The 68,913-nt window shown below is 55.2% G+C and overlaps 2 protein-coding genes across 3 annotated transcripts; one reads left to right on the forward strand and one right to left on the reverse strand.

Annotated features, from left to right (window-relative positions):
* Positions 1-1,777: 1,777 nt before the first annotated feature.
* On the forward strand, positions 1,778-18,964 carry TCEA2 (transcription elongation factor A2). Of its 2 annotated transcripts, XM_075721083.1 has the most exons (13): positions 1,778-1,791; positions 2,586-2,699; positions 2,984-3,076; positions 3,171-3,378; positions 4,546-4,608; positions 5,272-5,377; positions 6,854-6,944; positions 12,913-13,046; positions 14,528-14,584; positions 15,382-15,536; positions 15,880-16,026; positions 18,004-18,075; positions 18,696-18,964. In XM_075721083.1, exons 5-13 carry the CDS (start codon positions 4,555-4,557, stop codon positions 18,702-18,704), a joined length of 825 nt encoding a protein of 274 aa, XP_075577198.1. In that variant the 5' UTR covers positions 1,778-1,791; positions 2,586-2,699; positions 2,984-3,076; positions 3,171-3,378; positions 4,546-4,554; the 3' UTR covers positions 18,705-18,964. The 2 variants fall into 2 exon arrangements, with proteins under 2 accessions (XP_075577198.1, XP_075577197.1); XM_075721082.1 differs by lacking the exons at positions 1,778-1,791; positions 2,586-2,699; positions 2,984-3,076; positions 3,171-3,378; positions 18,696-18,964 and having other exon boundaries at positions 18,004-18,105.
* A 3,606-nt stretch (positions 18,965-22,570) lies between these two features.
* Positions 22,571-27,876, reverse strand: RGS19 (regulator of G protein signaling 19). The gene is made up of 5 exons (XM_075721172.1): positions 27,796-27,876; positions 27,483-27,619; positions 24,571-24,645; positions 23,363-23,597; positions 22,571-22,768 (listed from the first exon to the last, which is right to left on the reverse strand). Exons 2-5 carry the CDS (start codon positions 27,581-27,583, stop codon positions 22,580-22,582), a joined length of 600 nt encoding a protein of 199 aa, XP_075577287.1. The 5' UTR covers positions 27,584-27,619; positions 27,796-27,876; the 3' UTR covers positions 22,571-22,579.
* Positions 27,877-68,913: the final 41,037 nt, after the last annotated feature.

The following is a 68,913-nucleotide window of genomic DNA, read 5'->3' on the forward strand; positions in this document are numbered from 1 at the left end:
CTTCGCGGCCAGAGCCTGCCAAGGGATGGAGGCTTTCCAGATGCTGCGGAGGCTCCAGACGGCGGGCTGGAGGGAACTCGCGCTCGCAAACGTGGGGCCAAGCCCAGAAGTTTCAAGGTAGCTCCAAGCGTCATGCCAGGGAGAGGGTCTGGAGCTCAGGTTTGGCCTGGGGCCACCTCTGCTCCGTTTGGGGACGAGTCGAAACGCGTCTCGCGCATCTGGGGAGCAGCTCTTGCTCGAGGGGATGTCAGAGGTCTGTCCAGCTCTGTGCGAGCTGCCGTAAAGAGCAAGCCGGCAGCTTTAGGTACCTAAGAGGCAGTTTGGGGGACAGCCACCCAGGAGAGGTTTAGCACCGAGCTGTTCGATGCTCCCCACCCTTCTGTGCTGGGAAAGCTCAACTCTGCCCTCAGTGACTCGGTTGCCACAGGACAAAGCAGGGTTGGAGCTGAGCAAAGGGAGCCCTGGTTCCCGACACCTAATTCTGCAGCCCGAGGCCACGCAGCGCTCATCTCCACGCTTTCGCTCGATCCGCGGCCCCGCCGGGGCAGGACACGGCCGCTCTTTACCAGCACAGTCAGGGCCCTCTCTGAAACATCGGTGCTTGGCGAGGGCTGCGAAGCCGGCTGTGCGGGAGGCATCGAAGTTGTCCCCTTGCCAGGAACCAGCTGGAGAGAGCAACAATATTCAGCGGCGAGTCCCAGAGGCAGACACTGCGCAGCTCCCGGGGGATCGCGCCGCCCTCGCGCAGCGTACGAGTGCCATCTACAGGGGGGCTCCACGCTCCGGCCTGGGCACCCCCAAACCATCCATCCCCTCGACAATCTTCTGTTAAGCAGCTTCGTGTCCCTAAGGCCGCGCTGGGCGGGCTGCAATGGCCCCATGTCTCGGTTTAGCCAGGCAGCAGGGCTAACCGCGGCGCTGAGGGCCACCCACCGCCGGATTGCAGCCGTGGGCGATATCCCTGCGGAGCTCGGTGGCTGCTGGAGCTGCTTGCCCGGCTCCGAGCGCCGCAGGGCTGCTGCCTCGAGTGGCTTTGCAGGCGGTTCCGCTGCCTGGGCTGCTGCGGCTCCTTCGGCATCGGCTCAGCTGGGGCTGGCGGAGGGGGCGAAGCGAGGCCCACCTGTGCAGGGCTGGGCAGGTTATAAAGGGCAGGGGTCCCCACTCCCTGCTCCCACCCAGGCCGGGCTGTGTGTGGGGTGCGGCAGCGCTCAGGGTCTCCCTGATGGGCAGCCCCCCGTGGCCCAGCTCAGTGATGGGGGGCAATCCCTGAGGAATGGGGCAGCCTGCAGCTGGGGGATGCCGTGCCAGCTGCCGGTACCCCACGACAACGCTTCGGGACACGCGTGTCAGTCCCTGCCGGCTCGGGGAAAAGCCTGAAAACGGCACCGTGGGGGAGAACCACGGCGGGGAGCGAGCGTGGGGCTCCCCCTCCGCGCTCTGCCAGGGCGGAGGCTGGCGGGGACGGACTACAGCTCCCAGCGTGCCCCGCGGCCGCCCACCCCCCGCCCCCCCGCCGCGGGGCACGCTGGGAGTTGTAGTCCCGCCGCTGGGCTGCGCGCCGGGAAGAGGCGGGCGGGCGCCTGGAGGACTACAAGTCCCGGCGTGCCCCGCGCGTCGCCCGCCCGGACTGCGGTACCGGGGGCTGTGGTGGGCACCGGGCAGCAGCCGCCGGCCCCCCCCCCACCCCGCCCCGGCCCCCGGGCACCGGCGGGGAGCGGCGCGATGGGCGGGGAGGAGGAGATCGTGCGCATCGCCAGGCGGCTGGACAAGATGGTGGCCAAGAAGAGCGCGGTGAGTGGCGGCGGCCGGGTACCCGCAGCCCGCTTGGGGTGAGGGAGCCTGCCCCGGTTTGTGCTCTGGCAGCCGCGGCCTCCCTCTCTGCGCGGCCCCCGTCCTCGCTGCCGTGCTGCAGGACCCCCTCGCCTCCCCCTCAGTGCCCCATTTTGGGGGCCTCCCCCTTCCCCAGGCCCCCATTTTGGGGGCCTCCCCCTTCCCCGGCCCCCATTTTGGGGGCCTCCCTCTCTATGCAGCCCCCGTCGTTCTCTTCCCCCCGCCCCCATCAAGGCGGGGTTCCCGCCCCCGGGCCTGGTGGCAGTGGGGTGGGCTCCCTCTCCGTTCCCCATCTGTGGGGTCCATCCCCCCCCGCCCCGTTCCATCCCACTGCCCGTTATTGGGGGGGCGGCTCCGTGTTCCCCCCCGTGGTGCTGTGGGATCCCCTTCGCCCCACACTGTGCCCCCCACCCCAGGCCTCAAGCACCCCCAGCCCCACCGCTCAGCACCCCGGGGCTCACCCTGTGCTGCCTGCTGGGGTGTTCCCCTCCCGGGGAGCACCCACATCCCTCCCCTGTCTTTTGGGGAGCCCTTGGGAAGGGGGATCCTTGTGCACCCCCCCAGCACTGGCCTGGAGCTCTGTTGTAAACCCCAGTGCTTCTGTATTTGCCTCCTGTATCCCCATCCCATGCAAGCACCACTTCTGCTAACTCTCCTCTGGCCTTTGGAGCGTGGCGGGCTGGCCTTGCTGCTCGCCGCTTTCTGGGGGTCTCGCAGGGTGTGTTGTAACCGGTCTGACTGTCCGGGGGGGACAGCAGCAAGCCTTTCCCTGCCTATTGGGATATGTCAGCTGGTGCTCGTGCGAGTGCAAACAGCGTCACGCGAAAGTGCCAAGGCAGCGAGCTGGGTGACGAGGGTTTGTGACGGAGGTAGGCTGTATGTCTGTGTTTGGGGTGGGGGAGAGGGCTTTTGGGGCCGGGGAGGGCTGTGGGGAGTGGGAGGTGATGGGCGAGGAGGGGAAGGGGGTAGGGGAATGTGGTGTTTGGGTGATGGGATGCTGGGTGCGGTTGTCACGGGAACTTTCGGATGCTGGACCGGCTCTGCCAGCTGTGGATAGGGGTGAGTGCGGGCACTCGTGTAGCTGTGGTAACAACCCAGGAGAGCGTGTTTGGGCTAAACCGCAGCCTGTGATGTCTGTTCCCGTTGATGGCAGGTTTTCAACGCCATTGTTGAAATAGGAAAGGAGCAACTTTGCAGAATTTGCTTCCAAGCTTCAGTGAGAAAGAGGCAGCTTCTTAAATGAGCGGTATGCAATGTTTCCTCTTGGTTGGCATTTTTATACGGTACTGAACTGTAGCGTGTTTACTGTATATCGGTTAATTTGCGAACTCTTCCTGCAGGATGGTTGCCTGGAGTACCTGTTTGTTGCTCTAGTTTTTGCATGGATCCCCGTTTACTGCCATTGGCCAAGTGGCTCCATTTCTGATAACGGAGACAGGAATCACCCGGTCATTTTGTATGTTAAGGGCTGGATTTAATGGCATCCGTTTGGCTGTTGGAGGAACGGAAAGGTGTGAAACTGCCTGAGTGGGATGTCGCTCGTTCTGGGTACGGTAATGCGTGGTTTATGCTGGTGTGAGTTGCTTGCGTGCACGCTGAAGGCTTTGACTCTGCTTTGATTTGGCTTTCGCAGCATCTGCTCTGTAGGGTGGCACTGGCAGCTGGATTTCTTCCTGCAATGGATTGGAAAAGGCCCTTCTGCATAGGGAGGATGGGATCTGAGCACAGGCTCTGTCAGTGCAGGCTGCTTTGCTTCTCTACAATCGTGGGCTCTGTAGGTCTTGTGCTGCAAATGGGCTTGGAGTGGTTGGTGTTTTAAGTGAGCTGTTAAATGTGAACACTAGAAGGCCTTGTTTCAAAGAGCGGGAATGGGAGGAAAGAGCCGGCTGAATAGAGACAGGCATACTCCAGTAGGCTGTGATCTGCTGAGTGCTGCTGAAGGGGGACTGGTGCTTCTGTCCCTGCCATTTCTCTGAGTGACTACCAATTTTAGGTATCTACAGATTGCCCAGTCAGATTTTTTTTTCTTCTGGATTTGGGTTCTGGGATGCAGAGCAGATGCAAGAAAACTTCATGTAATGAGTTTCAAGTGACCAGCTCTTCAGCTTCACTGCTTGATGGCTTTGCTGCTGGTCTCGGCTCTTGTCCTGAGCAGAGTGGGCTACTAATATGAAAACTAGGAAATGGCTACGTTAAGTTTCATGCTGTAGAAAGAGGATACTTTTAGCTCTGGCTCTGGACAGTGATTCTGAGCTTTAGGTGGGTGACTTAAGTTCTTGCAACTGTGCTAATTGTTCTTGTGAGCCAATATCATTAATCAGGGCCCCCAAAATAGTGAGTTTGATAGTAGGATTACTCCTGCAAGCCAAGTGGTGTGCTGAGGGGAGAGTTGTGATTCAGAGTGTATTTTTCAGGTGTAAAAATGTTCAGCTTGCCAGGTAAGGTTAATAAGCCAGCGCTGCAGTTGTATTGTACACCAGCAAAGACCTGTAGCTCTCCAGTGCTCGTTTTGCCCATTCCAACATCTCGGGTGCCTCCAGACTAGGATCTACTGTCTGTTTGGAACAGCAGTCCCAGCAGTAATCTTGCTGATGTTTTAGGGAAGGCTTGTTGGTGTTTTACCCTTTGAATTCAACTTTCTGAATTTATTCCCAAGCTGTTGCATTTCTTTACTAAAAGCTGAAGCACTCATTCTGTTTCTCTTTTCCTCTCCAGGATGGTGCAATGGATTTACTGAAAGAACTGAAAAGTATGCCTATGACTTTGGACTTACTGCAGGTGAGTTGCACAGTTAGGGTAAAAAGCTGAAGTCTGCATCTGGATGGGTTCAAAATGTCGTCTAAATACAACTTAATAGCTTTCTTCTCACTTCTTGCCTCGCTCAAAGCATCAAAATAAACATTAAATTCAGAAAATGGTACTGGGTTTTGGACTGGCAATTAAATAGCCCTGGGCCACCATGTGCTGCCTGAAACTGGTGTGCAGCTGATGAAGCAAATGTGGGTGGTAACTGCTCAAATCCTTTCTTAGGCTTCAAACAGAGGAAAGACCAGATTAAAGTAGCGAACACAAAGGGCGGTCATGGGAGAAGTTGTTTAGGTCTTTGTAATGGTGATATTCAGGACACTGGGGAGGTGTGAGCAGAATTACAATTTGGAGATTAAGATATGTATCTTGGATTTTTTTTCACTCAGCTTGAATGTCACAGGTGTGTAGATAAGGTGTTGGTGGGCGATTGGATGTGTAGCTTCTGATCGGTTTGAGTAAGTTGGAGAGTGTCATCTCGCTCTTCCAAAGTTGTAAGGAGATAATAATGCTGCAAGTCCTTGGATACTTCATATCTTGGTCATTGCTTTGACTTTGTTATGCTTATTTCTGATTTTGGTTAGTAACAGATAATGAATCTGTTCTTGAATGATTCATCTGAATGTTCGCTTGCAGTCCACCCGCATTGGAATGTCAGTAAATGCACTGAGAAAGCAGAGCACAGATGAAGAAGTGATATCGCTTGCCAAATCCCTCATCAAATCTTGGAAAAAACTTCTCGGTAAGAAAATCAGCATGTTCCTGTCAGATTCAACTTGTGAAGGAGCTGGCTTCAGCGGGAGGCTGGGTTTTTCAGGAGAGCTTATCTATTGATCTGAATAGAATATTCTAGCAAATCAGCCTTTACAATTGCACCCTCTGTCTTTCAAGTTTCAACTCCTACCATGCATTCCTCTAGATTTAACTCCTGTTTAGCTAGCTCATCCTTGAAAGAGCACTGAAAGCTTCAGGACTATTTTTAACATGTACCTGTCTGTATAATGATTAGCAGCATTATTTGTAGAAACAGTATCTGCACTCTGTAACCCTCCTCCCCCACTTGTACGCTATGTGGCATTAATACAGCGTGTGCTGTCAACCTTGTGCAACGGCTTGTAAAGAGAAATGCTGGAATGCGTTTTGGGTGACGAGTTGGAAAAGGTTCTTAGTTTAACGCCTTGTAGACAAATTCACATGGACTGTTTCCTGCTGGGGAGGCTTTCATGGTGATGGGTGCCGATAAGCAGAAGCTTGTAATTCTGTCTGAGAAATCTTAATGCTGATATAGCACAGACTAATGTAAAAATTATAGATGGAGGGATTACAAATACGATTTTACTGGTTACCTTTGGGATAAAAGAATGAAGCATCTGCAGCGCTGAGATTGGAAGGGCAGCTCTACCTGTGTCCTGCTAGCAAGACCGTGTCTCTCCCGCTCTCTGCTAGTGGCACAGTCCCCCAGTGTGAAATTCAAACACTCCTTATTTTTAAAACAGATCTTTTGGGCGGCTGTGTGTAAAAAGAGCAAGAGCAACGTGGTGGTTGAGGCGAAGTGAAATGTGCAGCTGGCTCTAGTCTGCGCCCCAGGGCTCCCCATTTCTTGGTAGGCGACATGAGTGTTAGAAGCATTGTTTTCCTCTCCTGGCTGGACTGTCACTTCCACGTTAGGATTATGTGTATTGGCTAGGCTGGGGCAGTTTACCTCTGGGTCAAACTTGTTCTACAGTGTAATTAGTCCTCTCCAGGGTTGTGCTGTTGGCTTTCAACAGCACTTAGGAAACACTAGAAGTTGTCCTCCCAGAAGGACTAGCCCGCACTGGCCCTTCGGGTGGTGTTGGCTGGAAATGGTGCTTTTAGTGGTGCTTTAGAGAACTTGATCTAATCCGTACTCAGCAGCCAGGGTGTCTCTGAAAGAAACTTTTCTGATGAGGCGTGTCTTGTGAGGAAGCTTATCTCCTAGGCAGGGAAGGTGATTGCTCTTTAGTTTGGTGAGGAAAGCTTTTGTTTGAATTAGTTTCTACTTAGAGGCAAGCAAAAGGTCTGTTGGAAAGCATGGAAGGCCATAAAGGCGTTCTTTCTCCTGACTCTTTCTGGAGAGCAATAACTTGCCTGAGGCCGACACTGTGTACTGTTAAGGTGTTGATTAGTGTATGCTGGGTTGTAGCATAAAGACCAGTTCTGAACCCTTTAGTATACCTTTCTTTTCTTTCAAATATAGATGCTTCTGAGGAAAAAAGTGAGGAGAAAAAGAAAAGCCTGTCCTTGCCAGCATCTTCCTCGAAGGAGACTGGTAACTCAAGAGACCAAAGGTAATGTTTCCCTTTAACCAAAGATGATACTGTTACAGAATTTGAGGGTTTTTTTTTTGTGGTCCCTTACATTAATTTTTATTTTTAAGTGTCTGAGTTGGGAATTTTGCATAGTCAAATTCCTGGTCAGAAACACCAGGAGTCTAGAATTCTTCAGAGATGGTCTCTGTGGTGTTTTTAATGAAGTGTAACACAGAAAGAAACATCTACAAAATACAGTGGCTTTAGTGAGTTTGTTTTATTTTATTCACATCGTATTTCACGTTTTTCTACTCTTGGTTATATGTTGATTTTCCTTAGTAAAGCATTCCTCTGTTCTTTTTTGTGTTGCATTTTTATGTTTTTGCTTATTTCTAACTTTGAACTCCTTAGAATGAAGATTATTTTTGGCCTTTGCAATTTCAAGTGATGGGTGGGATTGATCCATACATCCCTACAGTAAAACTTCCATTTCTTTGTCCTCTTCTTGATGAGTCCCAGCAGAAGTCCTGTTACTGCTCTAGGCTGATGTCCGCTCACCTGGCAGCTCTGCTGCACACTTGCTGCTTGCCATGCCTCGGATGTTGCATCCTGTTTCCACTGTCTGTGACTGCACTTGCCAAGCCGTTGAGCAGAGGCAGTGATCAAAGGGGAGGGGGCAAATGCGATTTAAAGCTTTATTCCAGAGGTGAGAGACTTCTCTCAGCCTCAGGTCCCAGGAGGGTGGGTGCTTCATAGAGGTTTGACCCGTAAGTCATTTAGCCAATTTCCCAAGCTTGCCAGAAGATTTAGAGTGTTAAGGCTATGGTCCGGCTGGTTTGCAGGCTCTTCCACGTTTGCAGCCTGGCTCTGTTGGTCACTTTTTTGTCACTCTACACTTTGCTTTTCCTTCTTTGCTCAGACCTCTCAAGGCTGGACAGTTTGGGAGCCTTTGCAGCGCTACACAGAGCTGCTGACGAAGGCTGCTGATGCTGAGCTACATAACTTTAATTGACTTGCATCTTTGGTTATCTCACTTCCATAAAATGTGAAAAAGGATTGGCTAAGTATTGCAATGAAAGTACTGGGGAGACTTCACAGCCAGAATTGAGTCTTGTAGTGATGTAGTGCAACACAGGAGCCAGGGCTGTCTAGATCTGTGTGTTTGACACATCCAGTGGCAGTCTGGTGTGTGACAGTTGTATGGGGGTAAAAGCAGTAGGATGGAGTCTCCCAGCTGCTGTTTCGCTTTCTCTGTTGAGAGGAGATGAAGGTTGGAGGCTGAAGAGCAGTCAGTGATAGTGGAGGAGGGGTTGCTTTGCAAGCTGAGAGTTGGTCTGAGCAGTATCACCAGCCTTGTCATGCAAATGCCTTCTCTTCATGATCTTATACTCTAAAGTGCAGACTGGTACTGCCTTCCCCAGGGTGTCGACACAGGAAGGGACTATTGTAGGGCTGATAAGGGTAGGAACGGAGTCAGTCATGCCCTTAACCTGTAAAGGGAGGCAGATTTCCCTCCAGGGTAAGGGCAGAACCCTGCATGGAAGTACCTGTTGGCTATTCCTGATGGGGGAAAGGAGAAGGCAAGCATTACTGACTTGGCCGGTACTGCTCAAGCCGGGAGGTAGTATTGCAGTTCAGAGAAAAAGGGAAGCTTCTGATTTAACCTTTGGAAAATTGACCTTGGGGAATGCGGAGCCCGGAGGGAGGGAAGTGTGAGATGTTCCCTGGGCACAGTGGCAGTAGGCACTTCATGAGCAAAACGAGCTGGGCCTGCTAGGACATCTGGCTTGAAGGCTGAGGCTTGTAGTAATTTCACTTGGAATAGGATCCTGGCTGTAGGTAAAGAGGCAAAACCCGGCTGTCCCCTTGCTTTGTCAGACAGCTATCCTGGGGTATGTGGAATGGAGCTTTCTGGCTTGTGCTGCTAACCTTCCCCTGTGCCTTGAGGATGTGCTGCAGCTACTGCAGGTTTTTTTTTCCCTTGATGCTTTCTATGTGTATTCAGCCTCCATCTTCTGAATGGCAAAGCATTCCCTTGGTTGTGCAGGATAAACAGAAGCAAGTGGATTAGCTGAGCATAGGCAGGCAGAAGTGGCTAGCTCCTGGTGTTAGTCTGTTGAGCCAGGCTCTCTTTACAGAGACAGCAATGCTTATTCTCCAGTGCTGCAAAATAAACTACTAATCTTCCTTGACCAAAAAAAAAAGTCATTAGCAGTGAAGAGTCTTTGTTCTTTGAAGCACAGGCTGTGATGAAGGGAGCCTGACTAGTTGCTCAGTGTGTGATAGCTGGTTCAGCTGAGGCTGCTATCAAGACACCAAAGAGATCAGCTTGTATTCAGATATTTCAGCCACTTAGTCTGGTAGATTTTGGCTAGGCCTTCCTCTTCTGTCAGGGAGAAATACTTGAATAGCTCTTGGCCTGAAACTTGTCTTGCTTTCTGGAGCACAGATGTAGAAATCCCTCTGTAGTGACTAGAGAGCTAGCGCTGTGAGACCTGAAGGCTCCGAGCCAGCCAGTGTGGAGCTGGCACCTGTGAAGTTATATGCTGCATTACTGTAATCCAAAGCATATTCTGTTGTGCTGTAGAATTGTAGACCATTAGTGCAGTACATTTTAATGGGCTATGTCTAATGTTTCTCTGTCTCTGGCGGCACGAGCTTTTTCTTTTCCAGGATTCTCTAAACTGCCTTTATTAGGAGGTTTTGGATCTATGGCCTGAATTCAGCTCTTCCATGGGATTTTCTTCCAGTGCTGCCCTGAGTTCTGCTTGCAGTCCCTGGCTGTTGCTTTGCCACCATTTTGTTCTGGCATAGCCTTTTTTATGTATAAACTTTTGTTGCCTGGATGGATTTACAGGTTCTTTCTCCTGTTTAACAGGAACAGTGTTAACCACAAGGATTTCCTGAAATAAGTCTTCTAGGTGTGTTTGAGGTCTGTTTCCCAGCTATTCTAGTTATAAAGTAACTTCTAAAGCTTAATAACTTTCTGTACAGTCTTTGGAACGACTGAGAAGTCTGCTTCATCTAATTTGAGTGATCAGTTGTCGTCTCAGGGCATGTATGACATGTATGTGTATGTAGGCGAGTATGCCTTTACTCAGCAGCTAACAGAAGTGGGATAACCATGCATCTTGTCTAGTTTTTTTCCTACCTCCGAGGAATAAACATCTAAATATTTAAGACAATAGCATTTGCAGATAGAACCTTCCTGAAAATCAAGTATTACCTGTGCAAATGTTAAAGACCTGAATTTATTGAATGTGGTGAAGGTGAGTGTTAAGACTTCACGCACAGTGTTTTGCTCTGGGAGACCTTAGTGTCGCTGTTGCTTGCAAAATGATACAGAAGTTGAAGCTAGAAGAGCTCTCAGGAAAGCTTCTCCTGCCACCCCTTCCCAGGACAGCACAACCTCTGCCCAGGCTGTCCCTGACAGCCCTTTCTCTAAGCTCTTCTTTGACAATCCTAAAAAAAACCTCAGGGCAAGACATTGCCACAGCTGCCCTTGGCAGCGTCTTCTAATTCATAACTCACCTTTACAATCTGAAACTTGCTCTCAGTCAAAACCTGTCTTGCTAAGACCATTTCTTCATGCTTTTGTCTTTAGCAAGTATGGAGGATTTTTCCTACTGTCCTCTTTTGTAACAAGTTTTCCGGTATTTCAGGACTTGTCTTCTCTGCTGCAGACCACTCCAATTCCTTCAGTCTTTTCTTTTATTGTAGGTATGTTTGCCTTTGTCCTTTGGGAAGTCTCAGTTTTCCAAACTGTTTTATGCAACATGATCAGCTGTGATTTCTAGATGAGTTATTCCCGAGTTGTGTATGCTTTGCTATATACACCCCCAGGTGTGCTGCTTGTGATCTGTGTGCATAGCTTCTTAAGCACAAAAGTACCTGATGGCAATTTGTACATCCCAGATGGGAAGAAGTCATCATCTCATTCATCATTTGCAAGCTAAGTTTTTTCTTCTTTTTGTAATATGCGCAGTGTGAATCCTATTGAATGTTTTGAGCTGTTTGGACACAAATCTGTTCCTTAATAGCCTCCTGCAGTGCTGACCAGTAAAACTAGCTGGTAAAAAGTGTTTTTATTCAGCTACTGGTCAAAGAGAAACACAGTAAGCTTGCTAGATAATCTCCCTTGTAGAGTGCATCTATTTCATCTGAGCGAGAAATTAATCTTCTGCTGTGGCTTGAGCTGAACAATTAGCTGAAGGTGCGCTGGTGGATGCTTCCTAAAAGGGCCTGGCAAGGTTTTGAACTGTGGAAATCCAGTAGCCCTAATGAAGATCTACGAGCTTTGAGGCATGGCAGAGCCAGACTGGATTTGAACTTAGCAGCAGCAGGGTCTCCCAGGATAAGTCCCTGAAGTTGTCTGGCTCGGTTTGTGCGGCAGCAGATTCGGACGGTTTCCAACTTAGCGCTGTTTTGCTGCGGGCTGACTAATCCCTTCCAGGACAGTGTAGTGGAAGTGCCTGTTTGTAACAGATTTATTTTTGATGGCAAAGAACTGGCAGTAGTGACCCAACTTAACAGCAATTGTCAAGCCACTTGGATCTTCAAGGAGATGTCGCCAGTATGGCATGGGTGAAAAATCAGGATTTCTCTTTTGTTTTTTCCTTTGTCTCATATTGCATTAATGTTACCAGGCGTTGGCCATAAATACAGTGCATTGTACGGCCCAAACACCAAAGTCAGAACACTCTCTGCTGAAAAACTTGCTGTTCTGCCTAGATTTAAGGCAGGGGGAAAGCTCTATAAAATCATCTGGTAATCATAATAGCCCAAATCTTTTACCAGCAGCATTTGCAAGGCTAACTAACTCTACGTGCAGATGTTAGGCTTTATGGGCAAGATGTCTCAACACCGTGGGTGTACACCCAGCTGAACTGCTCCATGAAATTACTTCTCCGGCACGCAAATCTTGCAGTGGTGCGTGCAAGCCCGGCCTGTGCGGCGATTCTGCCTGCCCGCGTCACGTGGTGATGGTACAGGCAGGCCCGGGCGGCGATTCTGTGCCTTCGGTCTCTCCAGCCAGCTCCCCTGGCAGATGACCTGACTGAGACAGCCACAGCAGGCAGGTATTTGCATTGTCTTGCTTGCAGGTGAAAATGAAGTTATTTTTGTGAGTGAAGCAGTATTTATTAGTCCTGTGCCAGCCTGGCGCCTGTGCAAGCTGTGCGTGGTTGTGCAGGGGTGCTCTTCTGTGAGATGAGTAATCAGAGAGTCTTGTCCAGATTACAGGAAAAAGGAAGATCCTCTTATATGTTACACTTTGTGGGTTTTTTTTTTTTAATATTGGAGCTGAAGGAGCCATTTTCTTTCTTTTCCTTAGCACGGCATCTCCTTCTGGAGGGGCTAGGGTAGGCTTCTCTGATTTCTGCCCCAGAAGCCAGCGTGTTGCACTCCTGGTTGGTTACAGAGAGCTAAAGCGCTTTTTTGTTGTTGTTTAGCTGTTCTCTTTCCTGCTGCTGACATCTTGGTTGTAAAGGATGTGAGATGAGGAAGCAGCTCCAGCACCTGCTGAGATTAACCTTACTGGTGCCTTTGCTCCCTTTCTGCTGAGAGCAATTATGGACTTCATGTCCTGCAAAGTGAGAGAGGAGTAAAGTACCGTGCATCTGTGAACTACGCTACCAGACCGAGAGAGTGCTGATGGTCTTGAAGTCCTGAGTATATTTCAGCTACTGATGGTGTCCAACGGCTTCATAGTGTTTTCACGTGGTGCAGCAGTTGTGATACGTGTTCAATAACAGAAGTTGGTTGGCAGGCCTGCTTCATGGATTAAACCCTCCATTACAGCCAGCAGAACCCACAGGAGAGCTCGTAGCTGGGTTGGTGTTGGTTGCTGTGTTGTGCTGTATGCTGATTTGGGGCATGTCTTTGCACTGTTTTCCTCTGACTGGTTTTGTATTACGATTAACAGGTTGCTTGGCCACATACCTGCTGATCCTTTCTCTGCTCTCAGTGACCCGAACTGAGACATTGACAGGTGAAGTTTCTCTTTTAGCTCCAACAAAAGGCAGGAGCCTCCGAAGACTCCAACCACCCCCAAAATCACCACCTTCCCTCCAGCGCCCGTCACCTGCGATGCTGTCCGCAACAAATGCAGAGAAATGCTGACAACGGCTCTACAGGCTGATGGTAAGTGCTGGGGGAAACCCTGCATTGCCTAAAGTGCTTCCCAGCTCCTGGCGCATTCTGACGGACCTCTGCGTGTAGGTCAGTGCCAGCTACTCTTAGGCTCCTCTGGAGCCGCCTTGTCAAAGGATTATTGCCATCGGCTCAGTCTAGCCACTGGTCACCCCTTTGTCAGACTGGCTGGCACTGCGGCCTTTATAGACACTTGCTATAAAGCGTCTGTAAACCTGGCTTGAACCAGAGGCATGGCAACGTGTCAGGCACTGGCCGTTAAGACCACGGGGTCTTCTGCTCTGCAGCCTGAGCTGGTCTGGCCAGAAGTTTCATCTTCAGGTGTGCAGGTATTTCCTTCCCTTTCTAGGTCTCAGTCTTGTCTGGTTGCTGTAAAGTGAAGCTGTCATCTCTGCTTACCCTTGGGGCACAAAATGAAGCTGTAACTCAGTACGTGGAATTTGTCGGTAACGGTGCTTATGCCGGTCACCATCTGCTCTTAGGCTCCCCTGCCCGCGCAAACTGGAGCCCCTTAAATACCCTGATCTTCTGTGGATCTGGGGTAGAATAAATCTCTCTTGCACTCAGGCTGTGTCATCTGAAGTGAGAGGCAAGTGCAGGTGCTCAGCATCTCCAAAAGTCGGATTTTTAAATACCTCAAGCTGAACACATGCTTGTGTCCAAATTGCAGATCCCTTTAGAAAATTGGGGTCTAGGCACTGCAGAGTTATATTAATTTGGAGCCAAGAAATGTAGACAGCAGATGGAGAAGTTCACAAAGTCTTTATTTCTAGCCTTCCTGTGTGCACACATGTGTTTATATATACTCTGCATTAAATGCTTTGTATAACTCTTAGAAAAAACCCTTTCCATATGAAGTCTGGGAAATATTTCCCCTGAGTCTTTTGCTAAACTCATCCCTGTTCTCTGCTTTATGGCACTGGTTACCATACCCAGTGTCCAAACTCGTAGCAGTTATTGGACTCTATATGATGCTGTTTAATTGGCAAGAAGAAGCATGTGAATGAAGAGGGGCAGGCAGAGCCCTGAGCTGAGAAGAGAAATGAAGCCTTGACTCTGGTGCTGCATGCTTTTAGGCCCTGCCAGATTGTTGGTCTGAGTAGAGCCACTTCTCATGGACACCAATATCTGATGACATTCAATTCTTGCCTGTATGTGTTTTGATTTCCACTATACCAAGAATATATTGGAGAACTGTATGTTTTGGGGGCCAGGTTCTTGTTAGTTTTGTCTAGCGCAGCCCATCTCCTAGCGAGGCAGAGGGCATAGACTGGCTGGATTGGTCTGGTTTCATCACTGCCCTTTTGAAAAGGCTCAAAGGGCAGCTAGAGCAAAGGCCAAGATGTCATTTGATGGAAAGAGCATGTAAAGCAAAATGGCAAATTATCTAGATTTGTATCTGAGAAATACTGAGCCTGGGGACTCCTTGCGTGGTTGGAAGTCATTGACCTCGCGTTTCTCTTGTCTTACAGATGACTATATTGCCATTGGCGCCGACTGTGAGCACATAGCAGCCCAGATTGAAGAATATATCCTTACAGTACGGGGCTTCCTCAAGAGCCTGCATGCCTCCAGGGCATGAAATTAATGCGCTTGGAGGAAAAATGGGACAGGCTTTCTTTGCGTAAATGTTCTGCTGCAACTCTGCTTGTCAGGGCTCTGAGGCTGGTTCCAGCCTTGCTTGGCTGAGTCCCGGGTCACTGGTGAAGCACCAGTGTGGTGCTGGGAGCTCAGGGCAGACCCCTTGCTGGTATGATGGTCATGGTTATTTCCTTCCTGTTCGCACTGTAATGGACAGTAACCCCCAGTTTTTCCTTCCCATAAAAATGCCATTTCCTGCTCTCAGCTCTGCTTCCAAATACATGCAATTTCCCTGTGCCTCCCTGTTGAGGAGAGTGTGCTGATATATGACAAAAGCAACCGGGGGATGGAGCAATGGGGATCCAGCTGCATCTCGATTTGAGATGAGCCAGGGGTTTGTTCGGTTTAGGGGCTGTGGGGTGGGAGATGCAGCTGGGCTCTCTTAGTGGAGGGTTTTGCGGCTACCTTGCTGAGAGAAAGAGCGGGTTGAAGAACCTAAGCATAACCAAAAATAAAGATTATTTCTGGCACAGTGAAAAAGCCAGAACTGAAAGCCCCTGACCTCTGGGATTGTATAAGCCTGCCCTCAAATCCAGCATTAACCTCCCAGAGCAAACACTGCCGCTGGGTCCCAACATGCTCATCTGTGTCCTGGCAGTGAGTAACGCTCCCCGCTATTCACATGTGGTGTAGAAAGTGCTTGGAGGCCTCGGGGTTGATTGCAGACTCCTTGACTGCCGTGCACGCATATACCAAGACGTCAAGAACACCGACATGAAATACAAAAACCGAGTGAGGAGCCGCATCTCGAATCTGAAGGACTCCAAAAATCCTGAGCTGAAAAAGAACGTGCTGTGTGGGGCGATAACCCCTGAGCAGATTGCGGTGATGACCTCAGAGGTGAGGAGGCCTGAGGAGTGGGGTTTGCTTCTTACAGGGGACAGGTCCTGTGGTTTAGCTTGAAGCAAGGGGCTGCTCTGCTGCCAGGGTTGCAGATTTCTCAGCAGCTGCTGCCAGGGTGGGTGTGGAGTGAGCTAGCAATGGGGTTTGCAATGTGGAGAGTAGTCTGTTGAGCCTTCAGATCATCACGGGGGCCCAGGTATGAACCAGAAACCAGGAATGAAAGGCTTTCTGTCTTAACACCCATCTGTTAGGCCACCCTGTCTTCTTGACTCTTTCCACTGTAGTAGGTGTGGTGGTAAAACTGGACAGATGTGATTTTACTGCTTTTTCTTTTTGAAAGGAAATGGCCAGTAACGAGCTGAAAGAGATCAGGAAAGCCATGACGAAAGAAGCAATCCGGGAGCATCAGATGGCCAAGACAGGAGGGACACAGACTGACCTTTTCACCTGTGGGAAATGCAAGAAGAAGAACTGCACCTACACCCAGGTTAGTCTTCCTGCTCCTGCAGCCTCTGCACAGGACATGATCCGTCACGGTCACGAGCTCTTACTGCTCTGTGACAGGCCCTGCAGCACAGCACAAATTTTGCCACTGGTGGAGAGAACCTGTTTGTACACTCGAGGCTCTCTAAAATGTGCTGCTTTTGCACAGTGGCTTTGCACGCGTTTCCCTGGAGCTTGTGTAACTTTTTTTGGCTCATTTGTACAAGAGCAGGGGTTGTGCGGCACCAAGGAAGCTTTCAAAAGTACAGTAGTGCTGCTTGCTGTGCCGCTTGGGAGAGCTGCACATTGGAAGCAGGTGCTGGGAATGTGGAGATTCAGACAAGAAAGGAGTGGGTAGAGGAGAGAGACTGCAGAAACCGGGGCAGGCACGTTGATGGCATTAAAAGTGCAAATTAAGAACGTAGATAAGCTGCGGCTGGACAAATCCCAGCTTATTTAAAATCAAACCGCATGAAACAGGTGAAACACAAGGAACAGCAAAGCAGTGATGTGAGCAGGCAGAGGGGATTTTTCTCCTCAATGGACAGCTGCTGGAAGCCTTGTGCATGACCAGTGCTTTTTAGCTCCCACGTTTGCGCCAGGCATCTGGAGATAAATGTGCCTTTGCTGTGAGTCAGTGTTTTAGAATGTGCAGATACCCAAAAAATGCACCAGCAACCACGCAACTGCTACCGAGTGGGTGCGCACAAACTGCGCGTGCAAGCGCCGAGTTGAAACTCCTTCATATGCTTGGACATGACGTGCAAACGCAGATGAAAGCCAGGCAGCTGACCAGGGATTTTCCTTTGGCTCAGCAGCAGTCTCGCATCCCGCAGGCTGGCTCAGGCAAGAGGCCTCTGTGAGCGTGCGTCCCAGTCAGTCGGCTGGAAGCGCTGCCTGGGCTGTCTCGCTCACCTCGGCAGCACATGGGACTCTGTCTCCACCTGTAGTGGACTGGAGTCTGCCTGCCTGGAATTGGGGCAGGTGACGACAGCGTCTGCTAAATAGAAATATCACAAGGTTTTCCATGTTTTTATTAGTTTTCCAGTGAAATTGCTATTTAGTGACTGAGATGTTATAAGTTCCAAGCAGATGAACTGGCATTTATGAAAGCATTTGAAACCAGGCAGTAATGTCGGGTGAGAATTACGGAATTCAGCTATCCAGCACGCTTGCAAAACGTGCTTAATTTGCATCATGCAAATACTGTGATTCTTGCATATTGGGTGATTACACAGGTCGATCACCATAATTACCCCACGACATAGTTCTGCTGACTTGCACAGGGAGTGCCAGTATTTTCAGCGTAGATCTGCCTTGTGGTATTCAAAGGCCACGAAAACCCGATTTTTAGCAAACTATGTGTTTCTGGCAAGAGCCAGTCAGAGGCGCAGCAGTCACATCTGGGTTAAATATCAGAGATTCCTTAATGGCTCAAATACAAAACAGACTGGAAATGTGCAGAACCTGGTAACCCAGAGCATGTTGCTGTGAGGCCAGGATGTAGGACTGGTCCGTAAATGGGAACGGCTTGAGTGCTTTTTTATGTGTCGCTGTGGAGCACATGCCTGATGGGCTGAGGGTTTTGTCGTCTCGCCCGCCAGCTGCATCCCTTCATAGGAGACGGTACGGGGAGGGACCGGCTGTGGGTGCGTCCGCCTCCGGAGCCACCCGCAAGGAATGGGCAGCAGAGAGGGCTGAGGAGAGGAATGTGCCCCAAAACACGTCACTCCAGGTAGTGTCAGGCTAGAGCAGGGTCCTGAGGCGTGTGTAGAGGTGTATATCTGCGTGTAAAACAATAACCAGACTCATTTTACAGGGAAACTCCTTTTGCCCTCCCAAGCCTCGGTGTCTCATTGATTTCTGGCAGTGTGACTCCAGCATGAATTCCCGGGCGGCCGGAGGGACAGGGAGCTCCCCGTGACCCCCCACGGGGCTGTGTGTGATGCTTGGCTCTCACTCCCCTCGTGTCCTCCCCCAGGTGCAGACCCGCAGCTCCGATGAGCCCATGACCACCTTCGTCGTGTGCAACGAGTGTGGGAATCGCTGGAAGGTAGCACACCAAGGATATTACTGGCACTGAGGGGTGTTAGGGTAGCTGCACCCACGATGCTGCAGATGCTTAGCTGCTGCCCTCGGAGGTGCTTGCCAAACGCTGACTGGCTCTAGCAAGTGATCTTTCCTCCCAGCACAGAGGCAAGAGCTCCTGGGTTCATCCCATCTCTGCAGACCAGCTGGGGTCAAGTCTCACTTTTGCATTCCCTGCCTCCCTCCTCACATCCCCTCTTCTGCCATGACCAGCTTCACACTGCTTTCCATGCTCCCTCTGCCCCCTGAGAGACGGTGGTGATGACATTCAGGATTTTAAAACTGCTCTTTCGTACTGCGCATAGAGCTCGGGGGTGAGCAGGAATCTCCCTGTCGGTGGCGAGCAGAAAAGGCACCGCTGCCAAGTGCCAAAGAGCCACAGCCAAGAGATTCAAACAGGAGCTCTGTTTGGCCCCTGCTCCAGGGGCTGAGCCCTGCCTCTGCAGAACCCCCGCGCCCTTGCCAGCTTCAGAAACACGACCATCACCTGGATCCCCATCTTCTTCTAGGCAGCACGCACATGACCCGCAACTCCCCTTGGCAGTGAGGTTTTCTAATCGGGGTTTAAACTCCCTTCTCTTGCAGTTCTGCTGATATGTGCCATGGCCCGAGAGCGGCAGCCAAACGCAGATCAGAGCGCAACCTCCATACGCCAGCTCCCACGGCAATTGTGTATTGTGTCCCAAGTGAGTTTGCATTGTCACGCGCTGGGAGAGCAGCGGTGGGGAGGCCTGCCTCTCCGCTCGGGCCTCAGTGGAGAGCCACAGCTGTGGGCTGACAGGTTGGCAGGAGAGCTCACTAAACACACTTAGTCGTTATTTTTCTCATCTAAGCAAGTACGGTCACTTTTTCTTCAAAACTAATATTAAACATTTTTGTCAGTTTCTGACTTTTTATTTGAACTGTGTGTGTGTGCAGCACTTTGCTTTTTGCGGCGTGGAACTGCACGGGAGCTTGACAGATGGTCAGTGTCCAGATGGATGAGACCTGAACGCTGCCCGGACCACCGGAAAGCGAGAAGCCGCTTGTAGGTACACCAGGTACACCCTCGGTGCGCGAAGGCTTGTTCCGAGTCAACTCCTGAAACGTAAAACACTGGGCCAAGCCCTGGGGTGACTGGTCTTCCTCTCCTGACTGAGCCAACCTGTTGATGCAACGCAGCTTTTGGGGCACAGATCAGATGCTGCTTTCCATCTTAAGAGCATTCGTTTGATTTTGCACAGTGTACCTTGTCATCTCAGGCCTCGGAATGCCCACAGCATAGGCTGCTGCGAGACGAGAGTGTGCTGCCCAGGTTGTAACAGACTGAAAGCAGGGTGACACCAGCCACAAAAAACCAACCCAAATGGTTGATTTGGGGGAGCAGGGCAGGGAGGAAGGTGTGCTAGGCCCAGGTGAGGTTACTTGAGAGAGGGAGAAGCCATCAATAAAGGAGGTGGAGGGAATCCACTGGCCAGGGGGAGTGTTAAAAGGGGGTCCCGGGCACTTTCCTGCTTGTATATGCTCTGCTCTTAGCTGGATGGCTGAAAAACAGCCTGAATTTTCAGAGGGACTTGCTGGAGAGGCTCAGGAGGAGGGGGAATGCTGCAAATACAGGAAATCTTCCAGAGGCTTGGGCCTGGAGGAGGTAGGGATTACAAGTATCAGTGGGAGCTGTTAGCACTTAGCTGTAGAAATGGATGAGGTTTGAAGTGAGCTCGGAGCTAGCGCTTGGAAGGGGCGAGAGAAAGAAAGGAGCTGGCAGCAAAGCAAGCCTCAGGTGCCATGGCCGCAAAGGTGACCCTGCGAGGGGGACCTGCAGGAGCAGGCTCTTTCTGGGAGGTAACTACAACCGGGGGGGGGGAAGTTCTGTCTGTCCTCACAACAGCTTTCAGCCCGAGACTTAAAATCCCTCTTCTCTCCCCTTTTCCTAGCCTTTAACTGGGGTGGCACAGCATTCGGGGGACCCCTGTAAGGCTTCCTGAGTTTGAGGCCGCGCAGGAGCATTTGCAGTTGCATCTCTTATGGCCTCGCTCCCCTGTTCCGGAGTGAAAAACGAGTATTTCCACTGGCTTTTCAGCATGCCAGACAGCAGACATTCAACAGAGACCTTGGAGATGTTTAGAGAGGAGTAAGCAGCCACATGAAAGCGATGGAAAATGTGCTCGCAGCCCCTTGGAGGGCTGCGCTCCTCTGGAGGCAGGGATCCCAACAGGATCCTTCGCTCGGGGCTTTCACTTTACGGGGTGCAGCCAAGTCTCCCAAGAAGGAAAAGATTCAAAGATGCTGACGACTCCTTTAAGCCTTACGAGTCTCACGGCAAATGGGATTATTCAAGCCAGGCTTGGGAGGGAACAGTGTCCTTGCAGTAATGCTTAAAAAAAAGCTTCAGGATCTGAATCCAAAGCTGGCTAAGGTGCTCTGGCTCGTGCGCTGTGGAGCCAGCTAATTGCCAGCTGCTAATTGCCTTTCTTCTTGTATTCCTGTAAGGAGGGCAGCGGAGCTTGGGTACAGTTTGCTGATAATCCTGAAGTAGGTAGGGCGAGTCCCAAGCAGGAGGAGCCCCTCAAACCAAGGGAAAAGGAGCATGTCTCAGGGCCATTTTCTGGGATAACACCAAGGAGAGCCAGTGAGGGGAAAGCCACTGGATAAAGAGGCATCTTGGAAGTAAAGAATCACTTATAAGGTGTTTAAAAGTGCTAGGCTGGGGAGCAGGAGGCTAGATGAACTGGTGGCAGCGGGGTCTTCCCTGGGCTGAGGCTCCGACCTGAGGGGCTTCGGGGATGCTCAGCCTCTGAACCTTGAGCTACGGCCACGTGAGGTATTTCTTTTACTCACAGAGCAAATCAAGCACCCAGAACTAAAACCTCCCCGGCGGAGGGGTGGGCTTGGCACTTGCAGGGGGGGAAAACCCTGCCACTACCAACCAAATAATGATACCGACTATTCCTGAACAAATGAACTATCTTTGGTCTCTCTCAAAAATACATTTTCTTGAACTGTATTTCCAGCTTGCCAAACAAAACTAAGTTTACTGACATGAATTTCCACAGAGTTGTGCCACTGGGAAACAAACAAACAAAAGTCAAGAGAAGTTTGTTTGTTTGGTTGGTTAAAAAATAACTTCAATAAAAAGAACCAGTGCTCCTTCTTTCTTTGAAAGGAAGAGGGGTAGAGAGGAGGAGGAGGGAAAGGGGTAGATAAATAGGAAAGCAGGGGCTGTTCTGGGGCAGGAAGAGCAAAGAGTTGTGCTGGGCTTCTGCAGCTGAGCTGGGCGGCAGGACCCCGGCCTTGGCTTCGTTTCAGGGCGGAGGGCAGGGGCTGCTGGCAGAAATGTTTTACTTCTGGGTGCAGGGACTCCAGTAAACCATTCCTCACGCCGTACAAAAATACACAGATATTATATATCTTCCCTGCGACATTTCCCACGCCGCGTGGAGCCCTGCCTGCCTGCTGCTGGGTGCCAAGCTGCTCCCGAGGGATGAGGGCAGAGCCCTGGGCTTCTCCGGGTGGGCGCGAGCCAGCCGGGAGCCTTCGCTTTCAGGGGTCCCGGTGCCTGTGGGTTTCTCAGGAGGGCAAATAATGCCTGCACGGCCCGCAGGTGTCTTTCCCCCTTCGCTGAGGTCTGTGAACCGAGGGTGCTCTGGGTTTGGGGTGACAAGCGCGTGCTGTGGCAGTGCCGTGCGATGGGGACCAGGTGCTCCGGGCCAGGGGCTGGCAGAGGGGGCAGCCGCCAGGCCCCCCGCCCACCCTCCAAGGGCATCCTCATGGCTCTGCACATTGGGGGGCCACAGCCCCAGGGTGCTGCTTCTGTCCAGCCCCGGTGCTGTGCCCCGGATTTACCAGGAATGCAAACGGGGCTGCAGCGCTGCTCCCCGCCCCGTGGGCCACTTCAAACAGATGGAGCAATGCAAACCTGACAGGATTTTATATGTACAGAGACGCTTCCCAACTCCCCCCGCCCCCTCAAGTCCCCCAATAAAAGCCAACAAAAAAAAGCATTTAAAATAAAAAGTTAAAAAAAAAAAAACAACAACAATCAACCTCCCCCCCCACCCCAACCCCCCCCCCCAAACCCAGTCCCCAACTGGGTCCCAGGTGGGAAACGGGGACGTGCCGTGTCCCCAGGTGTGGCGGAGAGGGGATAAAGTGACCTCTTCAAAACGGGGTGCGGGTGGAGCCGGGGAGGGGGGGAGCCGGGCCCCGGGCGCTCCCCTGAGCCTCCCCGGCTCGCTCCGGCCAGCGGCGGGGACGGGGCAGGGGTTCAGTAGTACGAGCCGGCCCGGGCTGCGCCGCCGCGGTGGCACCAGCCCCGGGGACAGTCCTGGAGGGGTGGCCCAGAAACCGGGGTGACGGTTCATAGGTAAAAAGCTAAAAACTTTGTGGGGAGTGGGGGAGCTGGCAGGGAGGGCGGCGGAGGGGAAGAGGCACCGAGCCCCCGGCCCCGGCCACCGTGTCCCCGCCGGCGTCCCCGTGGCCGGCGGGCGCCCTTAGGACTCCGAGGAGGAGCGGGAGACGCTCTGGAGCAGCGATTTGTATATGGCAGAGTTCAGGAAGCGAGGGTAGGAGTCTCTGTGCATGAGCGTGTAGATCTGGAGCTGCGCGTCATCGAAGGTGTGCGAGGACGGCTCCTGCATCTTCCGGTTGATGACCTCCCGCACCCGCGAGTCCAGGCTCACCTGGGCGGCAGGGAGAGAAACAGGGGTGTTGAGGGACCCCCCAATGCTGCGCCTCCATCCCCAAAACCCACCCCTGCACCCCTCGCCAAGTTCTTGCAGGAAATTGGGTATCGGGACGTGGGGAGAGCACGGCGCGCTCCACCCCGCAGTGTATTTGCACCGGAGCCGGGGTATTTTGCACTGAGCTGCAGGGAGGAGCCGGGGGGTCTCCGGGTCCTCCCCGTGTCCCCTCGCTGGGCACGGGGCCGCAGGTTGGGGTGCTCCCACCCCGGGGATGCTGCGAGCTGGGCTGCAGCATCTCCTCAGCCCGCTGGTGCCCTCCTGAGGTTTCGGCCCCGCAGGACAGCCCAGCCCGTGGTCCCGCTGCTGGCTGCGTCCCGGGGGGGTTTTGGGGATGGGGGCCGGGGACACCCTTCCCACCACCACGAAGCAAACCCGTTACCCTGCCAAACCCATCCCCAACCACCCACCCTCCCTCCCAAATTGCTGCCGGGCTGCAGCTGGGACAGAGCCCTTTCCCTAAGGAACAGCCCCCCGCAGCCCCATTTTAGCCTAAGCCCCCCCGAGAGCCACGGGAGGGGCTCTGCCCCGTACCTCCTTGGGCGAGAGGATGGAGATGTAGTCCTCGTAGATCATCCTGGCCTTCTCGTCGATGGTGTGCTTGTTGCACTCGTTTTTGAGCTCCTCGCACGCTAGCCAGAAGAGCATGTTCTCCTCGCTGTACTCAGTCCGCAAGAACTCCCGGAAGACGTTGCGACCCGCCGGGCTCTTCATCAGCTTGTCGAAGGACTGTGCCCAGCCCCGCACCTCCTCCGGCGTGGGTTTGGCGCTGCCGGGTTCCGGCGGGGAAGGCAAAGGGACAGCGTTACGGTCAGCCCGGGAGGGCTGCGGGTTCCCCGCCGCGTCCCTCCCCGCACGGCTCGGCCGTGCTCATCCCTGGTCCCATCCCGGCGGGACCGTGCCTGAACACATCCCCCTGCGTTCACGCCGAGGCCGTTCCTGCTCGGGCTCCAGTTATTACCGAGGCTTTTGGAGGTGGCTCACGGGGGGGTCTGTCCCAGCTGGGCTGGAGCGTGGGCTTGCTTTCAGCTGAATTTTCCAAGCTGAGACGTTATTTTGGTGCTGGCTTTGCACGAACCCAAAAGGGAGCCAAAAAAAAAAAAAACCCAAAACCACCCCTTCCCTGGCAGAGCCGCAGCTCTGAGCCGCCCCAGCCGGGGAGAGACTTGGCATCGTGCGGCAGCCCTCACAGCTCGGGAGGGAGGGGGGCTGCTCCCCAGCAAATACTCATTACCTGCTAAAGCAGGCGGGAGCAATCATTATCAGTGGCTAATTAGCACCTCTGACCCCTAACCCTGCCACACCAGGTGCTGCGGAGCACCCATGGCTGGGCTGCAGCCAGGGTGTCCCCCCCCATCCCTCAGGGGGTGGGTGCTCGGTGCAGGGCACCCCCAGAGTGCAGGGTGCCTGCAGGCTGAGGCTCTGCCCTTGGGACATGGCTTGAAAGCTGCTGAGGTCCTTGCGTGCCTCAGTTTCCCTTTGCAAGGGGCCCAAGGGCCAGAATCGCGGAGGGCGGCAGCCCGTGGCTCTGGGCTCCCCGCTTCTCAGTGGCAACCAGGGACACGCCGCTGGAAGCAGCACCAGGAACCCCCGAATCCTGGCACCTCGATCCTGCTCCCCATGGGTGCACCAGCGAGCAGGATGCGGGGCTGGGTGCCAGGGAGGGTGGCAGCGGGTGCCACGCTGTGCCGTGCCGTGCCGGCCCCCCGGGCCCACCCCCCCGGCGCTGCCCCTGCACTCACCATGCTTCACAGTTTGGGATGGTCTCCAGTTTGGTCTCCCGGGACGCCCTCCACGCTCGCTCCCGGTCCTCGTTCCTAACAGGGAGACAGAAAGGTAGTCAGGGGCGTTGGGGATGCACCCGGACCCCCACCTTGACCCCCTGACTGGCCCTGGCCACCAAATCTCCTCCGCGGGCACCAGCACCCCCTTATCCGGCTCCTCCCCGGCACCCGCTGCGCCCGCAGCACCCTGGCTCCCTTGTGCAATTTTGCCGTCATCGTGCAAGGGTGCTTCCTGCACCCCGGCCCCACCGCGGCCCCGGCCCCACTCCACGGCCCGGGATGTGTGCCAGGGCCGAGCCGGAGCCGGAGCGGCCACGGGGCCGGGCAGCAGCAGCCGGCAGAGGTCAGTGCCGGCTCGGCCCACGGCAAAGCCATCGTGAACCGCCACGGATAAACACCAATAAATAAATAAACGGGGGTGGCTGCAGGGCCGCGGCCAGCAGAGCTGGGGACCGCAGCGCGCTCAGCCCCCGCGCCCGGTTATCCCGGTCTCCAGCTGGTGCCGGCCCCGGCTCGCCCAGGAAGCCGGTGGCCAGGGTAGAGAAAGGCGAAGGGCCGGACCCTGCACCCCTGGGGCACCCCAACACCGGTGCAGCCTGAAGGCTGAGCGCGGGATGGAGGTGCCGGGGCTCGGGGGTGCCAGCGTCCCCTGTCCCCCCCCATCCCTCGCCCCCCGGGGTGCCAGGGGCACAAGGGCAGAGCGGCCTCCAGCCAACTTCCCTCCGGCCCTCAAATTTCAGTGCTCGGCGCCGACCGCAGAGCTTCCTGCTTGCGACACCGTCCCTCGCCGCTCGCACAGGATTAAATGTGCAAACCTCGCCCCCGGCGGTGCGGGCGGCTGGCGTGGGCGAAGCTGCGGGCACGTCCCTGCCCACGCTGCCCCTGGGGCTCGCTGCCCGGCATGCCCGAGCCCCAGAATGGTTGGCACCAGTCACTGCTTGCTCCGGGAGCGGGGTACAGGAGGGATTTCTGTCCCATCTCTGCTCACAGGCTCTTACAGAGGAGGGACACAGGGAAGGATCACCCTGCCCGCAGCTGAATGCCATGAACCCAGGGCAGCGTCTGGGAGGGGGACAGTCGGGGCGAGCTGCGAGGGGAGCCGCTCACGGCGCTTGCTGCCTTGCACACGTGAGGAAACGAGACGGGATCAGGCAAGACGGGGCCCCAGGGACCCAGCGGGGGCTTGCACGGGGCTGATGCATCAGTGCCGGGGATGCACTGGGGGTTTGCACGGGGCTCAGCTCCGGGGTTTGTTGCTCCTCCAAGCTCGGTGCTGTCGGTGGCCGTAAAGCCCAGAGCTGCTGCAAAGCCCGAAGCCATCAGCAACCTCAGAGCGGGCTGATGCTGAAGATGGAGGAGAGCAGAGGGGCTCTTCAAAATCTGCGTTATCTATAGAATACGGAGCTGGGGATCCTCGGAGAGGACAGGAGATGCAGCCGCAGGCAAGCGGCTGGTTATGTCCTTGGCTTTGGGCAGTGCTGGGAGGCCAGGGCTGGACTCTGCACCCACTGCTCCAAGGCAGAGCTGCCCGGGTGGGCTCCCACGGACGAGGCCATCTGCCTCGGGCAGGGCGCTGTGGCTGCGAGAAGGCAGCCGTGACGCCGGACAGGGAAACCCAGCTCTCCTCCTGCCCTGACCTGCCTGAAACAGGCAGCAAAATCCTCCTGCCTGCACAGCGCTGCGCCCAGGGGTCCCGCTGCCCTGCCTTGCCGCCCCGCCGGGGCGCAGCCAGGTGCCCGGGGAGGGCAGCTCGGGAAGGCAGAGCTGGGGCAGCTCGGCCGAGCACCGCGCTGTGCTGCCGGCACTGCCTGCAGCTTCCCCCGTGCAGCCCGGCCGGGGACGGCCAGCCCCCGGAGAGCCGGTGCAGTGCCAGAGGGGGTTTCCCGGAGCCGCTTTCTGCTCTGTATTTTTTAAAAAGATTTGGCCGCCAGGCAGGAGTCAAGGCACACCGAGGCGCGGCGAGGCTCGGGCTTGCAAGCTCTCTGGGCTCTGTGCAGACGAGAGCAACGCGCCACGGCACCGCTGATGCCCATCTGCTCCAAAACCACAGAATCACAGAATCACAGAATGCTTTGGGCTGGAAGGGACCTTTAGAGCTCATCCAGCCCAACCCCTGCAGTGCCAGGGACAGCTTTAACCAGACCAGGGTGCTCAGAGCCCCGTCCAACCTGGCCTGGGATGTTGCAAGGGATGGGGCCTCCACCACCTCTCTGGGCAACCCCTTCCAGTGCTTCACCACCCTCACTGTAAAAAAATTTCTTCCTTATATCCAGCCTAAATCTCCCCTCCTTTACTTTAAAACAATTACTCCTCGTCCTGTCACAACAGGCCTTGCTAAAAAGCTTGCCCCCATCCTTCCTATCGGCCCCCTTTAAGCACTGAAAGGCTGCACTAAGGTCTCCCCGCAGCCTTCTCTTCTCCAGGCTATATATATATATAAAAACCTATATATAAACCCCATTTATACACTTTCTAACCACGACACCCATTCAGCTTTCGAACCCCAACCCAAGCACACAAGCAGCCCAGAGGCTCAGCCCGGTGAGCGGGGCCAGCTCCATCCCAGCTGCCCTCCCGCGCCCACTGCCCACGGTGCTGCGTGGGCGCCGGGATCTGCGCCCAAAAGCTGTGGAGCACCCAGGGGCGGGGGCTGCCGCAGGAGCCCGTCTCCCTCGAACCCAGGCGCCTGCTCGGGCAGCAGCCGCGTTCGAGCGCTTGGTGCTGCACGAAGCACGGAGGACCAGCAACACGCGGGCAACCCTCGCATCTCCCCAGCTTATCGGGACCCTGGAATATCGGACGAGAAGGCGGGCGGCTGACGCTCGGCGGCCCCGCGGGAGCCTGGGGCCGGGGCAGGCGGTGGGACGTACCATGAGCAACTGCAGCAGCAGCACCAGCAGAAGCAGCAGGCGTTGGGGCGGTGGTTGCTGGCGGGTTGCACCGTTGTCGGAGAAGTCTCATGCCGGGACATCGGAAGGGGTGTCTCTGCGGACGCGGGTCCTGCGTACTGAAAGGCAGGAAGGCAGGGAGCAGGTGAGGGAGCTGCCCGATGATTATTCCCCGCAACGTGCAAGCACACGGAGATAAATGAGGGACCCCCGCGCAGTGACTCGCTGGGATTTAGTTTTGGGTCCTGCTTGCCGTCCCGGCCACCAACCAGCCCGGAGACAGTCACCACCTCACCTGCGTCCCAGCCTCATACACGGTGGACGGGGTTGGGTCGTGCTTCGGGGGCTCTTCTGCTGCTCTCCGCTCCTCCCAGCCCACGGGTGAGCCGTGCTGCCGAGACCCCCCGGCTAATGTCCCTGCCGCCTCCTGGCCGGAGCCTGCGGGGAGGGAGAGGAGCGGCACCGCGTTACCTTCGCACAGGGAACCCCCGGCTTCCAGCAGCTCCGAGGAAGGGCCTGATCCATGCCGGGGAAAGCCCTTAGCAGGCAGCGGACTGGGGCACGGCAAGGCAAAGGTGCAAGAAAAGGAAGTGAGAAGGAAAGGAGGAGGGGAAACATGGGCGGCAGATGCTCTGCCAGCTCCACGCTTCACCTGGGACCCCCTCCCACGCTTTGTCGGTGCTGCCGAGCCCCGCAGGCAGCAGCAGGGCTGGGCAGGGCGTGGGGCTCAGCGCCGGCCTCGCCGTGCCCCCGGCCGTGCCCGGTGCCGTGGGGAAGCGCGGCCAGACCCCCCCGGGGTGTTTGGGCCGGGGATGGGGAAGTCGGAGCCGCTCCATGGCATCATGTGAGTGGAAGGAAACGGGGTGGGGGAGTTTTCACAGCTCCCGGCACCAAACAAAACTCGCCCCGCGCTGAGCGTTGGCCGAGCCCAGCGCTCCGCACCGCTGCTGCGGAACGGTCCCCCCAGGCCCGCCTGCCCCCGCCTGCCTGCACCATCGGCAGGGCTGCACCCGGGCAGGAGCGGTGCCAGGGCTCAGCGCCCACCTCCGCGCAGGGCGGTGGTAAGGATGTGGTCACGGCCGGCCCCGCTCCCCACGCCCCGCCGAGGGCGGCTGGCAGCAATCACGGGCCTTCCTCTGCTGGAAAGAAGGAACGGGAGTGGGGGGCGGCGGGCAGGGGGAGCCCCCGGCCGCCTCAGCCCCAGCATCCCTGTCTCGAGCTGCCTCAGGACTCATCACCTGGGGTCCCAGCCCTGCTGCGGACTCAGCACGGGCTACAGAGCTGGGGTGCGGGTCCCAGCTGGGGACGGGGCTGTCCCCAGAGCCCCCCCTGAGCCCACGGCCGCTCCTGGTGGGTGCAGCCCCGTCCCCGGCACGGCCATCACCCGGCAGCGCTTTCCCTCAGCTCCTCGCCCGGGCCCTTGCAAACCCTCCCGCTGGCTCCCATCGCTCCCGCAGGAACGAAAAAGGAGAAAGTCTGCGTTTCACTCCCAATTGTCCCTATTTATAGCCCCGAGTGCTGGCAGGACGGCTGTGACCTTGTCACCCGGCTCAGCAGCGGGCTCCGCTCCCTCTCGCGCCACGCTGCCCTCAGGTCCCTTTAACCCCCCTCTTTCTTCCCTTTCCTTTGCTTCCCCCTGCCCGACCGTCTTCCACTCCCGCCAGCCGCTCTTCCCTGCCCACCCACGGCGACATCCCGCTGCCGAGCCCACTCGCCCCACGGTGCCACGGCCACGCTGCCGTGCCCAGCGCTGCTGGGGGGCTGCAGACCCATGGCAGGGTGCAGGGAGCCAGGCTGTGGGCACGGCTCCCCGGGGGACTGCGGCACCCATCACAGCAAGCGGTGACGGGGCTGTGGGAACGGGGCGAGCAGGAGGGAAACCTGAAAGCTGGGAAAACCTTCCTTCCTCCCAGCCCTCCCCAAAACCAAGGCAGCCCCGGCTCTGCCGCGGCCCCCGGGGTGCGGAGCAAGGCGGATGAGGGGTGGCCAAGGGACAGGGACGCGGGGACAGCACGTGGCATTGCTCCGGGGGGGACGGCCAGGCGCTTCGCTTCTGCAACTGGTGCTCGACCTTGGCCGGAGCAGACCCGCAAGCAGCTGAGCCAAAAACACCGCGGAGAGGCGGCGGGACGGAGCGGCATCCCCCAGCGAGGAGCATCCCCTCCGCACACCCGTGGGGTGCGCTCAGCACCCGGCCAGGAGGCAGGATCGGCTCGCTGCCCACGCCGGGTGCTGCGGCACCCACCCAGCGCCATCTCGGCTGCGTGGCCTGCGCCGAGGGGGACGCGGGGGAGAAGGGAGGCGTGGGGCTGCAAAGACCTCTGCCCCTGGCCTGTGGCACCGAAAAGCAACGCCGGTGTGCTCTGGAATCGCAGGGCCGTGCCCCGTGCGCCCCCGAACGCCCCCGCAGCACCCCACCCCACCACGCCGGCGGGGGCCGCGTGCCGCGGGGCCGTTTCCGGCTGCCCCGGGGCCTGGCATCGCTGCGGGGCTGGCGGATAAGGAAGTCCCGGCAGGCAGCGGAGCCTATGAGCGCCGGAGGGAAGGCGAGGGCACGCGCGCGAGGCTGCAAAAAGAGGAAGGATGACAAAAAGGGGACATGTCCCCAGCGGAGAGAAGAGACGCCCCAAAAACCAGCCTCACCCAAACTCCGCGAGCTCCCCGAGCCCCCCGCGAGCCTTTGCCATTGCTGCCCGGTGGCTGCAGCACCCGGCCTGGGAGTCCCCGGGTGCTGGGTGTCCCCGGGCCGCGGCAGCTCACGCGCCTGTGACGTCCTTACGGAGCCTGGCACCGCCCCGTCCTTGCCCCGAACGGAGAGGGGACCCCCCACACAACCCGAACAAGACGAGCGCTCCCCAAAATCGCTTTTGAAGGGAAACCTCGCCTTGCACCGGGCTGCCCCTCGCCGGGGCGCGGGTCAGCTCTGTCCCACGCCGCCACACACGAGGCGCCCTGCACCCTGCTCACCCCGGGCGGAGCAGTCACCCACATCGCCCCATGCCAGCCGCAGCGGCAGCCGCGGCATCAGGGTGCCCACGCAGGCAAAAACCAAGGTGACGGCAAATAGCGGCCATGGGGATGACACCCCACCACGCACCCCACTTTCCCTGAGCGCCCCGGCTGGGGATGATGCCCTGAGCAGCGTGGCATCCCCCTCCAGCCACCCGCGCCTCTACAGGGGCACAAACCGGCGCCCACCCCGCCGCGGGGGCACCGCCGGCACAGCCTGCGCCGAGCCCACCCGACCCCGTGCCGTGGCTGGCGGGAGGACGGGGAGGGGGCGCAGGGGGAGCCGCCGGCGGCTGCAGGACCTGCAGCAGCACCGCAGCAGCCGTACCTGCAGCCTGGCCATCGCGCGGCGGCGGCGGGTGCCAGCCAGGGTGACCCCGGCCGGCTCAGGGGGTGCGCGGCATCACCAGGACCGCCGGGTCTGAGGGCAGGGAGATGGGAGAGAAAAGAAGAGAGAAAGAGAAAAGAAAAGCGGCTGAACACATCCTCTCACAGGAAAGGGAGTGGTAAGGGAAGTGGCAAACTCAACCGAAGAGTTCAGACCTTTTTTGGGAAAGCCCCGGCAGGGCCCGGCTGCTCTCCTCGCTGCTCCGCTGCGGGGCCGGCCACCCCACCGGGGCAGGAGCGGGGCAGAGCGAGCCCCGCCGGCGGCCGAGCGGGGTCGTGCTCCCGCTTCCCACCTTTCCGACGGATCCAGCGGCCGCCGCAGGCGCGAGAGCAGCCAAGCCTGGGCTCCCCGGCCGGGACGGGCACCCGCCGCGGTGCCAGCTACAGCCAAGCACCTCGGGGAGAGCCTGGGCACGCCGGCGCCAGAACAGCCCCGCGGCCGAGCAAGCGGCCAGCGTGGCTTCCCCGAGGAGCGCCGGGCAGGATACGTCCCCAGGGTGGGCGCGGGCCAGTCCCCAGCACCCGGCCGAGGCCGCTTCGACGCACCGGTGCTTTCCGCCACGTCGTGCCCCGGGCGCCTGTGGGGCTCCGGCGCTGCCCGCGGGGCGAGGAGGCCGGCGGCGAGGGACGGGGGCCAGTCCCCGCGGGTGGGCTGAGTCAGGGCCTCCCGGCATCGGCCCTGCGACGTGGGGATGCGCCAGCCTGCCTGCCACGCAGGGCGAAGCCTGGCTCCCTCGGCCAAGGGTGACTCACAAACAAAGTTGTTTGGTTTTTTTTCCCCTCTTCAGAAGAAAAAAAAAAAAAAAAAAAAAAAAGACGAGAGAGAGAGAGAAATCAGGCGCCCAACCTCCGTTTCCTTCATTAAATTTGCCCTCGGCACTGCTGCGGGCGGAGGGGGCTCCGGCCCCGGCACCACACCAGCGACCGAAACCGGTTTGTGGTCTCTGCTGGCGGCTGCCCCCTCGCTCGCGTGGGCTCGCCGCAGGTGGAAAAGGGAGAAAAGGGGGGGAAGAGGCAGGGGAGGACGCGGGCACCCCCTGCACGCTCCCCTGGGGCTGCGGGGCTGGGCCAGGCGCCCGGCCAGGGCACGTGCCTGTTATCAGCCGGACCCAGCGCCGCGCTTGGCGCGGCCGCTTCCCTCGCCTTCCGCGGGGATGCCGAGCTGTTATCTCCTTTCTTCCCAACACCGCATACCCCGGCATCCAAAAACTAACGTGGTCACGCCGCCGCCATCTCCAGCCCCACCGTGTCCGGATGGAACCCCCCGCACCGTCACCCAAAAGTCACCCGCGGCTTCGGCGGCTCCTCTTTCTGCCGGCGCCCACCCCGCCATCGCTGCCGTCCTCGCAGGCACCCAGCACCGCGCTGCTTCTCTGGTCATCTGCACCTCATTTATTTTCCAGATGGTTTTCCAGGATTCCCTCTGCCGCTGCCGGGCAGGGCCAGCTCCGAGAGCCGGGGGATGCCGGGATGCGGCCGCGCTCCCGCAGGGGAGCACCCCCAGCTCGCCGGCCTTGGGGCACCCACTGGCACCGAGGGTGTTTTTGTTCTCCGGCCATGGTATGAGCGCTCTGCCCCGGGAGGGACCTTCCCTTCATATTTTATGGGTCAAAACGGTGAGGGCAGCTTCGCTGCTCATCCCAGACCCCTTGGAGGGGGTGAGGCACAAACCCACCCAGTGCTGGCGGAGAGACCAGCCCCGGCCAAGCTGCTGGCACGGCTGAGCCCCCGCCGCACGCCAGCCATGCCTCAGCGGGGAGCAGCGCCGGATCCGGCCCCTCTCCGTGCCTCCGAGGAGCTGCAAAACGCCCGTCACCTGCGGGACCGGCCACGCCGGATCAGCGCACGCAGAGCTCGGCGGCCCCGGCCGCCCGCACGCCGCGGCTGGATTCTGCGGCGTCTAATAAGGGCTCAGCCCAGCCCTGCAGCTTCCCCGCCTTTCTCCCGTGAGGGACTCGGCACCTCTGACCTCTGCCAAATTTGGCTGAAAGCGGCCACCGAGCGCAACCAGACGTGGGCCAGCGCCGCAGGCAGCCCGGGAGGGCAACGGGGGGCCGGCACCCGCGGGCCCCGCTCTGCCGGGGTTACCCCGCGGGCCGCCGCCGCCGAGCCCCACAGCTGCCGCCCGCCCCCGCAGCCTGCCCCAGCCACCTGCCAGTGGCACAGGAAGTTTTAGGAGCTATTTTTAGACCCGGCTTTTCTTTTTTTCCCCCCCGCTGCTCTTTAGCAATCTATTAGAAAAAGCCTAAAGGGGTGAGGCTCAAGCCCCCCCCCCCCCCGCACTCTGCGGGGACGGGGCTGGGTTGACCCCAATGCTACCGGCACGGAGGTGCCGGGGTCCCGGGCATCAGCCGGGTCGGGCTCCCCTGGTGCTGCCGGGAGAAGGGGGTGGCAACGCTCACGTGGCTGCGCCCCGGCCACGTCCCCGCCGCCCTGCCGAGCACGTGTCGCTGATAACGCTGGCAGATGTGCCCCCGCACGTGGCGGAGGAGGCGGTGGCGGCGAGCAGATGCCTTTAGGGGAGCTCCTCTGCCCGGCAGTGATTTTCTCTGCCATCCGCTGAGAGTGGAAAGGCAGGTCCCGGCGATGGGAACCGGGAGACGCTGCAGCGTGTCCTAACACCTCCCTGGTCCTTCGCACCACGAGGGCTGACGGGCCCGTGGGCACCTCTCCTGCCAGGAAGAGGACGATGCTGGGGTCCTTCTCCGGACCGGCTGCCTCCTCTGCTCCCTGCCCCTCTCCTCGCCTGCAGCCGGGGTGTATTTCTGCACCGAGCATCCTCTGAGCCAAACCCCACCGCGAGCCGTCCCGAAAGCATCGTGCGAAGCTCTCCAGCACCCGCTGGAAAGAGTCGAGCAGACCCACAGCTCTACCCCACCACGGCTGAGTCGGCCACCGCGGGCTGCCGGGCGGCATGACGGGCGCAGCGCTGCCGGCACCCGCCCCTCCGGCCCCAGCTCTTGCACAGAAATGGAGTTAATTATTTCATAGCATAAAAATAGCACCCGCAACAATCAGCTGGGGGATTTCATACGGCAAGCCCTGACAATTACATTTCTATTAGTAGAGGTATCGCGGCGTTAAGGCAGACTCCTATTAAGCATTTGGTAACAATCCACGCGAAAGAAGAAAGATCACCATAATCAATACTCAGCAGGGGCTAAACCGCACGGACGGAGCCCGGCGGCTGACGGGAGGGGAGGGAAAGGGAGGGATACGGCATCGGTGTGGCCAGGGTGAGAGCTGAGCCAGGTGGGTGGCAGGGTCCTTCTTGTCCATGGGGTCATGGACATGTCCTGCCAGCCCAGGACCCGCTCATCCCCATCCCAGGGCACGCCAGCACGGGCAGCACCATGTCCCCCCGCGGACCACGGGGCACAGGAGGGGGCATTAGCGGCAATTTCGGGGATAGGGATGCTAGAAGGATGAAGGATAAGAAGATGAGGAATTGCCCTTTCCAAGCAAATGAGGAACCAGACAATCAACCCCAGATCGGGATGAAAAGGAGGGACCCTGCATCACGGGGAAACGCTGGATCCGAGGGGTCGCTTACCGCGGCTCCGAGCGCTCTCCAACGCAGCCGAGGGGTGATTTTCTCCCCAGCCCCGGCACGAGACCAAACCGCGCCGGGTGCATCTGGAGACCCGTGCCAGCATGGGAGCCACCGGCCGGGCACAGGAAGGAGGTTTGGGAACCTGTGCCAGCATGGGCGGGAGGTGGGTCCGGCCGCGCCGAGGACAGGTCTGGCCCTGCTCTCCAGCCACGCTCCCTGCCCAAAGCGCGGCCCCGCACGGCATTGATGTGGTCAGGGCAAGGCTAAGCCCGGCAGCCGGCTCAACCAGTGGCGGGACCGGCCGGGCTGGGGCCACACCAGCATGACGGCTGGGAACAAGGGGGATCACCCCCCAAACGCTGCACCCCGCTTTGCCCACCGCAGTTTATCCGCCTGGGCAGCTACGCGCCCCGCTACCCGCACGCCGCCAGCCCTGATGGATGCCTTCTGGGGTCTGGCATCAGGCAGATGTCACGCCTCACCCGTGAGCACCCAGGGCTGGGATGTCCCCCCGGCCCCAGATCCAATGCCACCGCAGGTCCCGGGACCAGAGCTTGCAGAGCCAAGCTTTCGCTTGCACCGGTAAGAAAAATTCCTCCCACGTCAGACTTTGGTCCTTTGTTAAAACAGCGAGGGACTGAAGAAGGAGTCCCCCAGGACCTACAAGCAAATACCCAGGGCAAGGGAGATTTGGTGACCCGAGGCCCTATCCCAGCTCCGGAGCATCCCAAGGGACATACGTGTCCCCTGTGCCGCAGTCACCGCAGCCTCACCGGCGCAGCAGTGATGCTCTGCCCTGCCCCAGCCCCGACAAGCAACGGGGAACTCTGCGAGCAACTTGTGTCCTCCGAGATTGGCCGCGCCTGTTATTTAAAACCTCAACCAAAGGGGAAGAAAGACGGCGGGGTTCGGCTCAGCCATCCCCAGGGAGGAGCTGGCAGCGCGGGGAGGAAGGAAGCGCTGTCACCCTGCCTGGCCCCTGTGCCACAGAGGCGGCCCCCGGCCCCGGGGCAGTGCCACGCAGCCGCAGCCGCCGCAGCCCGCTCCGGCCGGGCATGCTGCTGCCAGGGACGGCCGCGGGAGACGGCCGGGGCAGCAGGAACCCGGCCACGTGTGGATGCCCATCGCGGGCATTCTGGGCTCAGATAGCGGTAGCGGCCGTCGCTGGGGATGTCAGCGAGAACCCCGATGTGACGGGCCATGGCGATGCCCTTCGCCAAGCCCCCGGGATGCCGCAGGGCTCAGCTGTGCCATTGGAAGACACAGGCACTCGCCTGCCGCTGCTGTCACGGCAATACATTTTTCCCCAGCCCCAAATCCTCTTTGCGAGCTCTCTCCTCGTGGTAAAACCCGCAGCAGCCTCGCAGCAGCATCTTTCCTTGTTTTTTCTTGTTTTTCAAGGCTAGCTTGAAGCTTTGCCTTCCTTTTCTGGGGCTCCTGCCTGCTAATGCCAATATGTACCTGTTTGCTCTTCTCCTGCCCTTTGCACTGAAACGCTGCTTGGGCATTTGCCTTCTGTCGGAGGAAAATACTTAAGCCCCGGTTGGGCTTGTGCCTGCAGGAGGGGGAGCAACGGGGAAAACCCAAACCCTTAACCCCAAACCCCTTTGCTGGCTCCCTGAGCCGCTCCATACCGAGCCAGCAGCAAGTCCATCTCCAGGCGCGGGCTGCCAGCGCGCCCACAGCCCGTCCCCACGCACCCAGAGCCACGGCCACACGCGGGGACGTCGGGGACCCTGCTCCCCCCATGCCCATCCCGTTGCCGCCCCGGAGCCTCCGCAGCATTTCTGCCTCCAGAGCGGGCAAGTGCTGACAAGCGAGCCTGGAGAGCGGCAAAGCTGGGCTTCCAAACCCAGCGGATCTTCATAGCCTGAGCAAAGAGCCCTCAAAAGGTCAACTGAGGCTGTTTCCAAGTTGTTAGAAAACTGGAAGGGCGGCTTGTTATAAAACTCTACCATACGTTTTCCTGCTGCCAGGAAACCCCCTTTTTTCCATGTCTAAGATGAATGTTAAAGCTGAACCCCGAAGGACTTTGCTGTCGTTTTCATTGCTGTTGCTGCTCCACCTCCCCCCTGGTTAAATCTCTGCTTCCACGCAATGGCCAAAGGCAGGAGGTTTTGCAGGAGTGAGCGGCAGAGTGTTCCCTGCTTCTCCCGGTAAACTCATCCGGGATGGCCCGAGGCCCCACGGATCTGAGGGGGATGATGGGGCGGGCTGGGGCATCGCCCTCGGTGCCCACCCCAGTGGCCAGGCAGGGGGGAGGTCCCAGGCGGGAGGTCTCTGTCACCAGTCCCCCCCCAAAGAAGGAACCCAGTGGATTTCCAGCCAAAAATAATAGAAATAAAATCAGAGTGTGCTCCCAGAGAGCGCTTTTGCAGAAGGGCGAAGGGTCGGTCAAAACTCAGGGGGTGCCGCTTTGTTTTACACGCTGCTCTGGATCCAGCAAGAGCCAAGATTTTGACTTCGCTATAGTTTTACCCCAAAGCCACCGGTTCCCGTGTCCCCAGGTCCCACGCAGCACCCGGGCAGGCCGGGGGGGCTGCGCAGGGGGCTCGCCCCACGCCTCGGGGACCGGCACGGCCCCAGCTCGGCAGCGGGCCGGTGGCTCCTGCAGAGCATGCGCAGCCGGATTTAAGACGTTCGATCCCTGCGGAAAGTTAAGAGGTGTCTCAAAACTCGCGGGCGCGGTGGGCAGAGCCGGCCGGGGGAGTTATTTGCTGCAAAGAGGGCTGCGGTTCAATGCTACCGCTCCACGGCTGTGGCCGTGAGGATTTGGGCAGGCCACCCTCCCTGTGCTGCGTGGGGCAACTCGTGGTGAAGCAGCTGGGGGAAGAAATGGGCCGGCCGAGCCCAGGAGCAATGGAAATGAGCCAGAGGAGGCTCGCGGGGTGCGGGACGGGATGAAAAGGGAGATGCCCATGGGGCTGGATGCCCGTGGGGCTGGATGCCCGTTCCCTGGGCTGGCCGGAGCAGGCGGTGGTGACGGCCACCGCAGAGCAGCTTCCCGGTCTACGACGGGGCTGCTGGAGTCCCCGCAAGCCGGCGAGTTTGCTTTCTTCCCCTCTTACACCACAGACGATGTCGGACACTCTTCCCCCATCCTGTCCTCCCCACCGGCGAAAACCATGTTGTAACACGTCGGGGGATGAAAAGAACCCGTGCTAAGGTCCAGTATCTTTTCTTCCCCCCAAATTAAGAGCTAGCTATGAAATAACGTCTACAAACAACTGGCTTTAGGTCCACCCCTCTCTGAACAGCTTTTGTAATGGAAATGCATAGAGAGATGTGCAGAGACGAACGAGGAACTGAGTAATAGGAAGTCTCAGCGAAGGCCGTGGGCACCGGCTCACCCGGAAGCCGCTGTTATTCCAGGCAAGAGCCCGAAGTGCCGAACCCCGGGAGCGCGTGGCGCGGCAGCACGAAGGCGGCGATGCCTGCCGGCCTCGCTCTGCCGCGGCTGCTCTGCTTTTGGGGTGCTCGGGCACGGCCGGGGGGTTGGTGCACGAAACCGGCCCGAGGAGCAGGAGGAGCTGGAAGGGAAAGGCCGGGGCACCCCACGGGATGGCTCCGGAGCGGCGCCAGCACCGAGCGTGGCTCTTACCTCCTCTGGAGCCGACTTTCCAAAATAATTTTTTTATCCAGAGGATAAAAATTTGGAAAAAAAAAAGAGGAAAAGCCACAGCAGCTGGAGCCCATGCTCTGCAGAGGTCCAGGAGCAACACGGCGTCTGCTTTGGCACTCCCGCCCCGTTGCTCCCAGGGAAGAGCCCTGGGCGCTGAGCTCACCAGCCCCCTTTGCGCGAGCCCAGAGGAAACTCAAGATGCCGTAGCCCCAGTCCAGCCTAAACGCGAGATTACAACCAAAGATAAGCAAAGATGCACTTCGGGAGGCGGCAGAGACGTGCTGCTCCCGCACCCTGGGCAGACTCAGCATTAATTACTCTGCCAAGGTATTTTTCTCCCTTACCCTCTCCAGGTTTGAGTTGCATTATCTGATTATCTGCCTTCGGTTCCTTCTTTTTTTTAATAACAATATCAAAATGGGCACCCACACTCTGATTGAGATATATTCATGTCACTAAATTCCTGCTTCTCCACTATAAGCTTATGAGGTGGAGTTTGTCTAATTGCTGAAGAACACGACTGTATTTTGATTAGCGGCTTGAGTCATTTGTGGGGAAGGGCTGACGCGGAGGAGCTAAAATCCTTGTAGGGAAATCTGATGTGGCGCTCTCCCTTGGGAGATATTCTGAAATATGTGCCCACTGGGGCGTCCCATTTTCCCGAAGAAAACGCTATCCACCGGGCCAGCAAACGCCACGGGCTCCGCTCATCCAGCGCGACACGGGATGAGCGTCTCTATCGACGGGGATGGCGGAGACGCATCCAGAGGGGAATGAACTCCCCTCGCAGCAGGGAAATCCCTCCCACTCACTTAACACTTTTTGTTTAGTTTCTTAAATAAGGCCATGGAGCCGCGCCAGAGCAGCCTCATGGAAGCGGCAGGGAGAGGGAGCTTCCCGGGGGAACCTCTCCGTGCCCGGAGACGCGCCACGATCCACGCGCGGAGCAGCTCGGGCGGCCGCGCCTGGCCCTCTCCATCCCTCGGCCGCGGGGACGCGGCGCCAAGTCGCGGCATCCCGCGACGCCTACCCACGTGACGGGCTCGTGTTGGGCGACGGTCGGATGTCACGTCCCTACGGGGGACAGCCACGTCCCGGCCGCCACCGAGCCAGGTTCCCCCCGCTCGACCCTTTGGCCGTGCCGCTGCCGGAGGACGCTGCGGGGAGCGGAGCCCGCGGTCGCCCTGACCTCAGCCAACCTCGCCGAGCCCCAGCCGGCCAGGTCAGGGCTCCCCATCGCTGCCGCTCTCCGCGACGAGGCACGGCACCCCTTTGCCTTGGGGGGCACCCCTTTGCACTGGGGGTTGGGGCACGGGGAGCCTGCCTGGCCCAGCCGGTGCATGGGTGCTCCAGCGCTGCCCTGGCACCCACCTGTGGGTGCAGGGAGGGCCGGGGCACCCCTGGGCCGGGGAGGCCTCCGGGGGGGGTGGGGGGAGCCTCCCTGCAAGCCCCCCGCCTGGGCTGGGCAAGCCCCGGTGCAGCCGGCCCTGCGGCTGGAGGGTGCCCCCCTCCTTCCCCCTCCATCCTCCTCCTCCTCCTCGCAGGAGCCCTGCCCTCCCCCGGGGTGATGCGGCGGGGAGGGCCCCCTCCCTGCTCGCTGCTCGGGGTCCCCCCGCCCCGCCGACCGGTCCCCACGGAGCATCCCGCTGCTCGCCCCCCCCCCCCCCCGCCCCTTCCCCAACACCCCCCTCCCCAGCGCTCGCACATGGGGCTGGTGCAGCCGGACACACGGACGCACAGCCGGACACACCGCCGCAGCCCGACCTCGCCACCAAAGCCGCGGTGCTCGGTGCGTGGCCGGGGGCGGGGGCCCGTGCAAAGGGGAGGATGCACGGGGCGGGGGGCGCAGGGGGGGGAAAGGGGGGGGGGGCGTGCAAAGCGGGGTCCGCCCGGGGGAACGGGGTCCGCCCGCAGCCCGCGGGGAGGGAGGCCGGGCCGGGCACAGGGCGAGGGAGGGGGCGGTGGGCCCGTGTCGCGTGTGTGTCCGTGTGTCCGTCCGTTCCCCCCCCCCCCCCCCCCCCCGCCCTCCCTCCGCCCCGCGGCATCCCACGGGTGGCGGCGGCCCCGGGCCGGGCTGCGGGGTACTCACGGGCCGGGCATCCGCGCCGCCACCGCCGCGCAGCCCCGTCCGCGGCCGCCGCTGCCCCGCTGCCCCCCGGCCGCCGCCTCTGCGCTGCCTCCGGGCTCGGCACCGGAGGGAGAGGGAGAGGCAGCGGGAGCGGAGCGGAGCCGAGCGGCTGCACTGCGCAGGCGTCCCCCGGCCCCTGCGATTGACTTCCTAAAGCAATTGCAGCTTTGGCACTTCCTCACGTCAAAACACACACACACGCACACACACCCAGCGCCCGGCGCCGGCACCCGGCATGGGCACCCCGCACCGGCATGGGCACCGGCATGGGCACCCTGCACCGGCACCCAGCACCGGCATGGGCACCGGCATGGGCACCCTGCACCGGCATGGGCACCGGCATGGGCACCGGCATGGGCACCCTGCACCGGCATGGGCACCGGCATGGGCACCCTGCACTGGCACCCAGCACCGGCATGGGCACCCAGCACCGGCATGGGCACCCAGCACCGGCATGGGCACCCTGCACCGGCACCCAGCACCGGCATGGGCACCGGCATGGGCGCCATGCACCGGCACCCTGCACTGGCATGGGCACCCTGCACTGGCATGGGCACCGGCATGGGCACTCTGCACTGGCACCCAGCACCGGCATGGGCACCCAGCACCGGCATGGGCACCCCGCACTGGCATGGGCACCGGCATGGGCGCCATGCACCGGCACCCTGCACTGGCATGGGCACCCTGCACTGGCATGGGCACCCAGCACGGACACCCTGCACCAGCATGGGCACCCAGCACTGGCACCCAGCACCAGCATGGGCACCCTGCACCGGCATGGGCACCCAGCACGGGCACCCTGCACCGGCATGGGCACCGGCATGGGCACCGGCATGGGCACCGGCATGGGCACCCTGCACTGGCACCCAGCACCGGCATGGGCACCCAGCACCGGCATGGGCACCCCGCACCGGCATGGGCAGCCTGCACCGGCACCCAGCACCGGCATGGGCACCGGCATGGGCACCCTGCACTGGCACCCAGCACCGGCATGGGCACCCTGCACCGGCATGGGCAGCCTGCACCAGCATGGGCACCGGCATGGGCACCCTGCACTGGCACCCAGCACCAGCATGGGCACCGGCATGGGAGCCATGCACCGGCACCCTGCACTGGCATGGGCACCCAGCACCGGCATGGGCACCCTGCACCGGCATGGGCACCGGCATGGGTAGCGGCATGGGCAGCCTGCACCGGCATGGGCACCCCGCACCGGCATGGGCACCGGCATGGGCGCCATGCACCGGCACCCTGCACTGGCATGGGCACCCTGCACTGGCATGGGCACCCAGCACGGACACCCTGCACCAGCATGGGCACCCAGCACTGGCACCCAGCACCAGCATGGGCACCCTGCACCGGCATGGGCACCCAGCATGGGCACCCTGCACCGGCATGGGCACCAGCATGGGCACCCTGCACCGGCACCCAGCACCGGCATGGGCACCGGCATGGGCGCCATGCACCGGCACCCTGCACTGGCATGGGCACCCAGCACCGGCATGGGCACCCAGCACAGGCACCCAGCACCAGCATGGGCACCCTGCACCGGCATGGGCACCCAGCACGGGCACCCTGCACCGGCATGGGCACCAGCATGGGCACCCTGCACCGGCACCCAGCACCGGCATGGGCACCAGCATGGGCACCATGCACCGGCACCCTGCACTGGCATGGGCACCCAGCACCGGCATGGGCACCGGCATGGGAACCCTGCACCAGCATGGGCACCCAGCACCAGCACCCTGCACCAGCATGGGCACCCTGCACCAGCACCCTGCACTGGCATGGGCACCCTGCACTGGCATGGGCACCCGGCATGGGCACCCGGCATGGGTACCCAGCACCGGCACTCTGCACCGGCATGGGCACCCAATACTGGCACCCAGCACCGGCATGGGCACCCTGCACCGGCAGCGTGCACCCGGGATGGGCACCCAGCACCGGCACCCTGCACTGGCACCAGGCACCCAATACTGGCACCCAGTACTGGCACCCAGCACCAGCACCAGGCACCCAATACTGGCAGCCAGCACCAGCACCAGGCACCCAATACTGGCAGCCAGTACTGGCAGCCAGCACCAGCGGCATGCACCCAGTACTGGCACCCAGTACTGGCACCCAGCACCAGCACCAGGCACCCAATACTAGCAGCCAGTACTAGCACCAGACACCCAGTACTGCACCCAGCACCAGCACCAGGCACCCAGTACTGGCAGCCAGCACCAGCAGCATGCACCCAGTACTGGCACCCAGCACCAGCACCTACTACATGCACCCAGCACCAGCACCAGGCACCCAAAACTGGCACCCAGCACCAGCCACATGCACCCAGTACTGGCACCCAGTTCCAGCACCAGGCACTCAAGACTGGCACCCAGCACCTACTACATGCACCCAGCACCAGCACAATGCACCAGCACCAGGCACCCAATACTGGCACTGACTACCAGCACCCAGTATCAGCACCCTGCACCCAGTACTGGCACATTGTACCCACCCTGCATCCCAATACTGGCACCACCACCCTGCACCCAATACTGGCACCCTCCATCAGCACCCAGTACCCAATACTGGCACCCTCCATCAGCACCCAGTACCCAATACTGGCACCCTGCACCAGCACTGGAGGTCCCCTCTGCCCCTGCGGGGTCCTTGCCCATCCCTGGAGCGTGGGGCAGGGCTGCCTGTGGAGCTGCCTCCGGGACCAGGACCAATTCCCAATTCCCAATTCCCAGTTCCCATCTGAGAGTCCCTGCCGAGGAGTGGCTTTCCCTAAAGCAGTGGTTTCTCTGTTTTTTTTTTTCCTTTTTGTCCAAAAGGGGGGATTATGCATCGCTAAAAATAAAGGGTGATAAAACTTTGGGAGAGAAAGGAGGCATAAAAATTTCATGATCTTGCCAGCCAGGGAAATTATCCCACTTTATTATTTAAAACCTCATTAAAAACCATTTCCCTGGGAGAGACAATGATCAAACCACTGTCTATTTCAATCCTCGAGACGTGCGCTCTGCTACGTGGGGAACGCGTTTAAAATAGGCCCCTACGTGTGACTGCTCAGCTGAACACGCCGACCCGGCCCCCGCGCCCATGCGAGCAGCCTCGGAGCTGAGACCCCCTGCCCCTACGTGGGGGGACCGCACGGCGCCCGCCGCGCCCGCCGCCATTTCAACCCGCTCTGTCCAACGCTCCGGATTTTCCTCTTTTTACCCCTCCGGCTCGCTCCAGTGGGAGCTACAAAGCGCTTGCCCGGGGAGGATCTGCCCAAGGAACTCTGCGGACGAAGCAGGGTCCTTCTTCCCATTGCAACTTTTCCAAATCTTCGGAGCAGCTCCGGCACAGAGCCACGGCTGCCAGGCTGCGCCCTCCTGCCGGGTGACCGGGCCACCAGCCCTGTGATTTGCTTTAGCGGTTCATTTAGCTTGGAAGCTCGCAAATGCCCGGAAAGGCTCCCACATCTTCAGGAATTGCTTTGTAGCGTGTGTCTGGGATTTTTAGAAATCCCCATGGACATTTGGACTTGTGATTCCTTGTGATTCTCCAGCCAGTCTGTCCCTTCGGACGGTGAAAAGATCATGAATGTTTGGTTTCAAAGAAGTTGCCTTTTAAAAATAAAGTGTGGATTGGGAGAAAAACGCTTGGAGCTCCCAAATCACCTGCAAAGCGGTGCTGTCAATGAACAGCCAAACGCACAGCGCGTTGTGCTCACAGTGCCACAGCTCGGCCTAGACACCTCCTCTTTAAATACACAGCGGGCAGGGAAACATCTTTTCTAGCAATTGGAAACGCATCTTTTCTAGCAATTGGAAACGCATCTTTTCTAGCAACTGCAAACGCATCTTTTCTAGCAACTGCAAACGCATCTTTTCTAGCAACTGCAAACGCATCTTTTCTAGCAATTGCAAACGCATCTTTTTTAGCAATTGGAAATGCATCTTTTTTAGCAATTGCAAATGCATCTTTTCTAGCAATTGCAAACGCATCTTTTCTAGCAACTGCAAACGCATCTTTTCTAGCAATTGGAGATGCATCTTTTCTAGCAACTGCAAACGCATCTTTTCTAGCAATTGCAAACGCATCTTTTTTAGCAATTGCAAATGCATCTTTTTTAGCAATTGCAAACGCATCTTTTCTAGCAATTGGAAACGCATCTTTTTTAGCAACTGCAAACGCATCTTTTCTAGCAATTGCAAACGCATCTTTTCTAGCAATTGCAAACGCATCTTTTCTAGCAACTGGAAACGCATCTTTTCTAGCAATTGCAAACGCTCCTACCAAAAGCCCGGCACCCTGCTCCAATTCAGCTTTGAGTTTGGAAGCTGCTTTGCCCAGTGCCAGCCTGGGCTGTGCAGCAGGGCCGGGAGCAGGAGCTGCTGGCCCGGGCAGGCAGCGTCCGGCCCGCGCTCAGAGCCACCAAGGAAGGAAGCGGTGGCCTCGCTTGGGCCGTTTCCGCGCTGAACGGGGACAGCCGGTGGCAGAGGCACCTCTGCAGCCTCCCCGCACGCCCGCGCCCGGGCCGGGCCCGCAGCAGCCCTCCCCGCCTGCACCCCAAGCTGTCACCGCACCCCCGGGGCTCTCCCACCCAACCCCTCGCCGGTTTTGCCCCCCTCCAGCGGGTTCCCGGCCCCCGCTTCCCGGCTGCAGTAGCGGGGCCCGCCCGCAGGTGCCGCCCGACTCCGCCGGCAGCGCGACCGGTAGCGCTCGGCGGGGCCCCGGGGCCCGGCCCGGCTCCCGGCGGGGAGCGGGGCCTTCGGCGGGGCTGCAGCTCCGGCCCCGCAGCGCTTGGGCAGCCGGGGCACCGTGCTGCGGGGTGCTGGGCCTGCCCGGCGCAGGAGCGCCTGCTCCCGGCCCTGCTTCACAGCCCAGGCTGGCGCGGGGGGAAAGCAGCTTCCAAACTCAGCTGCATTGGAGCAGGGTGCCGGGCTTTTGATCGCAGCGTTTGCAGTTGCTAGAAAAGATGCTTTTCCAATTGCTTGAAAAGATGTGTTTGCAAGTGCCAGAAAAGATGCATTTGCAATTGCTAGAAAAGATGCGTTTGCAATTGCTAGAAAAGATGCGTTTGCAATTGCTAAAAAAGATGCGTCTCCAATTGCTAGAAAAAAATGCATCTCCAATTGCTAGAAAAGATGCGTTTGCAATTGCTAGAAAAGATGCGTTTGCAATTGCTAGAAAAGATGCATTTGCAATTGCTAAAAAAGATGCGTTTCCAATTGCTAGAAAAAAATGCATTTGCAATTGCTAGAAAAGATGCGTTTCCAATTGCTAGAAAAAAATGCATTTGCAATTGCTAGAAAAGATGCGTTTCCAATTGCTAGAAAAAAATGCGTTTGCAATTGCTAAAAAAGATGCGTTTGCAATTGCTAGAAAAAATGCGTTTGCAATTGCCAGAAAAGAGGCGTTTCCAATTGCTAGAAAAGATGCGTTTGCAAGTGCTAGAAAAGGTGCATTTCCAATTGCTAGAAAAGACATTTGCTAGAAAAGATGTTTCCCTGCCCGCTGTGTATTTAAAGAGGAGGTGTCTAGGCCGAGCTGTGGCACTGTGAGCACAACGCGCTGTGCGTTTGGCTGTTCATTGACAGCACCGCTTTGCAGGTGATTTGGGAGCTCCAAGCGTTTTTCTCCAATCCGCACCTTCTTGGCTGGGAAGCATTCGGGTGGGAGAGCCCTGGGGATGTGTTAACCGCTTGGGGTGCAGCTGGGAAGGCTGCGGGACCGGCACAGGGCGCGGGCGTGCGGGGAGGCTGCAGGCAGCGCCTCTGCCACCGATCGTGACGCGTTTCCAAAGGGAGAGCGCGTGCCCTGGAAGCACAGAGCAGGGCCTTCGATGGGCATTTGCTCTGATTTTCCGATGGTGCTGCCATAAGACAGCGCTGGGTGAGCGGAGGTGGCCTCTGCCTGGAAAGCATGGGCAGCGTGGAAGCGCGACTATAGCACAGAGCAAGCACCTGCAAAGCTCATTTTCCTCCTCAAGAACTCCAGTAACTCTAGGGAGCAGGAAGCCTCTTTTGATGATTATCTGAGAGGAGTCAGCCTGTGTCAGGACTGAGATACCGCAAGGCTCCCAATGGGTCTGCAAAGCACCATTTGATGGAGAAATCCTGTCAACGCTTGCTCAATACCCATCTCCAAAGCACTCTGCAGTGTCAGCCTCGCAGGTGTGGCAGAGCGAGCTGATCCCTCCCAGGCTGTTTCCCAGTTTGTGTGCTCCTTGAGAGGCTGGCAGGCAATGAAAGGGGACGTATGGAGGCTGTTGAGATGTTTTGCTTTAGAAAAGCCTCTTTCTCCCACCAGCTACCTGGTGGTGGGAGGTTTTTGGGCCTTTTAAGGCTTGCCGAGCAGCAGAAGGTCGTTTGGAGCGACCAAAAAAGATGCACCTGGAGCTCTAGGGAAGCAACAGCACTTGAGCTACTCCAGCCCAAGTGAGAGTTACAGGAGAAGCAACTCTCGGCTGTCACCCCGCAGGAAGCGTTTGTCAGAGCCGCGATTGCAAAGGTCGCATTCGTCCTGTCTCTGAACACGCGTCTCCTGTCTGCTGAGGGCAGCGTGGGGACACGGCGAGGGGAGGCTCACCGCGCGGGCCGTGCGTGCAAAGAGCTGGCACCTGTGGGAGCGGGAGGCAGAGCTGCCCTGGGGACCAGCCCTGCTCCGGGGCGTAAATCCACCCTGCGTGTCTCAGCCGCAGAGCCGTCTTTGCAGAATACCTGGTTTGGGCTGTGCAGTCCCATCACAGCTAATTTATTCTCTTTTGAGAAATACCTGGGCACCCTTTACAGCCTTTCTGCTCTTTTAAGGCCCAGAGCTCCCCAGGGAATGTCAGAGCCACGGTTCCCATACTGCTCCCTACCTGAGCTGTCAGCTGTGCTGCAAACCTGCTCCCCGTGACTGCTCACATGCTGACTCAAGAGTCATTCTGGTTGGGGTCACATTTTTTTCCCTCAAGTGCCTGAAGTGTAAAGATTGTCTGTCCTGTACTCAAGCTTGAAGATAAAGCAACAACTTGAAGTTCTGGGGTGTGGTTCTCTGGAAGTTGTAGAGCAAAGTTTAAAAGGGGCTTTTGCACCACCACAACTCTAAATTCTATCACATTTAGAAGGAAAAGGGTCGATTATTGTGATTTCCTAATGTAACAGAGCTTATGCAATCACATTGTATATCAGCGCACGCATACCCTTCCAAATTCTTCTCTTTTAAAAACTTTTTAACCCTTTGGCCAGTTTTATCTCAAACTGACAGAGGTATAGAGCTCAGTTCCTGCATTTACAAACGGCTGGGTAAAGAATGACCCTGCCAGCGCTGCGATTGTGAGAAAGACCAACGCGTGCTGTCAGACCTTATTAGACACTAGAGAATCCGCACGGATCTGACGCTTGATTGATGCCCAAACTGTGGGAAAAGCTTCAGTCAGAGTTTGTGCCCTCTCAGGCACCCAGGTCGGTCCCCCAAGAGACGCCAGCCTGTTGAAAGCCAGACTCTGCAAATTCTGCAGCTCACAGAGCTGTTTGTTTGCTTTTTAGTGCCAAGCTGGGGGGCGCGGGCAGGGAGAAGGAGCTTAGCAGGAGTCTTAGCCAAAAGGGCTCGTGCTGGCACTTGAGGATGGGACTGAGAGCAGTCCAGGTGCTGCAGCCCCAAAGCCTGCCCTTGGCATTGTGGAGATGTCCTCCTTGAAGGAATCACTGCAAATTATCAACTCTGCTGCCAGTGGTACGAGCTGTCAGGGCCCCTGGGTGCACTAATCCATATCACCACTGTCCAGTTTTCATCTGAGCCTCTCAGTGTTCTACAGACTTTCTCTCAAACTCTCATCGCTGCTGGAGAGATGGCTGAACAGTTGTTGCGAAGTACGTCAGAAAGGAGTTGAAAGTGGTGACCACGAGGACAAAACTGAGGTGGCTGGACTCTTCCATTTACTCTTTTGGCTGAAATCAAGGCAGGCAGAGGAGATCTGGGCAGCTGTGCCCTTTCCTTGGCCACGAGATGGACAGTGGAAAAAGCTGGACCAAATCCAGTCTGTTCCAACCTACGTCTGCTGTGGTAGTTCAAAAGCATCTCTGACTTTTTACAATGTAGAAGGAGTTGAAAGACACTTTGGAGACCTTCCACCTGTAAAAATGAGCACAGTTCGGTCTGGTCTCTGTACGAAAGTCCGCAGGCAGGTGGAACAGCTCCTGCTGCTATGCTGGAGAACTAGCGGAAAGTCTCTGCTCCTTGGCTGCAGGGGGAAGGTGATGTAGATGATTAGAGATGAGAAGATTGTATCTGAGGCGAAGGTTTGAGAAGTCAAGGTCAAGTGTCTATAATGAAAATAAAATACTTTGCACAAGAGGGGAAGGTAAAGATATTCTTAGTTGTGTAATCTAGCTTGAGAACTGTATTCTCTGATTTTTATTCTACTTGCATGAAAAGCATCTCTCCATTACTTCCTCATCTCTAAATTGTTTGGTTGACACAGTTCATTAGAAATCTGCTCTGTTGAATAGCAAAGTAATGAATCTTGGTGCTTTCCATTTCCTCCATCTGAACTGGAAAGTGTTTTTCTCACACAAGCTCAGTCTTGAGCAGTAATAACAAAACCACAACTTCTGTTGCAGTTCTTTATTTGCAGGTTGGATTCCTCTGTGGACGCATCTAAACACAAACGTACATGACCCGCTGGCTACAAGACAGCACACAATGATAGTTATGACTCTGTGAACAAATATTCTGATATTTGTTTTAACATAGCAAGGTCCAGGACTCATTGTCAGGAAAAACTGTTCACGACTTTGAGGTTTCTCACTTATATGCTAAGCTGAGAACAACTTCTATATGCAGAACAACAATTTTTGTATGCGGTTTTTGGTTTAACACCATACAATCCCTATTTCTAATTGGTCAGGTGATAGTGGAATGGGTAAAGTTTTGATTACAGCCCGATTTATCTGCATGCAATTCCAGAGCAAACACAATCAAGTTGCAGGATTTACATTAGTAAAATCCTGGGCTAACTCATGTGGCCAACCTGCCTGTTCCTCTGGCTCTTCCACACTGCAAGCACTGAAGGCCCATCTACTGTCGCTGAAGCTGTTGCCACGTTGGGAAACAATTTATTTAACTCGGTAGCTGAAACATCTAGCTATTCCTGGTCCCCTGTCCCAATCCCTCAGGTGTCTTGAATTATACTAAAAAGTTCCTCGAAGTTTCAGGGTCTTCTAAAAAATATTTCACTTCTTTCATCTTCTAGTATTGCCTTTATGTGACTCCTCTGTAACACAGAAGTGGTGTGAGATGATGGAGTAAAGGAGAGCAGGGTGCTGTGCACCAAGGAAACGCTGGCTCACATGCTAGTTCCCAAATTGTATCTGTTGGAGGTAGATTTGCCTCAGTCCAGGGGAATAAAGACAAGAAGCAGGAATACAGATGTTTTCTCACTTGCCCCTCTTCTTTCTGTAATAGAAGTGGGATAGAGGGAAGGTATTATTTGACATCCCTGTACTCTTAAGATGTTTTTCATTACAGAAGTAAACGCGTCAAAAATAAGAACCTCCCCTCCCCCCCCCGGCCTTAAAATGCCTGGTCCAATGTGGGAGGCAGTGTTTCTGAAGGGAAAGGGTTTATTCTTTCTCAGTCTTGAATCAATCTCGGCTTCCCCTGCTGTGACTGCTGGAGGAGGAGGGGAGGGCTGGCGGGCCCGTGCGTTTCATTTCCTCCAGGTCACCGAACAACCATCAGATAGCACTAGGGTTCAGCTGCCACGAGCCCAAACTGTTCGAACCAGGGGCCCCATATGAAATGCCTGCAGCCCCGGGGTGTCTCGGGCAGGCACCCCTGCCCTGCTGCTTGTAGCAAAACCCCCATCTGCTTCTCCTGCTGCAAACGGGTTTTTGGAGAGGTCTGAGCCCTGTTAGAGCAGAGATCTTCTCACCTTCTATTTTCCAACACCTGTGCTGGGGACAGATTTAAAAGTATCCCTAGAACAAACTGACTGAGGCGTCCTCTTTCGGACACGCTCCTGGATAAGACAAAGGGAGCCATTTGCTCCCTCCCCTGCCCCTTTTCTCGGTGACACAGATATAGGCCATGCAGCTCTTCCTCTGTTTTGGCGAAGGGAGGGGCAGTTTCCTGTTTTTATACAGAAATTAGATTGATCCAGGATGCCTTTGTGCTGCTGCTGGTCCTGATGCACGCAGAGGGGCTAACACCATACATGGGCTCTGGGGCTTTTACTGCAGCTTTCCTGCTCGCTGCTAGCACCAAGCCTTTGACCTTCCCTGCACTGCACCACGGCTAGAGCCTCGGGGCTGAGATGTATGGAGGCCCACCCCTGCGACCGGTGCGGGAGGCTCCCAAGCACCACTAACAAGCCTTTCCTGCAAAAACAGGGTCTGCTTTTCCAGTGGCCCATTCCAAGGTTGTTTGCAGGCTCCCGATGCAGTAGTAGAATCATAGAATGCTTTGGGTTGGAAGGGGTCTTTAGAGGTCACCCAGCCCAGCCCCTGCAGTGACAGGGACAGCTTTAACCAGCCCAGGGTGCTCAGAGCCCCGTCCAACCTGGCCTGGGATGTTCCCAGGGATGGGGCCTCCACCGCCTCTCTGGGCAACCTGTGCCAGTGCCTCACCACCCTCATTGTAAAAAGTTTCTTCCTTATATCCAGCCTAAATCTCCCCTCCTTTAGTTTAAATCCATTACTCCTTGTCCTGTCACAACAGGCCTTGCTAAAAAGATTGTCCCCATCCTTCCTGTAGGCCCCCTTTCAGCACTGCCAGGCCGCACTAAGGTCTCCCCGCAGCCCCCTCCTCTCCAGGCTGAGCACCCCCAGCTCCCCCAGCCTGGCCCTGCAGCAGAGGGGCTCCAGCCCTCGGATCATTTTTGTGGCCCTACAGCTAGCTCTATCCTGCTACAGCCCTGGGACTGCCCGTCCAAGGCCAGGGCTGTACGTGGCATTAACATCCCAGGAATCTGCTCCAGGCGGGCAGGAATAAAGTGGAGAGACATGTTTACAATTGCCAGGGAGAGCGGGGGGGAGCGGCGGCAGGGGAGCAGACACAGCCCAGCGTAACAGTCTCACGGTCGAGCTGTCGCTGTCAAGGAATTGGTCTTGAATAAGGAGAAATGGAGAGCAAGCAGCAAATTGGCTTTGCTCAGTGCTTTGGCCACAGTTAATAAGGAGGGAACTGGGCAAAGGTAATGTATAATTAAGTCGCCTGATAGCAGAGTTCTGTCCAGAGCAGGAATGTGTTGTATACTGTCACGCTATAATTAGCAACATTTTGTTATAGTGCTTTTCCTTTCCTTGAAGGATCCCAAAAAGCTTCACAAAACGCATTCGGTTAAAGTTGCCAGCTCCCCTCGGGGAGAGAGGCGCCACATCTGCAATGCCCTGATCCTGCGCGCTGGGACGGTCTGGGGCTGGCAGAGGGAGTGGGATGAGGCTTTTCCTCCAAAGACACCCAGCTGGGAGACACAGGGTCCCTCTACCTGGGGCGACCTGTGAAACGGGTGATTTTGCCTGTGAGAAAGCCGGAACACAGAGAGGTGAAGTGGCTTTCTAAGGTCACCAAGTGAGTCACGGGTAAAGCTAGGAATAGAAGCCAGCAGTCAGGCTCCCAGCTGCTGTACCTACAGTTATTTCTATTTATGCTCTTCACTTCTCTTGCCCATGGTTTACTGAGTGCATTCCAAGAGTAACTTGCCTGCCAAACGTCCTCCCCTTTAAAACCAGAAATGGACAGATAAGATAGTAGAAGAAATCAGTTTAACTGCTGGTATGTGCACAAACATACCTGAACCCTGTCCAAGTTATCAGCCAGGTTTTTTTTAATGCTCTTTCGGGCCAGGAGAAACGCCTCCAGTCTCAAAGCGCCTATGGCAGTTTGTTGGCAGGATATCAGATGATTTATTTCCTTTGCCTGTGGTCAAAAGGAGAAAAAATAAAAAAAGCAAAAAATAAAGCAGGCAATCATGTTAGACATAGCAAAACCCGGTCAAGTGACTCCAGTATAAATCTCATGAAGGCAATGGGACAATCGTGGCTCTGGGAATTAGACGTTTTAGACTGTAAACCAAAATAAAACTGAAACCCCAAATAAGTGCTGCATTCTCCCCCAGTATATTTTCCCAGAATGCCTTATCTACCTCTCAGTGAAGGCCTTGAGACTTTCTTCCATCAACTTGAGTTGTAAATCAGATTGGGCCCAAGGCCAGAGTATCTGAAAAGCCCTAAACCCGGGGGTAATGATTTGGCTCCTCGTTATTCTTGGGGTGAGCAGAATTAGACTGCTGTGTCAACGGGTGTTCAAAGGCAGCATAAAAAAGGTTAATTCAAGTAGCAGAACTGACAAAAGCAGCATAAAATATTAATTCAGGTAGCAGAGCTGACATGAAGTCAGACTGTTAGATCAAATGGAGGTGTGGTAGTGGCATGAGCGACCGAAAATGCTGTGCTGTATCGGCCAGTCTGCTATCCGAAAGCAGGCACCGAGGATGGAGACAGGCTTGCCTGCTTTGTGACATGAGCTGTCTAAATTCACTCAAACTGCCCTTTGTCGCGGATCAGCGGATGGGCTGCCCTTGTACCCTTGCATCCCAGCGCAGTATCCCATCACTTCTTCATACTTCTTGGCTCTCTCTGGTCTCTCCTTTCTCCTCTGTTTTCTGCTTTTTGCGTTTTGCCCTTTATTTTTCTATTTGCAAGGCTTTTATCGCAGTCTTGTTTTACAGTTCTCTTCATTCCCTGACTTGAGAGGTGATCTGCTGCGTAAGGCATCCAGAAGCTACTGCTGCTGCCACGAGTCCTCTAGAAGAGCAGAGGTGCCTGGGTCACTCGGCTGCCGTCCGAGCCTCGGGATGCGGCCGCGAGCTTTTCTCCCTGGAAGCAGGGAGCTGCCTGATCTTTGACCGGGAGGGATTCAGCATTGTGTGGTTTTGTGTGTTTCTTCTGCTCTCTGCTTTGCTGGATTCTTCCCAACCTTCTCTGGGATCTTTGCAGAGGGATCAGACTGGAATAATGTTAGTTTGGTCCCCAGATATCTTGTATACACAGGCTATCCATTTCTATGAGGCAACTTTCGCGGAGTGTCCCAGGCATAAAAGCTGACCTCTCCTCTTTGCCCTCACGGTGGTTCCCTGATGTTAGAGCCGATGAGTAGTGTGGAACTGAGCTCTCCCTCCTCCTGCCAGTCCCAGCTCTGCTCACTGGAGTTCCAGGTCCTTTCACGGAAATTAACATTTACTTTAACAACTAAAATAAACAAAAACAAATAAATCTCCTAACAAAATAAGATCAATAAAAACACAGCCAAGCACTTTGTTTTGCTTAGAAGATGCATCTTTGTGCATATCCACTTGTCTGCTGCCAAGTTTTGGAAATCAGCAAAGGCTGACATTGTTTACTGCAAATTAAAGACCCTCTGGAGACACTCTGTCTTGGTTTCCAGTGTAGCCTCGGGCGGGGGGCAGGGAGGCAGTTGGACAGTAGCACAGAAGAAACCTTGTTCCAGTGTTGCTAACTATAGCATTAATTTCAGAGTCATAAATAACTTCAGTACCATGGTTACAGCACTAGCCAAGTATGATATCATTTAGTTTAGGATTAGGGAAAAATACCTTCCTTGAGGCTGTGGGTTCTAAAATAAGCAACTTTTCCAGAATGGGTTTTCTCCCAAAGATTACACGCAGAAACTCCAGCCTGTAGCTGTAAATTAGAAGGATTACTTTGGTAAAACTGACTGGATGAGAAGTGTCACCAGGGAAAACAGCTGAGAGCGTAGATTCTTCTAAGTTCCTCAGTGAATGACAGCCTGGCAGTCTGTCGGTTTTCTTAGAAAACAGCACCTTCCGTGAACGAGAGCAAGCATGGTCTTTTCCAGCTTGAGTTCTGTGTTATGGAGACATGCAGAAGCATGGGTCCCTTCAGAAATGAGATGCCACTAACGACCATTAGAGAGACGGATTGAGAGATCGGCACTGACAGTTCCCATGGCTGCATGGGCAACATTATACTAACTGCGCAAGCAAATGACAGCAAGCATACATCCATTGGTCCAGTCGAACAAACAACTGTGATATTTGTATTACAAAATTTACACACAATTACATGCACGTACAATTCTGTAGGACCTTGGGAGCGACAGTGAAAAGCTGTTGTGAGAGATCCTGAATACGTGTCACACAGAGTACAGCGCTATAACAGACTGCAACAAGAACCTCAAATGGGACAAGGGGCTCATGTGGGGAGGCGTAACAAGAAAATTTTATGGAGAAACAGATACTTTGAACACTGCAAAAATGGTCATAGGTTGGTGATACAGGAAATCTGGCTCTAGGGCTCCTGGATACAAAAGGCTAGACCACACAACCCAAAGCACCGATCCCATTCAAAATTGTTCAAAAAGTTATGACATTAAGTCTGTATTGGTAGGCTTTATGCCAGATTAGATATTGCCTTTCTTCCTGCTGCCGGCATAAAGCCAGCATAAACGCCGTATTATGTACTCTGGCTAATTCAACAGAAACGTAATTGTATGCCCAGGCATGATCTGGATTGAATTTGTCCTGCTAAATGATCCAGTAGTGCTCAAACCTGGTATAAAGGACCATAGAATTGTGGTACAAACTTCCATTTCAAGTGTCATGTCTTCTCTAATGTAAGGCAAGAGAATTTTGCCACACGCAAACGTCTGTGATAACTGTTGAAATGTTTTCCCTCACTTCAACGCCATTTCACAGCACAGATTAGAGGGTGCCCCCCATGACAAGCAGTGGAGAAACTTGAACAATCAGAGAAAAAAGAAATGTACTTTTTATTTCTGCTCTTCCTGGTTCTAACCATACAGAGAACATCTGAAAAGTGACATTTCAGGATAGGCTGAACAAGTCGGATTGATACACTGCATTCATTAGCCCTGCCTCTCACTGCTACAGCCTGATCCCTGCCAAGACATCCTCGGGTGGTTAACTTACCCCAGCTCCCGACAGCAGAGTCTCAGCTTTTGAGGTGATTGTGGGCTGCGGCAGCTCTGAGCAGCCTGAAGACCCTGGCCTCTTTCCTTTGCTCTTTGTCTATGCTAGGCTTGGCTTCTTTGAAGTAACTGTTATCCATCATGAAGATGCAGGAGGCCAGCATGGTTTTCATTTTCTCAGCAGCGCACTCAGCGAATACCTTGCCCTCTCTCGGTCTGTGTTAAATGGAGGGATGCTTTTGGTTTGGGAATAGTCCTCTGTGTGTGTAAATCTCTCTGTCTTGAAGTCATCTTTATTTCAGCTGTGAATTGCAAAGCAACCTGAAGGGGAAAAAAGAGGAAGATGACTGGAGAATTATATTTGTGTATGAGGACAGATGTTTCTTGAGTTACCTGGTATGCTTTATGTGAAAAAATAAAAAGGCCACCTGGGCAAGGGAGCAGCTAGAAGAGATCTCACTGACATTAGTACTAATTTACGGTACCAACAGTTTCTTTAGTATGGCCAGTGAATAAAAGTATTGCTTTCAGGCTCAGAAGATATGCAACTTGCTTGTGGCTTTGATGCTGACCTGTCCTTTAACCCTAGCAAACTCAAATCTTTGTCATTTCTCATACTGTGCCTGTTTTCTCCCCCTTGATTGCAGGACATCTATTCACTGCCTAATAATACAGGACCCTGAGCTACACTGGGATTTCTACCACCGCACAGGGCATCACGCTTACAGTGACCCAGTCTTATTTTATCAGGGTTATTTAGAGCTTCACTGTTTTGTTCAAATCCTCTGCTGTCAGGGAAAAGAGTCAGGTCTGGTCCACTTGGGAGCTTTTGCAGGTAGCTGAGCTGCAATATGCCAAACAGCCTAGTCTGTATTTGGGATGGAGCCTGGATAGTCCAAGGAGCCCTCTCTCCTGCAAGGAGAAACCATCTGCCAGAGCTGTGCGTGCATCTCTACTTGGAAGCTCCTGGAAGCTGTTCTCAAGTGTAGTTTAGAAATATGCAGACAATTACATATCACTGCTGTTGTACTAAGACTGCCAACCGTGGGGTCAGGTTGTCCCCTTTGTTTTCCAGTAATTACTATTTTTAGCTCAGGTTTCATTCGAGTGTAATGTTTTTAGATGAGCCCAAAGGTCCTCTGGCTGTGCTCTGTACAGCTTCACTGAAGACAGATGGGCATTACAGACGCAGTGTACTTAGTCCCTGCCGCTTCATGAGATTCAAAGTCCAATTCAGTTGATTAAAGAACGCTGTTTTCAAATTCTGAGAAAAGCCGTCTCTGGATGGAAGCAGAATACCTGCAGCAGAAACACAACCTAACAAGGAATAATTTCACCTGCACAGTAAAACGGGAAGGTTGTAAATGTTGCGGGATCCCAGGGAAAGTCTGCCATGGCTTGTGTTTTGCTTTAAGTAGCTCGGACCCTGCCAGCTTGTCAAGTGTGGCTTGAGAGATTCATGGCCCTCCTCAATTCCAAGGCAGTCTGTGACCTAAAACAAACTGAAATCGAAGGAAAGAAGGAGGCAGTTCACATCAGCGGGGAAGCCGGGCCAGGCAGCGTTCCTGGAACTGCGGTTCAATCTCAGTCCAAATGCCGAGGTCACCAGTGGCCATCCCAGCTGCAGCGTGAGCTGAGGGTATGAGTCAAAGCCACAAAAGGCTGCCACGACCTTGCCAAGTATAAAAAGCGCAAAGATGCTAGATGCTGCCTTGCATGTGCTGATTACTTCTGGCTGAAAGCGATGGAGAAGGTACAAGCCACTGGACATCAAATACGCGGGTGATCAAGAAATCCCAATACATCTGTTGTTCAGAAAGCATCATACGTATTCTAACCTTCCACACACATTAACCAACCGATCCTTGTGAGCGGCCTGTGAAGATCCCAAGTAGCACAGTCCTCATTCTACTGAGGCCACAAAGGGTAATTAGCTGACTAAAGACTGCAAACATCAGCACCCATATTAAAACTGGGACTTGACGAGTTCTTACGCTCATCACTTGCTGCTGCTGACGTGTACCTGTAGCACGCACGGCAGCCGGGGAGCACTGGTCAGAACCCCGACATTGAGAAACCACAGCTCTCGAATAAAGGGCTGCCACACAAACACAGGGGTCTCACATTTAGGATGTCGTCACGACAGAGAAGCCCAGACAGGCAGGGTTAGGTCAACACCTTCTGAAAACAGTCTGTGTAAAATAGAAACTACTGTTGAATTTAGCTTGTTGCTACTGAAACAGGTTCCTTGGAGTCATACCAGTATTCTAGAATAAAACCTGAAGACTAGCTCCTGGTTTCAACCCTCAGCGTAAAACATAGCTGACTGCAGATTAACATAAGGTGGTCAATGGCTGCAGGTGAAAATTATACTAAAGGTGGATTAAACACAGATGTTATGGCTGAAATGTGGCAAGGTGCATGCCAGAGCTGAAAGACCCGGGGAGTATGAGTACAAACCCCTGGATGAAGTATGGGAGCCGACATTGTTTTTCACCAAGCTGTGTGAACCAAACCTGTTGAGTTTCACACGAAGGGCAGCCCGAGGCACACTCATTTAGTTCTCAGAAACTGGAATTTGTGCATAAATATGTGACAGCCTGTGGTAACCAGAAACTATTCTTATCAGAGGAAATGCTGTTGGTCAGGAGCAACACATGCATTGGGTCTCCACAGCGCTAACAAGCCTGCAACTTTGTGCTACACAGATCCTCGGGTTTGTTTCATTGACAATGTTCTTAATAACAAAAGAGATTGAGTAAATTGGTTTGAGTCTAAGCAGACAAGCCAACAAGACACGGAGAATAACATGTTCAGAGCAGAGGGATATGCAGATAAGCCAACAAGACACGGAGAATAACATGTTCAGAGCAGAGGGATATGGTGGAGTCTAAGCAGTCCGCCTTTGCCTCAGCTGGCTTCTCCTTAGATTGACTTGTACCCAGATGAACATGACTAGCAGGAAGGTAAATTGATTTAATTTACGTATTAATACAAAAGAAGAAAGTTTAGGGTGTTTGGAGGGTTTATAACACACAATGGAAGGTGGGTGGCAGTTTAAGTGAGACTAAAAGAATTTAATTGAGTGTAAAGGAGGTTAAATTTCTGCCAAAGCTCAGTTTCAGGAGCTGCCAGGGGTGCCAACTTACCTCCATTTAGGATCATCATAGTAGCATTAGAGTTTGGCCTTAAGCATTGAGTAAGCAGCTTTATGTGCCTGTGGGAGGGAGTGATATCCTAACAAAAGTAGGAGTGGTGCACTGTGCATGCAAATTACTCTGAATACATTTGCCCTTCACAGTGGATTTTGGATGAGGATGGAAAGGAAATTAATTCCTTTTTGAACTAAAGCCCAAGATGTTTGTAGTTATTAAGATCAGTAAGTGATTTAAGTGAAAAATTAGCTCTCGTGCATGCAATAAAAAATTTGCTGTGCTGTATCTCAGAAAATACATTTTGTAACAGAAATAGTGAGTTTTGGGGTTTCTATTTTAACAATAACTGTATTTAAAAACAAACCAAACCAAAACAAAAAACCAAACCAACAAAAAGCCAGGAAAAGGATTTTGACTGTAGAGAGGAACAATTTGAATTCCAGGGAAAAAAAAAGAAGGGAAAAAAGAGAAAAAAAAAAAAAACAAAGAAAAAAAGAAAACCTGTTAGAACAATGCTTTACAGAGGGGTTTTACAAGTACATTTAAAAGAAAAGCTGCTAAGAGAGAAAATGGCTTTCTATAAATGAGGAATCCTTTCATTTGTACTGCTCTTACAAAACAACGCAGGAAATCACACAGGATGCTGCTGACGAGGAGGAGGAAGTGGTTTTAAGGATGACATTGGACTCTGCAAGTGGGATGTCAGACATATCTAAGTGTATGTCTTTCTACCGGTGAATATACCGTGAACTGCTTCTGCTTTCTCTGCCTCTGCTGCCGGAGGAGCGGCGCACGCTGCGACGAACAACTCGGGGAGCTCTACCTGAAGCCTCCGCGGCTCATGACTAAACATGGCCAAACTCTCTCGTAATCTCTTGCTTCAGGGTGGTGTTGTTACAAAACCTGTTCAGGAACTGAAACTTTTGAAGTCTTACGGAGCCGTCTGGTGAAGGCCCCACCTACTCTGAGTCCTGTTTGACTCACGACACATCATGTGGGAAGCAGGCAACGCATGAGAAGGCGTTATTACAGAAATAGGGCAAAGTACTTGACTTCTGCAGAACTCAAGGCTGCCTTTGCCATTTTTAAGCGTTTACAGTAAACAAGATAATCCATGTTTACTGAGGCCCTCGGCGTGTTACTTTCCTTTCGCTCTTGATGTGGTGCACATGTTCAAAGGCACCAGCACAATACCTCTTCGCCTCAACAGAAGCTGCATGAGGCGGTTTCTAAGAAGACTGCAGCGTGCACAGCCTTGCGTGATTGCTGCGATAGCGGACGCGTCGACTGTATCTGCACATGAAAACAGTTTCAGTTCTAGCTAGTCTTTCAGTTCTAGCTAGTCACTCGCTACAGTTTTGAATACACTTAAAAATAACTGTGCACACAAATAATGCATGTGGATACGCCTACAGAATTTGTGTACGCATTTGTGTGTGCATATATATATATTTGGCATGCTTTCAGTGAAGGTGCCTGTGTATTTCTGCATTGAGACTCTGTCCGTGCTTCTTTTACTGTATAGGAAATGTAGCTCAGATTATTGTCAGCTAATCTATGTAGCTTTTAAGCAGTTAAATTCAGGTCAGTAGCCACAGGAAGCTGAAAAATCTTAAATTTCTATCAGTGCCCTTAAATAAATTCAAACTCAGAGTAAAATCGTTATTCCTAAGGCTCGCTCATAAATGGTTCGTTAAAATGTTATGTTGGTGAGCCTGTAAGAAAATGCAGGCTTTCACCTCCCTGCTGTTTGTTACTTGCGAACAGAAATCCAGGAGACTGACTCCACAGTACTTAATTTAATCAGAGCCAGTGCAGATCTAGCTGCCTGTTCATGCGTCTTAACTCTCCAAACGCAGTAATGCATCAATGCTGTCAGCTCCTGCTACAAAACTGAAATGTATTTTCCTGCTAAGTGTCACCTAAGCACCAGAGGGATGAGTCTCAGAGGGGAACCCCCCCCACGCTCAACTGCGTGGCTCAGAAGGTCCCTTGCTTCAGCGGCACCTGCCCTGCCTGTCCTCATGCACGTGAAATGTGCTGGGTGCTGTTGTCTTCCATGCAAAATGTGGCTTCATTTCCTGACTTCTGTAGCGAAGCAAGAAACATCTTAAGAAGTTTGAGGGGAAAAGCTTTTGCATCGCTAAGAAAATATTATGGACAAATAGGAATAAATATAGTCATGCTTTACATTTGGAATTTATAAAACACAACACAATTTCAAAGCTGCTGAAGAAAAAAAAAAGTACCTTTGCCTAATAAACAAGGTCCACCTGCAGTTTGGCTTTTTAGTTTCAAGGTTTCTCTCTGCTGATGGAAGTGGCCTTCGCGTAGGTTAAAGCTCTATAGATGGCTGCACATTGAGGTTTAGCACTTATCCAGTTTCTCAAGAGGAGGTCAGCCCCTGGTGTTCGTGTGGTATTCGTGTGGTCTAAGGTAAAACAACATTGGTTTTCATGATGGTAGAAATGAGACAAGTGAGGTCCTCATTGACACCACTCTAAGTTATCAAAGAGCCCTGGAGCGGGAAGACCTGGAGCTAAGGTTATCCCCATGGATGCCTTTCCTGAGCTAGATCGGTTCCCTGGGCAGAAGAGTGGAGAGCAAGGATTGCTGCACTGCACTGCACTGCACTCCCAGACAGAAAACACTTTCGCAAAGGAAGGAAGGATGGATTTCCCCCAAAACACTGTATCACACTTCCTAGGCTAGTGCAGAGTACTTCCCAAGACAGTCTGGATCGCTGCTGCTTCAGTGTGGATGCGGCCGCACAAGTTTGAGCTGAACACAGGCTCCCAGCGTGAGCATCGTGGCTGCCTTGGCTCCCACCGCTGGCTTTCCACCCGGGGGAATTATTAGCGTGAAAACTTCTTGGAGGCACGCTGTGAGGCCCTGGCTATTGCCTGGGCGAGTGGAGGCCCCGTGGCCTCACAATCTGGCCCCCTGCACAAGGCTTGCTTTTCAGAAGAGCTCAGCTGCCATTTGCGTGTTTGCTTTAGCGGCCAGGCTTTGAAAAACAGTTCAGCTCTTTAGAGATTCCCTTGTCGAAAATCTGGTCAGTTGTGTAACAAAAGAAGCTGCCATGCACTAATTCATAGTCATTTGATCTCTAAGAAAAGCCACTTAGCAGATCTGGACAAGGACTGAGGCTGATAAGGAAAGAACTCATTAAATTGATAGAATTAGAGATCTCTCAGCCTTCTTCCCGGCCTGGGCCTGTCGTTTGCCACCTATCACTCACTGTTGTTCCTGTAACTCAGAACGGTAGGTTTTGGGAGCAGAGATTGTGCCTTCCTACATCTTCTGCTTGAGGGTCTTTCAACATTACGTAATTACCAATAACACAGAAGGAATAAGGTATGAGAAGAGCGCTGCAGAAATCCAACTTTTGTGATGTTGCTCTTGACAGCAAAAAGCTCCTTCTATCTCAAGAATCCTTTATAGTAAGTATGTCTCCTACATAAAACATGATAAGACTCAAAAAAAAAAAAAAAAAACCCCAACGCAACCCAAACCAGCAAAGCTCTCTGGAAAACCTCTGTAACTAATACATTGCTGGAGCCAACCACAGAAAACCTCGCGGGCCCGTCTGTTGACTCAGACGATGCAAACTCTTCCTGAGAACGACCCCAAGAGCAGGGTTCAAACACTATGAATCTAATTTCCCATGGACACTGAGGATATAGGCCTGAAATATATATATATATTTTAAATTATCTTTTCCCCCAGGAAGGCCTGGCAGAAATCAAAGATCGAGGAACACAGCCGGGTTCAAAATCGTTGGGGAATTACCTTTTGAATGCTGATATCGCATGGTTCAGCGTTGCGGGAAAAGGCATCGCGGGGACCTCTCCCTGCTGCCAGCTTTGGGCTGAAACGCTGCATAACCACGGGGGCTGTCGCCCACCGTTATGGAGGCGATACATTTATGTAAAAAGAGACAAAAAGGGGACGGGACCCGTCGCCCCGTTAGCTCCTTTTTGGGGACATGACCCGGCGCCCCGTTAGCTCCTTTTTGGGGACGCGACCCGGCGCCCCATTAGCTCCTTTTTGGGGACACGACCCGGCGCCCCGTTAGCTCCTTTTTGGGGACACGACCCGGCGCCCCGTTAGCTCCTTTTTGGGGACAGGACCTGTTGCCCCGTTAGCTCCTTTTTGGGGACACGACCCGGCGCCCCGTTAGCTCCTTTTTGGGGACAGGACCTGTTGCCCCGTTAGCTCCTTTTTGGAGACGCGACCCGGCGCCCCGTTAGCTCCTTTTTGGGGACAGGACCTGTTGCCCCGTTAGCTCCTTTTTGGAGACGCAACCCGGCGCCCCGTTAGCTCCTTTTTGGAGATGCAACCCGTCACCCTGTTAGCTCCTTTTTGGGGACACGACCCGGCGCCCCGTTAGCTCCTTTTTGGGGACGCAACCCGTCACCCTGTTAGCTCCTTTTTGGGGACGCAACCTGGCGCCCCGTTAGCTCCTTTTTGGGGACGCGACCCAGCGGCCCGTTACCTCCTTTTTGGGGACGCGACCCGGCGCCCCGTTAGCTCCTTTTTGGAGACGCAACCTGTCGCCCTGTTAGCTCCTTTTTGGGGACGCAACCCGGCGCCCCGTTAGCTCCTTTTTGGGGACGCAACCCGGCGCCCTGTGAGCTCCTTTTTGGGGATGCGACCCGGCACCCTGTTAGCTCCTTTTTGGGGACGCGACCCAGCGGCCCGTTAGCTCCTTTTTGGGGACGCGACCCGGCGCCCCGTTAGCGGCGCAGCCGGACCACGGCACAGCAGCACCATGCAGCACCCCGCCGCACCCATACCTGCGCAGCCCGGGGTGGCAGCTCTTGCTGAGAGCCCCGTCAACCACCCCGGCGCGGCCTGCGCCGGCTCCCCACGCCCTGCCTTTCCCACACACAGATTTGGGGTTTCCTTTGAGGTCTAGACACAGCACCAGCGCCTTCCTGGCCAGCCCACCGCGGTGCGCAGCGAAGCAGGACGTGGGGTGCCCCCGGCCCCAGAGGGGTTCTGTTCTGTCAGGGTTTTCTCTCCTCGCCCCTCCTCGCTCCCCCGTCCTCGCTCCGTTCCCTCAGGGCCGTGCAAGGAGGCCTCAGGGCCTCGGGGGCGGCAGCGCGCTGGGCCAGGCGGCCTCTGCGCCCCTCACCGTGGCCTCCACCCCGCCGACGGCCCCCCAAGGCCGGCTGGGGGTGCCGGTCCCCCCCCGTCCCCGCCGGCCGCTCTTACCCGTCCCCCTTCCCGCTCCCGCGCGGCTGTACGGGCGCTGCCATGGCGACGGCGCTGCTAGGCAACGTGGCCACGTGACAGCGCCCCCCTCCCCCGCGGCGGGGCGGGACTGAGGGGGCGTGGTTATGCGGGAAAGGGGCGTGGCTGAAGGAGGGGGGCGTGGCTCGGCGTTGCTAAGGGGGCGGTTGCTAGGGGCGTGGGGGAAATGGCGGTGGGTGCTGAGGCCTGGCCTGGCTGGCTGTGGTGCCTGGTCAGCCGGCCTTACCCCTCAGCCCCCCTGGGATGGACCCTTGAGCCCCCGTAGAGCCTTTATCGTGATCATCATCATAATAATAATATAATAATAATAATAAAGAACATTTTGGGCCCGGGCACAGCCGGCCGCCCCTCAGTGCTGCGCAGGCCTCAGTGTGGTGGCCCTCCTCTCGTCGGGCCTCTCTTGGCACTTTGCAGCAATCATATTTCATGATTATCATTACTTTCACGGAGAAGCTCATTTGAATTTTTCTCATCTATCGCTCTCTGCGCTGCCCTCTCATTGCCAGCAGAGATACGAGCCACTTTGTATGATTTAATTCTCCGCGTACTGGAGTTTTTTAGAGAGGTTTCCACTAGCGGCTCCCGCTTGCAGGCCTGGGCTGTATTTAGTATTCTTGACGCCCTGGTGCGTGCCCCAGCCATGGGATACTGTTATTAAGAGGCTCTGGAGCACGGTGTCTGTGTCAGGCAGCCTTTGTGTCCCTTTGGGCAGTTCATAGCCATCGTTTTTCCTTTGCATGTTATAGTTGGAAGCACATGGCTTGTCTAGCAGAAGAATTAATTTTTTTTATGTTAGTTAAGTGCTTTTTTATACTAGGAGAAGGTGCACAGTGAAATTGTAGAATCACAGAACCGTTTAGGTTGGAAAAGACCTTTAATATCATCGAGTCCAGCCGTTAAATCTCAGTAAACAGGTATTGAAGCATGCTGCTTCATATGCCTGGTTTTGGGTTTGTTTTTTTTATTATTATGAAGACAGATACTTTCAGGCACTCCATTTTTATTTCCCAGCTTCTTTCATTTCTTTTGGCTGGGCATCACCAGCCAAATAGGTGTAATAAAACCATGGAAGAAAGCAAATGTACAACACCACGTTTTACCTGAGCGGATGTAAAATTGCACTCATTAAAGAAGCACATTTAGGCATAAAATGCAGCTCAGAAATCTCCGTAAGAGCTTCCACTAAGGAAAAAGATTGCTTTGACCTTCAGAGATTGACGCAATGTGCAGTGTTTATTAATAGTTTTAGCAAGAAAGTATCTATATGGGGGGATGTCTTGCCTTTTATTTGGCTGGTTTTAAGAGTGCCCTTACCATTTCCTAAGTTTCCTACTGAATGGGGTTGATGAAAAACTCCCCTAGTCTTAGGTTAATGACTTGGCCGCTGGCTTATACTAATGTCCATCAAAAGATTTCTCTGCTGCTCAGATGATGAAAGTAGCACTGTAAATGCCGCAGGACCCCGGGCTTAATCCCGTTTGCCACCTTTCCAGAAAGGGCGGCCAGCTGCGAGGCTCTCAATAGTGGTTCCGTGTATGAGGAACGCTCTCTGAAGCATAAGGGTCTTTCTTGCACTGGGCTTCGCTCAAGTTACCAAAGAAAATAAGGACCCCATGGGAAAACGGTGCCGTGGGGTCATTTTTAGGATAGCGTAAGGCTGGGAGCTCAAGGCTGAGTGAGTCCCAAGGAAGAGTTTGACCCCCAGGGTCCTGCTCCACCTCGCAAATATTGGGCAACCCACTGGCAGGGTTGGTAGCACTTCCCACCCGTGTTGCTTTGAGCTGCTGCCGTGCCCAGCGGATCCCTGTCTGGGATGGGACGTGAGTCGCGGTGCTGGGCTGTAAGAGTCGGCAGCGCTTGTGCCCTGTGATGGGGCAGAGAAGTGCGAGGCGCGTCACAGCCGCTGCTGATAGCGGCGATGAGCCGTCTGTGCTGTGTCATGGCGTCTGTAATGCTTGTCTGTCACACGCACGAAACAAAAATGCAGCCTGAAGTCGGAGAACACGCCATTGAAATTCTGCCATGAAGTGGGTTTCCTGGCACGCGACTTGGGAAGGCACCTTTCTGAAGCATCCCTTTGTTTCTCCTTGGGAGATGCTTCCTGCCCTTTAGGAGGTTTTCTATAACTGAGATTTTCAAGATCTGCTTTCATGTTTTTGCTCACAATTTGTCATGGGTGTAATTACTCATGCTGAGAGTCTTCCTTTGAACACCACAGGGCAAAACCATCATCAGCAATACAAGCCTGTCTCTTTGCCGTGGATATGACTTTCAAGTGTAACAATTTCTCTATCTAAAGCAAAGATTACTTGAATTTTACCAAGCCACCCATTTCTTTTTGTTGACAAGACTCAGCATAACCAGGCCGTGAGCAATGAAGCTGGCAGAAGAATGCCACTTGCAGGTCTTAAAATTGACATTTAGCGAAGCCAGGGCCTGGGAAGGGTTTCTGGTGTGACTTTTCCTGGGCAGTCGGAGCGGGAATTTGGTTTTCCCCTTCCCCAGCAGCCTCTCCTCCAGCCCAAGTGAGCCTGCCAGCAGAGGGAGCGCAGCACATGGGCTCACAAAAATAAGAGCTTGCTAAAAAAACCCAAACAAACCCAAACAATTAGCAGAATGATTATGGTCTTTAGCAGAATAAACAGAATAGTCAGAAGTCAGAAGCCTTTCCCCGGCAATGAGATCCAGCTGCAGGCTGGATGGGGAACAGGCACTGCATCTGGCAGCGATCATGTTCCTCCGGCGGGGAAGTCCCCGTGGTGAGGGTGTCTCCGTGTATCGCGCAGGGCACTGCCGCTAGCGGGGGTGAACCCCTGTCCCTTTTTTCACCCTCCTCGCTAGATCCACCTCTGTAATTCCCCATCAGAGCGCAACAGTTTTAGATAAACCAGAATGGAGCTTCCTCTCCCACGGCGCGGCACGAGAGCAGGCGAAGGGCACAAGTACAGGCCATCAGCAGGGTGACGGTCTCAGAGCTGCTGTGGTGTCGTGCTTGCTCATGCTCTGGCCATGCTTCAGTTTTTGGCCAGAAGCTGGGGAGTTTGGGGCTTGCCTGCGAGCAGTGCGGTTCCTGCAGACGGCGGGCTATTCTCAGCATGGGAAGGTGGAAGTTGAACCGGCTGTCTTGAAGAGGATGATAAATAAAGGCTAACGGGAACTGAAGGTCTCCCCTGGGACTTTATTGTCCTTGGTTTATGCTACGAATGGGCTTTTCCAAAGGCTTGGGCTAGTGATCCCCTTGGGAACCTGCCTTGGCCTGCAATGTCCCCCTCATGCCTGGGCATGGGGGGACTGGCAGGGCTACCCCGGCTTGGGGAGCTGAGGACCCCTCTCCAGACCCTTCTGCTTCCTGCTCAGAGACCCCCTGGCCCCAGCTGCAGCCGGGGGGCACCCCAGCAGTGCTCGGCCTTGTGAGCAGGCTGCCGGGCACCGCGGGAGCCCCATGCTGCCGCAGTTAAGTGTAGGCGACGCGGAGCACACAGCATGCTCGGCTGTTTTGCTTGGGGGGCAGCAGCAGCTTGTCCTGCTGAAAGCATTTCGCTCTGGGACTTGCTGCTCTCTGCCTGCACTCGCTGGGGTGAGAGGCAGCGAAATGATTTCTCCCGTATCCCTGCCAGCATCTGGGCCCTCTCCGTCAAAGTGAATGCTTGTGTAGTGTCTGAAAACAGGACAAACTGCACATCCAGACTCTGATCCCTCACCCAGAAGGAAGGGGGCTGGGGTTTGGTGGACTCACTTCAGCACAGCTGTGATGTAGCCAGGATCCGAATCTGGCACCAAACCACTTTTATAGCAGGTTGATCATTAGGAGGAGCTCAGTGTTTGCAGGGTATTTCCGTGAGAGCTCTGCAGCCCTTAAAATACAGCACACTGCTTTCACTGTGGATTAAAAAATGTAGTATCCAGCCAAGCTTTGGTAGTTTAGTTTTTAACAGGGATTTAAGCATTTTAAATCCTTTCAAAGCTGTAAGTAAGAATCGTAATTTAAACTCTTGCAGACAGATGTCATGGGAAAAATATGAAGGCTATTTAAAAGGCAGCCCGCCTGCCTGTCCGTCTGTCTATCACCTTCTAATCTGCCTGACGTGTGCAATCGCCTTTCTCTTTCAAAACACTACGAGGCCAGGTCTGCACAGGCGCGTGTGGCGTGACCTGAGCTTCCCCGGGCTGCTGCACGCTGCCTGCCCGGCGGGCGCGAGTTGGTGCTCGGCCTTGCTGCCGAGGACGCTGTGCCTGCCTATACCCGGCGATGCAGGCTTGCTAGAAGGGGAGGGTATGCCCCATGAAGCAAACACCTGCAGATATGGTGGAGGAAATTATCCATCCCAGGCACTCTTCCCTCTGAAGTGAGTGGGAGAAGGGAAGACATTTAACTCACCGCCGGATAGAGTTTCTTCCCTACTTGTCTGGGGGCGAGCGTGACATTTGCAGAAACTCAAGTGCCCTTTGGAGACAAGCAACACAGATGATATTTTGCTTTTTTAGGTGACCCAACTGTATTTTGCCTCCTCCCCGCCCCCCGTCCCGTCCCGTCCCGTTGTAGAGAATTAAATGATGCTCAGCCAAGTAAATCTCTTACTTGGTCAAGCCTTTCCAGCTGTCCTTCTCTGGCCAGGGAGCAGTTGCCTTGTATGGGAGCCACAGCTTCCATAGAAACCCGCTCACTGCCTTGCAGATGTTTTTGTGGGAGGCAGGAGGAATCAGCAGCTTGGGCTGACACACACACATCTAATTCTGGCATTACAGAGGAGGTCAAAGGCGAGGAATGACATGGGGATGGCACATCTGACTTCTGAGGCTGGATTTAAATGAGTGAAAAAGATATGGTCCGATTACTTGTCTGAAAAAGTTTGGGAAAATTATTTGTAAGGGATTTTTGTAGATAAATGAACTGAGCCTAATTCTGTTTTAAGAAAACTGTCTTGGGGCTGACTGCTGAAATGCCCTTTGTGTCAGTGGTGGTTTGAAAGAGAACCTGAGTTTATTTGGTGAATTTAATGAGGGGCTGGGGGGTCTGAGCGAGAAAGTTCATTGCAGAGATTCCCAAGGCTCCGTCATCGCGAGCTGCCATGGCCGGAGGAGCATTTCCAGTAACTGGTCTGGTGTCTTTCTTCAAAGAGAGATGAAAGTGCCCTTTGCCTTTAGTTTATCAAAAAGATTTGATTGTGGTGCTTGAATAACATTGCACAGGAGTAGGTAGCTCTATGATGTGGCAGAGCAGGGCTTAGTAAGGACCAACATCTGGATGCAAAATGCAGATGAGTTCAAACTAGAAATAAGGCAAACCTTTTGAATAGCGAGAGATTTAATCACCGGAGCACTCTGCCAAGGGGAGTGGGGAGTTTCTTTACTTCTTGGTAATT

This window comes from Pelecanus crispus, chromosome 14 (assembly GCF_030463565.1).
Source record: "Pelecanus crispus isolate bPelCri1 chromosome 14, bPelCri1.pri, whole genome shotgun sequence".
In the NCBI taxonomy this organism is placed as follows: domain Eukaryota; kingdom Metazoa; phylum Chordata; class Aves; order Pelecaniformes; family Pelecanidae; genus Pelecanus; species Pelecanus crispus.

What these genes read in the sequence shown, in the direction of transcription:
- TCEA2 (XM_075721082.1), top strand. Translation starts at nt 4,555, where the DNA reads ATGGATTTACTGAAAGAACTGAAAAGTATGCCTATGACTTTGGACTTA. An exon ending in ATCTTGGAAAAAACTTCTCG is followed by an intron (nt 5,378 to 6,853) that starts GTAAGAAAATCA and finishes TTTCAAATATAG; the next exon opens with ATGCTTCTGAGGAAAAAAGT. An exon ending in AGCAGCCCAGATTGAAGAAT is followed by an intron (nt 14,585 to 15,381) that starts ATATCCTTACAG and finishes ACTGCCGTGCAC; the next exon opens with GCATATACCAAGACGTCAAG.
- RGS19 (XM_075721172.1), bottom strand. Translation starts at nt 27,583, where the DNA reads ATGTCCCGGCATGAGACTTCTCCGACAACGGTGCAACCCGCCAGCAAC. An exon ending in ATCCCAAACTGTGAAGCATG is followed by an intron (nt 23,598 to 24,570) that starts GTGAGTGCAGGG and finishes GGAACCCGGCAG; the next exon opens with CGCCAAACCCACGCCGGAGG. An exon ending in CCATCCTCTCGCCCAAGGAG is followed by an intron (nt 22,769 to 23,362) that starts GTACGGGGCAGA and finishes CCTGCCGCCCAG; the next exon opens with GTGAGCCTGGACTCGCGGGT.